At 53.4% G+C, this 68531-nt stretch overlaps 2 protein-coding genes across 2 annotated transcripts in view; both read left to right on the top strand.

The window, feature by feature from the left end:
• The first annotated feature begins 10000 nt into the window (after positions 1-10000).
• RIC1 (RIC1 partner of RAB6A GEF complex) lies at positions 10001-59261 on the top strand. The gene is made up of 27 exons (XM_032952946.2): positions 10001-10204; positions 27895-28002; positions 30660-30742; positions 31310-31417; positions 33371-33513; positions 34492-34619; positions 34877-34968; positions 35654-35742; positions 38635-38779; positions 39576-39624; positions 40228-40389; positions 40720-40851; positions 41193-41231; positions 42009-42119; positions 42710-42799; positions 43583-43746; positions 44345-44486; positions 44900-45055; positions 45469-46072; positions 46349-46668; positions 47498-47728; positions 47885-48108; positions 48319-48698; positions 49068-49238; positions 50405-50591; positions 51254-51487; positions 52136-59261. The coding sequence occupies exons 1-27, from the start codon at positions 10064-10066 to the stop codon at positions 52722-52724; spliced, it is 5022 nt and encodes a 1673-aa protein (XP_032808837.2). The 5' UTR covers positions 10001-10063; the 3' UTR covers positions 52725-59261.
• A 966-nt stretch (positions 59262-60227) lies between these two features.
• Positions 60228-68531, top strand: part of LOC116941642 (uncharacterized) — a 10846-nt gene continuing 2542 nt past the window's right edge. Inside the window, exons 1-2 of the mRNA XM_076064470.1 lie at positions 60228-62201; positions 65030-68531. The exon at positions 65030-68531 is cut by the window's right edge and continues 2542 nt beyond it. Of these exons, the coding sequence (XP_075920585.1) occupies positions 65041-66231 (1191 nt within the window). The 5' untranslated portion in view covers positions 60228-62201; positions 65030-65040 and the 3' untranslated portion in view covers positions 66232-68531. The remainder of the gene's footprint in view (positions 62202-65029) is intronic.

Raw genomic sequence — 68531 nt, 5'->3', positions numbered from 1 at the left:
CGGCTCTGCAGCTAGGCGATAGACGCGACTGAGGGAGCCAGCCGCGGTCCGCATCAACTAAAACTAAATTATATTTCTAAGTTTACGGGGTCTGTTTTCTCTTTCATTTGTACCTGATGACGATTGCTCGTGTTGCAATCGAAACGTCGCATGCTATTATTTAATTTATTACTTTCTCTTTCTACGTGACTCTTACCGAAAGAACCAGAGAGTAATTCCTGCAGTCACGAAAGCTCCAAATCACGTTTAAAACTACAACTTTTTTACTTGACCAGGTGACCCCCCCCACCACCACTGAGCCGCTACCTGTAAGGGAGTAGCTCTTGTTCAGAAGCGGCCCGGCTATCAGAAATGACAGCTCGGCGGAAATTGGCGGCTCAACGTCGTCGCCGTGTAGATGCTTCTATCGGCGGCCAAATAACTCCACACGCGCGACGTCGATTCGAAGCGTGGAGGGGAAAAACACGGGGAGGACCCCGGAGAGAAATCCACGCGGCGAGAGAGACACGCAGAGTCCACCACATGTACAGGAGGCGTCAGGGTAGTGATCGAACCCACGACCTCCTGTATACCAGGCGAGGTAGTTAACATCTCACCACAGGTAGAGAGAGACACACACAGCCGGTACAATAGTTACGCGTTGCTGACGCTGCTGCTGAGTGAAGTCCTCGTTTAACGCGGTAGACGCGTTCCTGAAAATTGGCGCGTTCAGCGAAAACGATTTCCACCACCACCACTACCAACATCACTACCACCACTACTACCACCATCACTACCACCACCACTACCACCACTACCACCACCACTCCCACCATCACTACCACCACTACCACCATCACTACCACCATCACTACCACCACTACCACCACTACCACCACCACTCCCACCATCACTACCACCACCACTACCACCATCACTACCACCATCACTACCACCACTACCATCACTACCACCATCACTACCACTATCACTACCACTATCACTACCACTATCACTACCACCACTACCACCACTACCACCACCACTACCACCACCACTACCATCACTACCACCATCACTACCACTACCACCATCACTACCACCACTACCACCACTACCACCATCACTACCACCACCACCACCACCACCACAACTACCACCACTACCACCATCACTACCACCATGACTACCACCATCACTACCATCACTACCACCATCACTACCACCACTACCACCATCACTACCACCACTACCACCACCACTACCACCATCACCACCACTATCACCATCACTACCACCATCACTACCACCACCACTACCACCACTACCACCACCACTACCACCATCACTACCACCACTACCACCACAACTACCACCACTACCACCATGACTACCACCATCACTACCACCACCACTACCATCACTACCACCACCACTCCCACCATCACTACCACCACTACCACCACCACTACCACCATCACTACCACCACTACCACCACAACTACCACCACTACCACCATGACTACCACCATCACTACCACCACCACTACCATCACTACCACCATCACTACCACCACTACCACCATCACTACCACCACTACCACCACCACTACCACCACCACCACCATCACTACCACCACTACCACCATCACTACCACCACCACTACCACCACCACTACCACCACTACCACCATCACTACCACCACCACTACCATCACTACCACCACCACTACCACCACTACCACCACTACCACCACCACTACCACCACCACTACCACTACCACCACTACCACCACCACTATCACCATCACTATCACCATCACTACCACCACCACTACCACCACCACTACCACCACCACCACCATCACTACGTCACGTGTCGCCGCACCGCTCAGCCGCGCAGCTCGAGAAAGTAGTTCGTCGTCGAGGCGCTCGTAAAACCGCGTTATAACGGGGGGGGGGGTGGGGGTGTGTTCCGTGTTATAACGGGGGGGTGGGTGTGGGGGTGTGTTCCGTGTTATAACGGGGGGGTGGGTGTGGGGGGTGTTCCGTGTTATAACGGGGGGGTGGGTGTGGGGGTGTGTTCCGTGTTATAACGGGGGGGTGGGTGTGGGGGGTGTTCTGTGTTATAACGGGGGGGGGGGGTGGGGGTGTGTTCCGTGTTATAACGGGGGGGGGGGTGGGGGTGCGTTCCGCGTTATAACGGGGGGGGGAGCATCGAGTTTCCGCGCGGTGCGAAAAGTGTCCCCTATAGGTGGCGGAACCACGTCGTGGCGAAGACGCGTTGGGAGCACGAACACAGGCGAGGAACTCTCTCCACGTGCTTGATGTGGTGTGCCGGGTGCGGGAGGCTCGGCGGGCGGGGGGGGGAGCAGAGGGTGGGGGGCTCTGGGTGGGGGGCAGACCCCCCCACCGCATGAATCATGGTCACCGTCTCATCCCTTCGTAGACGTCTCCTCCTCCTCCTCTGGTTTATTTCTACACGCAGCGAAACCTGGATCCTGCTGCACTTCACCTCGCCAGGGTCGGTCGGTTTCGCTTTGTTGCTCAACAAAAACAATGGATATGGTAATGAATAAATACATCAATCAATACAAAAAAACCCCGACGCAATCGTCCACCCTTAGCGTTCTTTAGAAATGCGTTCTCACTTTGGTGTGCACGTGTTAAGGAGGAATCAAGTTTAATTTGAAGCTTTCGTGACTGCAGGAATCCATACTCTTTGGTTCTTTCGGTAAAGTCACGTAGGTATAAGATAAAATAAATCACGATTTATTTTCTTTTATACCAAAGTATGGAGGAATCAAGTTTGGTTCCACGCGCGCGCATTTGTAGTGGTTAGCGCTACGCTGCGCTATGAACCCAGAGACCCGGGTTCGATTCCCGCTCCCGGCCAACACCCAGTGACGATTGTCTGAACCGGTCCCGGGCCTCCCCTAGGTCGACTGAGCCTCAAATTAGCAACCTGATGCAGTGTTTCAACATCGCCACTGGGGAGACAAAGACGGTCGGGCGTGGTGCTGGCCACCCACCTCCTCGTGTACCGTTCCGGCCTTCATAGGTGCTCGCTAACAGCACTTGCCCCTACAGTCTGTTAAGGCTATACGGGGGATCTTTGTGTTTTTTTGTGTTACCGCTGCGGGTCAGCACTGCGGCGACCCGAGTTCGATTCCCGCTCACGGCCAACACCACCGGTGACGATTATCTGAACCGGTCCTGGGCTTCCCCTAGGTCGTCTCAAACCTTAAATGAGTACTTGGTGCGGTGTGTAGTAAAACATCGCCATTGGGGAGACAAAGGCGGCCGGGCGTGTGCCACAGTGCCGGCATTCACATGTGCTCGCTAACAGCACTTGCCCCAACAGTCTGTTGAGGCTATACGGGGGGGGGGGGGGAGAGGATTTCGTCTTTGTGGTTGGTGGAGCAGAGTGGTGTATCTTTTCATTGATTTCATTTCATGTATTTGGTATAGCCCTGTGAGCCATGCGGCTCTTGACTCGGGTGCAACCGCAACAAACAAAAACATGAACAAGGAACATTTTAAAGTGACTAAGCGCAACAGAAAAATTCAGGAAAAAAACTGCAAAAACCTTTCAGTCATCTCAGTCAGTCAACCCCATGGCACCTGGGTCTGTCCCGTGACCTCCTGCCGACAGCGGGCGTTCAACACTTCACGTGGCCTTAAAGTGCACTTAGCCTGGCACGAGCGCCGTGGTGACGTCATCGTCTCTTAGTGGACAATGACGTGTATCGGTACCGGTGGTACAAAAACGAAAGATTCCCCCGTGTAGCCTCTAACAGACTGTTGGGGCAAGTGCTGTTAGCGAGTAGTAGCTGCACCTATGAAGGAGACAAAGACAAAGATCCCCCGTGTAGCCTCTAACAGACTGTCGGGGCAAGTGCCGTTAGCGAGTAGCAGCAGCGCCTATGAAGGAGACAAAGATCCCCCGTGTAGCCTCTAAAAGACTGTTGGGGCAAATGCTGTTAGCGAGTAGCAGCACCTATGAAGGCCGGCACGGCACACGAGTGCGGGGTTGGGTGGCCAAACACCACGTCCGGCCGCCTTTGTCTCCCCAGTGGCATTCTATACACACCGCACCAGGTACTCAATTGAGGATGAGTCGACCTAGGTGAGGCCAATGATATGTTCAGATAATTTGTCACTGGTGTTGGCCGCGAGCGGGAATCGAACTCGGGTCCGCCGGGTTCGTAGCGCGGCACGCTGTAGCCGCTATACCACAACCGGCGCGCCTGTACTACACCCGCACTTAACCATCGCGGCACACGTACTCTCATACCTGTCAACCCCTTATCAGTGGCCTACCTTATTGCAGACCAATTCAGACATTATTGGTCGCCACTATACACTACACTATACACTACACTACTATACACTACACTAATAAATCTCAACGTCCATCTTTTCCACTACACTACACTACTATACACTACACTAATAAATCTCAACGTCCATCCTTTCCACTATACTATACACTACACTACTATACACTACACTAATACATCTCAACGTCCATCCTTTCCACTACACTATACACTACACTACTATACACTACACTAATAAATCTCAACGTCCATCCTTTCCACTATACACTACACTACTATACACTACACTAATAAATCTCAACGTCCATCCTTTCCACTATACACTACACAACTATACACTACACTAATACATCTCAACGTCCATCCTTTCCACTATACTAGACACTACACTACTATACACTACACTAATACATCTCAACGTCCATCCTTTTCACTACACTATACACTACACTACTATACACTACACTAATAAATCTCAACGTCCATCCTTTCCACTATACACTACACTACTATACACTACACTAATAAATCTCAACGTCCATCCTTTCCACTATACTATACACTACACAACTATACACTACACTAATACATCTCAACGTCCATCCTTTCCACTATACTATACACTACACTACTATACACTACACTAATACATCTCAACGTCCATCCTTTCCACTACAGTATACACTACACTACTATACATACACTAATAAATATTAACTTCTATCTTTTCCACGACACTATACACTACACTACTATACACTACACGAATAAATCTCAACGTCCATCCTTTCCACTACACTATACACTACAGTACTATACACTAAACTACTATACACTACTAAATACCTGCCAATCCTACCTTACTACAGACCAATTCAGATCGTATTTGGTCACCCCGTGCACTTACAAATCTCAACGTTCATCCTACAAAGTCCCACCACAAGGGAGAAACACAGACAGACAGTTTTTTGCCCGTATTGAAACGTCTGCAACGCCGCCGTATGGACCTGAACAACTCAATTTCCCCGTACAAGACTACGGGGTATAAACCGTATGGGTTGACACGGTATGCAACTCTGCTTTTCCACTTGCTGTACAGCATAGCAGGGGTAGCGCTGTCCTCCAGACAGTCTCGTCCCTTCACCTGATGAAGGCCGCTTGTGTTGTGGCCGAAACGTCGTGATTTTTGTTATTTTATTTTTTACCTACGTGACTTTACCCAATAGAACCAAAGAGTATGGATCCTTGCAGTCACAAAAGCTTCAAATCTAGAACAAGGGTAGGGGTTTGGGAGGCTGGTGCAGTTCGCCGGGTCAGCCAGGAGGTGGCGCTGGGCGGTCGAATTCTCGCGCTCACACTGCCACCAAACTTTTAGCATTTGAATCGGTTGGCGGTAGCCCGGGTCACCGCAAAAATATTGGTGGGCCGGGCATAGTTTAAGGTTTGTTTTTTTCTGGGAGCATCGCTGGTACTACCACCCTGTCCTGCCGGAGGGCGACGCTGGGAGCGATGATGACGACGACGACGATGTCGATCCCGCCGGCACGACCGTGACCGCCGGCCGTACCGAGAGAGCGCCTGGTGCGACATTGCCTCCAAGTGGTCTCGCTCACAAAGACAAGGAGGGTGGGCCGCCCCCGTAAGAAGCAGAACGTGCTGGGGAACGACCAGACCGGCATCCTGATGTACTTTCAAAACAAGCGATAAACAGCCGTTGCCACGCACAAATCCCCAGCAGCCCCCCTTTTTTATGGGTGTTTTGCATGTGATTTTTTTATTTCCATATTTGGCGTGCGTATCGGGCTCAGTGACATCTTCCGTCTTCATAGGCCTTCTGGTTTCGGAGTTATGGAGGTTTTGGCACCCCCGGGTCACGATGGTGACCCGGGTCACCGCCAATCGATTCATTATTTTAATGTCGCCAGGCGTAAGACCCCAACTGAGCTGCTTGCTATCGCAGCTCCTTTTCAGAAGCGACCTGGCTATCACAAATGATAGCAGTGGCTTATCATCATCACTACCACCACCATGTGGAAATGTATAGCAGCCAACCACTCTAAAGGCGTGTTTTTAACGTGGAAGGGAAGCTCAACTACCGTATAGTGAACTGCGATAATAGGGTTTTCCCCGTTTATCTGGCGACAAAACAGCTGTGCTAAGAAGTTAAAACACCAAACTGAAACCTTTTTACAAGGAATCATGTCTGCATTAACCACAATGCTTGTGGTCAGAATGCACGCCTTTTGGCGTCTTCTGGTCCAACACCAATGGAGACTAGGCTCTAAGAAAAGCCGTCTCGGGTGTGGACCAATCAAATTCAAGGACAGTGCCAATATTATTATCAGTTGTCTTTTTTGTTTGCATTTTGACTGCTTGTGTTGTGGTTATTGCAAACATGATGCCTTGAATAAAGGTGTCAGTTTTTTGTGCCAGTTAAAAGGGTAAAACCTATTCCTACAAAAAACATACTCTGATAGTATATGCATTGTCCTTGAAACTGATTGGTCCACACCAGAGACATCTTTCTTTTGAGCCTCGTCTCAAACGGTGTTAGAACAGAGGACGCCCAAAGGCGAGGCTCAAAAGAAAGTATACAAGAAACATACTCTTATAATATAATGTAGACATGATTCCTTGTAAAAGGTTTCAGTTTGGTGTTTTAACATCTTAACACCTACATTTTTATTTAAAGCTTTCGTGACTGCAGGGATTCATATTCTTGGTTCTTTCGGTAAAGTCACGTAGAACGGAAACAATAAAATAATAAAAATATAAAACAATACAATTCTCACGACGTTTCGACTGCAACACAAGCAATCATCATCAGGTGTGAAAACCACAGCAAGAAAAATGTAAAAAAGTTTTTCTTTGCAGTCGAAACGTCCTGAGAATGTTATTGTTTTATATTTTTATTATTTTATTGTTTCCCTTCTACGTGACTTTACCGAAAGAACCAACAATATCTTAACACCTGTTTTGTTGCCAGATAAAAGGGGAAAAAACTATTATCATATTTTGGTACTGGCAAAGGAGGTCCCATGATGTATACTAAACATTTTTTTTTATTTTACCAGGTAAGCCCCACTGAGCTGCAATATATAGGAGCTCTCTTGTGATATCCAGGTTGCTTCTGAAAATTAAGTTAATAACCTAAGTGGGGCTTTGTCTCACTGGCGGAGCCAGGGGAGGGGGGGGTGGCACGCGCCCCCCCCCCCAATAATCCGATCGAAATCCATAATTTCGATCGGATCATTGGGGTTTATTTGTAATACATCGGCATTTTACGACCCCCACTGCCACTGTGTAGCATATTATTACGTGCCAGGGACTCTCTGGGATTATAGCACAATAGTCTGAGTCCATAATTGGCAATAAGTAACGGCAAAGCGGTTATAAGTGACTCACAGAATTGTGCGCAGTTGCGAATACAGAGTCCACGACTTCCCTGAAGGCATCAACACCTTCAGCGAGCGCGACGCCGATCACACAACGCGGTTCGAATCCGACCCTCGATCGATGGCTGTGCCATCGCCGCACACGCGTCTAATAAAACACAAGGGACAAGTCCTCACTTACTAACAACTCCTCTATCATTTATATAAAATAATAAAAAATTCTCACGACGTTTCGACCATAACTCAAACGGTCGTCTTCAGGTGTGTTGGTTCGCATAAACACACCTGAAGACGACCGTTTGAGTTATGGTCGAAACGTCGTGAGAATTTTTTTTATTGTTTTATATATATATTTTATTATTTTGTTGTTTCTCTTCAACGTGCCTTTACCGAAAAAACTAAGAATATGAATTACTGCAGTCGCGAAAGCTTTAAATCAAAATTTCCTCTATCATTGTTCATTGCTGGAGGGGTTGCCCCCCCTCCCGACCTGAAAATCCTGGCTCCGCCATTGCAGTTAGTCTGGTTGGACGGGGATGGTTAAGTTTTGTTTAACCCGTGGGCTTTCGCGACCAATATCATCCATAATACAGGGGGGTTTTTGGGGGGGGGGGGGTTATATCGCGAAAATATATTAATGTGTCGTTAAACCCGCCAAATCTGGGTGTCGCCTGATGAAGCCAGTTGCAATTACTGGCGAAACGTCGTACTCAGATTGTAAATGTTGTGGCTTGGCTCTCCAACACACAACCGGTGTACTGTACTAGTATACTACACTATACACTACACTACTATACACTACACTACTATACACAATACACTACACAATACACTACACTATACACTACACTATACACTACACTACTATATACAATACACTACTATACACTACACTGTACACTACATTACTATACACTACATTACTATACACTACACACAATACACTACACTATACACTACTATACACAATACACTACTATACACTACACTATACACTACACGACTATACACAATACACTACTATACACTACACTATACACTACACACTACTGCTGTACTAGTGACGAATTGGCACGTTCTGTTTACGTGACAAGCCTTACTAAATTGTCTGTGTCGGGTGGTGGCGGGTTTAACGACACATTTATATATTTACGCGACCTAAAAAAAAAACTCTATTATGGATAAGTTGCATTTGCACGTGTTCGGTTTATTTGTTTAAATCTTCTGCACTTTGCACTCCTGTCGTTTTTTCGTAACTCTTTGTTGTTGTTGTGACGTTCTGACCCCGTGCCCCTTTATAGCTCATCGGGTTTCCCCCTGCAGTATATAAAAAAACACGAATTTTTTTTATTCTGAAGTGTCGTTGATGGCACGAAGGCGCTCCCTCCTCCCCCACAGAGGCAGCTGGTGCCGGTCATCGGCAAGTTCCATACCGTGCCAACCCATGCGGTCTAACCCCGTATTCCTGCATAGGGAAATTGAGTGTTCAGGTCCATACGACGTACAGCCGTTTCAATAGGGGCATCAAACGAAATGTGTCCATTTGTTTTATGGGGGTTTCCCCCCCCACTCCGCCGTCTTGGAGTTTTGTAAGGATGAACGTTGACATTAGGGGCACGGGGTGAACGAAACGGTCTGAATTGGTCTGTAATAAGGTAGGGGGCACTGATAAGGGGTTGACAGGGATGGTCGGGTTATCGTATCCATTACGTCTTCACGCTTAACATGATGGAATGCATGCGTGGGGTGGGGCGCGGGACTAGAGTGAGAGGGGGCGGAGCTAATTGTGTACGGGGGCGGGGTTAACCAAGGGGGGTGGGCGGGGCTGTATGGGGAGAGGGGAGGGGGGACAGCCACGACTCTCCAAGATGGCCTCCACCTCTCCCCCGCCCCCACTCGCCCCCAGTTTCACACTAGCCCCGCCCCTCGCTGTACATTTCCTCACGCGGATACGCAACCCCCCCCCCACCACCTCCTCAGTCTCGCGCCGCCATTGGCTAACGCCGTTCGTCAACGTCGCTAACCCATTGGTCGCTGGGGGGGAGGGGGGGGGATACCCGTGTGGCGAACTGGGATGGGCCTCTCCGAGCTCGTGCCCGTGCGTGCGCATCCGGACTATGGAATGTGAAGGCTGCTGACGATCGATCCCGCCCCCCGCCACCCTGCATCACCCCTCACTATCCACCCCCCACCATCCCCCCACCATCCCCCCCACCACCCCCCACCCTCACTCACCCACCCCCCACCCACCCTCACCCACCACCACCACCCCCCACCACCACCACCCACTCACCCCCCCCGCTCGCGCCGGGCCTCCATCACGGCGCGAGAGCTCCCCCACCAGCCATGTACTTCGCCGTAGGCAAACCACGGCGGCTTCTCTTCCCCTTCGCCAGCGACGAGAGCCCTCACTTCGTGGCGGCCGACCGCGAGCGGCTGCTGCTGGCCGCGCTGTCACGGTCGCAGCTGTCCGTGTGGTTCGCCAGGGTGAGTTTGATTTTTTTATTTTTTTTTACCTCACTCACCCCGTGCCGGTCGGTCGCCACTCAGACGCCCCGGGTCGGAGTCGCCTTCGTCGGTAGGGGAAACTATCCGAGCGGCGGTAGACGTCGGGAGGGAGGGGATATTTTTTTTTCGCTAGGCCGCACTCGACCTAAAAGTCGATTGTTACCGACTCTTATCGTTGTTGTTATGTCGATGGGTGGGGGTGTTGTTGTTGTTTAAGCGGTTTATGTAACGTGTCGTCGCCGTTACCGACAGATATAAACGATTTATTATTATAACGCGTGTGGTGGAGTTTTGCGTGGAGGAATGACGATGGAACGTCATTTTACGTTAAGCTTACGTAAAACTTTGCGTGATTTCGATCGTCTTGTTTGTGTTGTTGTGTTGTTGTTGTAACAACAACTGCGCTACGCACACCCGGGCGTACCTGCGTTCGATTCCGGCCACACATCATCGGTGGCGCACGATTGTTCGGAGTGACGCTTGTGACCAGCGTGGTGAAGTATGGTCAAACACCCCCTCCTTTCCCCGGTCTCTCCCATTACCGACGAGGCGTGGGTAGCCATTCATCCAGCAGTGGGTCGACAGGGCTGCACATTGCTACATTAATCGAGTCGACCGCGGTATCAACAGTTCAAAGAGTCGCAGGATCGCGAGAGATCCTGCTCCCCGCCTCCATCCAGCAGTGGATTTGACGACGATGATGTCCAAGGCGGCTGTCAATGTGGACGTACTGGTACCCGCCACGATAATGTGGAATTTCCATCGCTGGCCGGCGGCTGCTGACGAAGGCTATAATTGACCCCCCCCCCGCTTCCACCGTCCGTGGTTTTACAAGCCAGAGACTTTAGACAGATACTTTTTTTTGACGATTTACCAACGATGTTGACAACCGGCGATAGTGATGTTGTTGTACTTTACTCCCGTGACGTGTAAAAAAAGCTACTTCACCACGCGCTTAACGTTGATTTAACATGCGAATTCTCTCAGTGGGGCCGGCAGGGTTAGCGTGAGCTCCGTTATAATAATTAGATGTGCATTTACAACGTCCACGTCGTCAATCCACTGCTAGATGAAGGCCTGCCTTCCCCCGCCACACGCTGTGTTCGGCCAAAGGGCGGTTGTGTTTGACCATACTTCACCGCACTGGGCAATGCGCGTTTGTAAACGGATTTGAAAGGGCAAAAGATATTGTCACCCGCCAACCCACTCAATCATCGTGTTGGCTGTGGCCGGGGATCGAACTCAGGCGGTGTGGATGCGACCCATTGCTCCCTCCTGATGATAGATGTACGTTGCAATCGATCGCTGTAATTAGAGGCTCTGATTCGTCGTTGTGCCTTTGTTTAGTTTGACAAGGTTATGTACACAGTTACAGATTGACCGACAGCCTTAACAGGCTGGTAGGGGCAAGTGCTGTTAGCGAGCGCCTATGAAGACTGCCACGGCAAACACGAGGGGGTGGGTGGGTGGCCAGCACCACGCCCGGCCGCCTTTGCCTCCCAAGTGGCGATGTTTGCACACCGCACCCGGTACTAATTTGAGGCCGAGTCGACCTAGGCGGAGGCCCAGGACCGGTTTGGATAATCGTCACCGGTGTTGGTGGCCGTGAGCGGGAATCGAACTCGGGTTGGCCGGGTTTGTGGCACAGCGTAGCGCGAACCACTACGCTACTACTCCCCATATCTGAAAGCATAACACACATATATTGGTCGTCAGTCCAGTGTGGGCAAACGCAGATGCGCAGTGTTGTCAGAAAGCACCTATAAAATATACTTTTCTTTAATTTAACCAGGTGTGTAAGGTCCACTGAGCTACAAAGCTATTAATTCAGAAGCGACCTGGACTTCACAATTGATAGCTCAACCAAGTGGCGTATCATCATCAGCACGTGGAAATGTATAGCAGCCATATACTCTAAGCGCATGAATGTTGATTGTCAATGTGGAGGGGAAAAACCGGAGGACCCGGAGAAGAATCCACGCGACCACGGCGAGAGAGAGAGAGATGCAAATTCCCAATATACAGCAGGCATCAGGGTCGGGATCGAACCCACGACCTCTTGCATGCCAGGCGAGGTAGTTAACATCTCATCACCGTGGCACCTATTTAAGTGAGGCACAGCCATAAATCTGTGTTAGGGAGGGGCGGGTGGGCCGGGGGGTGGACTTCAATGTGCAGTGCTCTTTCCAATAACATCTGATAATCCAGCAACATTTGTTGAACAAGTCTGATGCATCAGCTGACGTTTGTACGTATCCAACCGTGCTCACCGTAGGTGCGGTGAGAAGGATAACAACTAAACACAAAACAGCGGTTGTAGTTTTCAATCGAGTTTTGAGACCCAGAAGGTTGAAACCGGTCCAGCGTTTTCTCTCTTAAACAACACGTGCCATTGAATACTGTATATTGGTCTGGAAAGCCAATCGGCATGGAGTTAAAATATGCTTGTGCAGGCACAGCATGAAGTTCTGGTAATATTTGCATGCATCAATGATGATCCGTGGCAACACAACAAGACAGAGGTCTTCCTTCCTGTGATATTTCCGTGGGCTGTTCTTTAACACAACTTCGGTGATTGTGTGCGTGTGTTTGTATAAGGGGTTGGTGTGATGCAGCAAGAGGTGTCAGAGCGTGGGGGGTGGCGGTGGCGTAGCGGTTCGCACAGCTGCGCTTCCAACCCGGCGGCCCGAGTTCGATTCCTGCTCACACGGCCAACGCCAGTGACGATTGTCTGAACAGATCCTGGGCCCCTCCCCAAGGTCGACTTAACTTCAAATGAGTACCTGGTGCGGTGTGTAAACATCGCCACAGGGGAGACAAAGGTGGCCGGGCGTGGTGCTGGTGCTACCGACCCCCTCGTGTGCCGTGCCGAAATTCGGAGGTTCTCGCTAAACAGCACTTGCCCAACTGTCCTGTGACAGGCTACACGGGGGATCTTTGTCTTTGACGCAGCTAGCAACACAAAACACATACCCGCCTCTGTGCTGCACACGCCTGTGACCAACTCGCTCTGAACGCCGCCCCCCGATCTCGGCACATCTCCGAAGCTAAGCAGGGTCGTGCCCCGGATAGCCCTCGGATGGGCTGCCACACACAACAGGTGGTTATAGGACAACTACGGGGAGGGCTACGTTGTGGACAGCGGTGTGCAGAGGCGTAAAATCCATCGTGCTTCTATGCTCCCCGCTTTCGCTAACCCCCGTAACCATGCGGCATGGCGAAGTATGGTCACGGAAAAAAGCCTCTTGTTCACAAGGGTTGACAAAGGGCTGTGTACGGCTTACTACAACAAACCAATTCATAGTCTTGAGTCGACCCCGGGAAACCCCTGAAAGCAGATCGGCACCAGTTACTCAGAAGAACACAACATTTATTTAGGAAATGCCGTGGCAGCGTTGCATATTCTTCGTTGGCGTAGACTGTCGCGTGTTCAGGCTGGTGGTGTAACTTTCGACGGTTCCTGTGGGGCTGTAGGGACCCAGGCTTCGAGCTACTGAGAGAGAGCGGGCGAGGGGAGACATTGGACAGAGGAGGAGGTGGGGGGGGTCCCCAATTTGTTCTTTGAAACCAGGGTCTTCTTGTCAACCATGGGCACAAACGCTAGTATATACACAGCGAGTAGTCGTTTATCGCCGCTGGTAGTAGTAGTGGATGCGTTCCTGTAAAGTACCGCGTGAAGCGAAAGACGCCTCGAGCGAAACCATAAATGATGTAGTCACGATAAAGTTTGGCGAGATACGATGCACTACCACTACGCTGACCGTGCAGTGCGACGGCGGGACAAGATAACCCCGTATCACTCCGCGTTACCTTATCGCCGTACCGCTCGGCCGTGCAGCTCGAGAAAGCAGTTAGTCGTAGATCGATCGGGAACCGCTTTATAATGGCGGTGCATGTTCTGCGTTGCACGGAAAGTGTTCCCTTTACGGAAGAACGCCGTTATGGCAAAAGCGCGTTGTGTGAATGCGCGGTAAGCGAGGTCTTACCGTACATTAATAAGTAATATTTAAAAATAGTTTTTTTTTTAAAACACGCTTTTATGAAATGTACTAGTAATGGAAGAACTCCACGACTCCAGGAAGTGGTCAGTTGAGGTTGGACAATGAGACCCAAGCCGAAACATAACATGTAATAAAGAATGTTTAAAAAAATGTTTTATGATATAATATAGTATTGTCATCAGTATGACATAAGTATACCGAGTTTGCAGTCGATACCACATTGGGAATTGGGTTAGAATTGAGTTACAAGATTTGAGGATGCAACAACGACAACAACAGAGTGAGTTAAATTAAAGCGTGTGAAAAGAAAACTTACCATATCCGTCAGAAATATTTCTTTATCACGGAAAAAAAAAATGGAATAACCCACACGGCGGTTCTCAAAGCTGTGTGGTTTTTCAGAGGGTAGGTGGAGGGTGGGGGTCCATAAACTTCGGCGTGGGTACCGTGCAGGAGAAAATTTCCAATGGGTCGCAGGGGGAACGTCAGCGCCACGTTGCAGCGACAAAACGCACGAGCACACGGCCTGAAACAAATGCCTTACTAACGCAAAACACACCGATACAAAACGTTAAATTAATGCTTTGATAGCAAAAGACACTAATACACAGCATGAAGCATAATCCCCTTACTAACGCTAGACTAGCTAAAGCGCAACGTGAAAAACATTCCTTCCTAACACACCCAATACACAACGTGAAATGAATGCCTTGCTAACAAAAGACACGCTAATACACAGCATGAAGCAATCATCTTACTAACTAACGCAAGACGCGCTAAAGCACAACGTGAAACGCGTTGCTTTTGCTCGCTCGAATCGGAGTAGCGCACAGCGTGAAACACATGCTTCGACAATAACAGCAGTGGTGGACATGTGATCTCTTTTGTATACTGTGGCCTTCGTAACTCTAGTTGTGTTTTTCGGGCTGCTGGTGGTGCTGAATGTGGGCGACGAACCCCCGAGCAAACGTTTGAGGCAGTGGCTGATTTTCAGCCCCGACCATCGCAAGCAGGGCCTTCTTGTATGTATGTAGCGTATGGTCAACTTCTTTCACACCGTTCGTAGCCAGCTGTGCTTAATCGGAGGCGCGGGGGAAGGACAACAAACTAAACACAAAAAGCAGTTCTAAAGAAATGGGTCTCTATGTGATTCTGGGTTTCTGCGTAAGTCTATGGGTCGCTATGCGAGTCTATGGATCTCTGTGTGAGTCTGTACCGTATGTTGAACTTCTTTCGCACCGTACATAGCCAAGCATGCTTAATCAGAGGCGCAGAGGGACAACAAACTAAGCACAAACAGCATTTTTCGACAGACGCATTTTCAATTCTAGATTATTTGAAAGTGCATAGCTCCAGTGGCTTCCGAATAAAGGAGTTTACGAGGCCTTTTCCTGGATCATCGCTAGACGGATACGATTTTTTTGTTCAATTTATTTCGGCAGCAAGGGCCCAAATGAGCTTGCAGGTTCTATTGTTACTCGGGCAGTCCTGCCGCGGCGCTCAGATGTTTACTACGCGGCACGGATCTTGGATCCTATGAAGAAGAGTTCGATGGTTTTTCTTCCCCCCCCCACCCCCCCCCATATTCCCGCTCTGCTCAAATGTGAGCGTCGGTAACATCGCCCCCCCCCCTCTCGCCACCCCCCCCCCCCCCCCCGTTGCTGGCACTGGCACTGAGCCAGCGGGTGGAAGTTCCACATTCCTGTGGCAGGAGCAGCAGGACAACGTGACATTTATCGGCGTTTTCAACACATTTGCACAAAGGCTGTTATTAGATCGTTGTCGTCGTCGGCAGCAGCAGCCATGGTTCATTCCCTGCTGGATGAATGCCTCTCCAAGCTGTGCGCCATCCGTCAATCACGATTGGGCGTGTGCACACGTGTACAGTATGTTGAACCCAGCGGTGCCAAATCGGAGGTGCGTACAGTGCATGCGCGTTCGACTGTACCAGTTGAGGGAGGACCTTTTGAGCAAATATGTATTTTTTTATCAAGAAGGTCTTATGGGGGTGGGGGAGTGGGGGGGGGGGGACGTTAAGGTTACTGGTGTGATTGGTGGGGGGTGGCTTGTGACGGAGTAGCTGGATTTTTTTAAAGTTTTGGGCTCGAAGGGTGGACGACAAAAAAAAGCCTCTCGCGTGTAGCTGCACGCGCAGTTCGGCATTTTGGCAGAGCGGTGCGTACGCCGTTTCGTGAAAATAAAACCACGGTGGCTAAGAGATGTTGACTACCTCGCCCGGTATACAGGAGGTCGTGGGTTCGATCCCGATCCCTCACGATGCCTGCTGCTGTACATTTGCCGATTGCCTGCCTCATCATCATCACGGTGCCTTGGAGATGTTAACTACCTCGCCCGATATACAGGAGCTCGTGGATTGGATTCCGACCCCTGATGACGCCTGCTGCATATTTGAAGTTTGCATGCGTCTCTCTCCCTCTCATCATCATCACGGTGGCTTGGAGATGTTAACTACCTCGCCAGATATACAGGACGTAGTCGGTTGGATCCTGACCTTGACGACGTATGTGGCTGCTGCTGCTGCTGCTGCAATAAATTTCCACGTGATGATAAGCCCACTTTCTTTCGGGCTATCATTCGCGATGGCCAGGGCGCTTCTGAAAAGGAGCCCTGTAGCTTGGTAGGCCTTACCGGGTATACCTGTACCATGTGTTTATCTTCTGCGGTGAGTGTACGACGTATTTTAAAAAAAAAAAAACAACAGGCGCTGTAAATTAACGCGGAGCCGTACTCGGCGTTTGCCGAGATTCGGCGGTGAACGGACCCCCCCCCCCCCACCCCCTCTCCACACACGCAACCGGCAAACTTACGGACGTCTCCGAAACGTGCGAGGGTTAAGTGAGCTCATTTCAAACTGCTGCCACAACGCTCGTGGCACTCTTCTGAATAGACGCCACTCGACGTGTGGCGGAGGTGTTCAGAGTCTGCCGTAGTTTTTCAACGCGATTGGCACCACCACGGGCTCGCCAGAGCTGCTCTACTCTGCTCTGCTCTCTCTCTCTCTCGCTCTTCAACGCTCCAATCGGTTGGCTACCTTTTATTGGCGGCCTCCTGTTCCCCGCTTTTAAAAGGGAGCACCGGGGATGGAAGCACAAGTCCAGGGCACGGCACCGGAGTACGATAAAAAAATGTTTGTCAACCGTGCCGGCGTGAAAGAAGCACACTCGCAAAGACTAAGGTGCCACCACTCGTGTATCGCACGCGTAGGCTCTGGGGGGGGGGGGGGTCAAGGGCTGTTCACACATGCACGCACATTGTCGTGTACATGCACACGCATTATAACACGAATATATAGAGACCATAACATAACGACAAAGTGGAGGAGGCCCCAGGACAGGTTCGGATTATTGCCCAATAAGCGCGGTTGGTTACGTGCGATGCGAAAGAAGTTTAAGGTGCATACATACGCACCGCATAAACACAGTAGAACCCATCTTGGCGATCACCCCTCTTAACGACGAATCGCTTAACGACGGGCCTCCATAGAGCCCAATGTGTCGTGTATAGTAGTATAGTGTAGTGTATAGTTGTATAGTGTAGTGTATAGTAGTGTAGTGCCTCCATATAGCCCATGGTGTAGTGTATAGTGTAGTGTATAGTAGTGTAGTGCCTCCATAGAGCCCAATGTGTAGTGTATAGTGTAGTGCCTCCATATAGCTCATAGTGTAGTGTATAGTAGTGTAGTGTATAGTAGTGTCGTGTATAGTGCAGTGTATAGTGTAGTCTATAGTAGTATAGTGCCTCCATAGAGCCCATAGTGTAGTGTATAGTGTAGTGTATAGTAGTGTAGTGCCTCCATATAGCCCAGTGTATAGTGTAGTGTATAGTAGTGTAGTGCCTCCATATAGCCCAGTGTATAGAGTAGTGTCTAGTAGTGTAGTGCCTCCATATAGCCCGTAGTGTATAGTGTAGTGTATAGTAGTGTAGTGCCTCCATAGAGCCCAATGTGTCGTGTATAGTGTAGTGTATAGTAGTGTAGTGCCTCCATATAGCCCATAGTGTAGTGTATAGTAGTGTCGTGTATAGTGCAGTGTATAGTGTAGTCTATAGTAGTATAGTGCCTCCATAGAGCCCATAGTGTAGTGTATAGTGTAGTGTATAGTAGTGTAGTGCCTCCATATAGCCCATAGTGTAGTGTATAGTAGTGTAGTGCCTCCATAGAGCCCATAGTGTAGTGTATAGTGTAGTGTATAGTAGTGTAGTGCCTCCATAGAGCCCAATGTGTCGTGTATAGTTCAGTGTATAGTGTAGTGTATAGTGTAGTGTATAGTAGTGTAGTGCCTCCATATAGCCCAGTGTATAGTGTAGTGTATAGTAGTGTAGTGCCTCCATAGACCCCATAGTGTATAGTGTAGTGTATAGTAGTGTAGTGCCTCCATATAGCCCATAGTGTAGTGTATAGTAGTGTCGTGTATAGGGCAGTGTATAGTGTAGTCTATAGTAGTATAGTGCCTCCATAGAGCCCGTAGTGTATAGTGTAGTGTATAGTAGTGTAGTGCCTCCATATAGCCCAGTGTATAGTGTAGTGTATAGTAGTGTAGTGCCTCCATATAGCCCATAGTGTAGTGTATAGTGTAGTGTATAGTAGCGTAGTGCCTCCATATAGCCCATAGTGTAGTGTATAGTGTAGTGTATAGTAGTGTAGTGCCTCCATAGAGCCCATAGTGTATAGTACAGTAATTCTGTTAATGGCGGACTGTTGTAAGTACAATAAATATTGATTAATGTATTGATTAACCACGTTTCTTTTAATATTGTGTTTTATAATGTTGTTAGTTTCTTTATGTATTAATATAAATTGTTTAAATATGATAAATTACGTTTATTGGGTGAAAAAGGGTGATCTTCGATGCTTTTGAAACGAATTAAGCCTTTAACGCATATTTCCTATACTCGCTTAACGACCAAATCACTTTACGACCGGTTTTGTGGAACCAATTACCGTCGTTAAGAGAGGGGGGGGGGGGGGCGTTTACTCTACCGAAGACACAGAGCTGGCACTGCTACAGTGAGGGAAAAAAATTATTTGATCCCCTGCTGATTTTGTACGTTTGCCCACTGACAAAGAAATGATCAGTCTATAATTTTAATGGTAGGTTTATTTGAACAGTGAGAGACAGAATAACAACAAAAAAATCCAGAAAAAACGCATGTCAAAAATGTTATGAATTGATTTACATTTTAATGAGGGATATAAGTATTTGACCCCTCTGCAAAACATGACTTAGTACTTGGTGGCAAAACCCTTGCTGGCAACCACAGAGGTCAGACGTTTCTTGTAATTGGCCACCAGGTTTGCACATATCTCAGGAGGGATTTTGTCCCACTCCTCTTTGCAGATCTTTTCCAAGTCATTAAGGTTTCGAGGCTGACGTTTGGCAACTCGAACCTTCAGCTCCCTCCACAGATTTTCTATGGGATTAAGGTCTGGAGACTGGCTAGGCCACTCCAGGACCTTAATGTGCTTCTTCTTGAGCCACTCCTTTGTTGCCTTGGCCGTGTGTTTTGGGTCATTGTCATGCTGGAATACCCATCCACGACCCATTTTCAATGCCCTGGCTGAGGGAAGGAGGTTCTCACCCAAGATTTGACGGTACATGGCCCCGTCCATCGTCCCTTTGATGCGGTGAAGTTGTCCTGTCCCCTTAGAAAAACACCCCCAAAGCATAATGTTTCCACCTCCATGTTTGACGGTGGGTATGGTGTTCTTGGGGTCATAGGCAGCATTCCTCCTCCAAACACGGCGAGTTGAGTTGATGCCAAAGAGCTCCATTTTGGTCTCATCTGACCACAACACTTTCACCCAGTTGTCTTCTGAATCATTCAGATGTTCAATGGCAAACTTCAGACGGGCATGTATATGTGCTTTCTTGAGCTGGGGGGGACCTTGCGGGCGCTGCAGGATTTCAGTCCTTCACGGCGTAGTGTGTTACCAATTGTTTTCTTGGTGACTATGGTCCCAGCTGCCTTGAGATCATTGACAAGAGCCTCCCGTGTAGTTCTGGGCTGATTCCTCACCGTTCTCATGATAATTGCAACTCCACGAGGTGAGATCTTGCTTGGAGCCCCAGGCCGAGGGAGATTGACAGTTCTTTTGTGTTTCTTCCATTTGCGAATAATCGAACCAACTGTTGTCACCTTCTCATCAAGCTGCTTGGCAATGGTCTTGTAGCCCATTCCAGCCTTGTGTAGGTCTACAATCTTGTCCCTAACATCCTTGGAGAGCTCTTTGGTCTTGGCCATGGTGGAGAGTTTGGAATCTGATTGATCGCTTCTGTGGACAAGTGTCTTTTATACAGGTAACAAGCTGAGATTAGGAACACTCCCTTTAAGAGTGTGCTCCTAATCTCACCTCGTTACCTGTATAAAAGACACCTGGGATCCAGAAATATTTCTGATTGAGAGGGGGTCAAATACTTATTTCCCTCGTTTAAATGCAAATCAATTTATAACATTTTTGACATGCGTTTTTCTGGATTTTTTTGTTATTCTGTCTCTCACTGTTCAAATAAACCTACCATTAAAATTATAGACTGATCGTTTCTTTGTTAATGGGCAAACGTACAAAATCAGCACGGGATCAAATACTTTTTTCCCTCACTGGAAGTAGCTGCATTGAGTTCCCCCCTAGGATCGGTGTCTCTCTTGCCATCTCGGACAAAGTCAGAGTGCCCTCCAGCTGCGATGCACATCGAGGCCGTCGCTGTCGATCACCCATTTCCAACCCTGAGCCGGCGGTGTAAATTCCACGTGCCTATGGCGGAAATAATCCTTTAGGCTTGTGTGAGTTTTATTTGCAAGCGTGACAACCTCGCCAGATGACCTCGGTTTAAAATAGAAAAGAAAGTTACGGAAAATAAATCATAACATTGCCAAGACTCTTAACTCATTGTGTTGACCCTCTCACCCCCCAAATAGCTGGCTTAGCGGTCGAGCGAGCAAGTGGTTCGTGCTTTGGAAGGGTTTGAGTTCAAATCCTGGTTGGGGCTTGGCTCGGCTTATCGTCTATCGGCGGGTCAGAGTGACGAGTCCTCGTGATGACGTTTTGTTTTTTGGTTTAACATGTAGGCTTTTGCGACCAATATTGCCCAAAATATAGTTTTTTTTTGGGTTAGATTACGGCAGCCAGAGTTGTGGAGAAATCCTCCTAAGTTGTAATTACCGGCGACACGTCATGGTACTCGAATTGTAAATGTTGTGGGTTTACTCTCCAACATGCCGGTGGGCCTGTACTAGTCTCGGCGACTATCGCAAATTATAATCCAAGGAAGTGGACTTATCATTGATAGCAGCAGCCAAATACTCTAAACGCATGCCATTGATTCTAAAGGGGGAGGGAAAAACCAGAGGACACGGAGAAATATCCACACGACCACCGGCGGAGAGAGAGAGACACGCAGGCTCCAAATATACAGCAGGCGTTAGGGTTGTGATCGAACCCACGACCTCCTGCATACCTGGTGTGGTAGTTAACAAAGTTAGTGGTGGGAAGTTTGGGTCAGGGCAGCTTTGAGCCACCCAGCAACAACAGACCGGATGCAAATTTGTGATTTGAGGTTTGTGTAATCACAAAACGGAAGTGTGGCCGTTTCCAGTATGAGAATTTAAACCTACGCCGGGGCCGTTCGAGTCTGGTAGAGCGACTCGACGGTCTCTGCCCAGTCACCAGTGACTCGCATTGAGACCCACGAACTCGCATGGAGACCCACGAACTCGCATGGAGACCCACGGACTCGCATTGAGACCCACGGACTCGCATTGAGACCCACGGACTCGCATTGAGACCCACGGACTCGCATTGAGACCCACGGACTCGCATTGAGACCCACGGACTCGCATTTAGACCCACGGACTCGCATTTAGACCCACGGACTCGCATTGAGACCCACGGACTCGCATTTAGACCCACGGACTCGCATTTAGACTCACAGACTCGCATTGAGACCCACGGACTCGCATTGAGACCCACGGACTCGCATTGAGACCCACGGACTCGCATTGAGACCCACGGACTCGCATTGAGACCCAAAGACTCGCATTGAGACCCACGGACTCGCATTTAGTCCCACGGACTCGCATTTAGACCCACGGACTCGCATTGAGACCCACGGACTCGCATTGAGACCCACGGACTCGTATTGAGACCCACGGACTCGCATTGAGACTCACGGACTAGCATTGAGACCCACGGACTCGCATTAAGACCCACGGACTCGCATTTAGACCCACGGACTCGCATGGAGAAACGCGGATTCGCATAGAGATCCGCACGGACTCGCATTGAGACCCACGGACTCGCATGGAGAAACGCGGACTCGCATAGAGATCCGCACGGACTCGCATTGAGACCCACGGACTCGCATGGAGAAACGCGGACTCGCATAGAGATCCGCACGGACTCGCGTTGAGACGCACATACTCGCATAGACCCGTAGTCGTGATTCAATAATAAAAAAAAACCACGATTGGTTTGATTGACAGGCGGCAAACAGCCTCTACAGCACGACGCGTGGCCAAGGTGCAAGAGGCGCCCTCGCCGCGGTTCCGAGATTGGAATTCAGAAGCGGTTCCAACGACGTCTTCTTCCTTTCCCCGCCGGACGTTTGTTTTTCCCCGACACGTGGCAACAAGGTTGCCGCTCCGACGTCCCCCCACCACGCCCCCCTACCCCCCCCCGTCTCGTTGCGCGAGCCGGTTTTGCCGTCGCGCGGCCGCTCGTTGACGAGCCGCGGCCGGTCGCGCAGTTGCCAGAGCGCGCGCGATGAGGCAATTACGCGTGTGTGGCCGGGCGTGGTGCTGGCCACCCACCCCCTCGTGTGCCGTGCTGGCCTTCATAGGCGCCGCTACTCGCCAAAAGCACTTGCCCCAACAGTCTGTTACGATGGCTACACGGGGGATCTTTATCTTTGTCGCAAGTGCTGCCGCTCGCTAGCAGCACTTGCCCGAACAGTCTGTAACAGCTGTACGGGGCAGCTTTGTCGTTTTTTGTTTGGTATCGTGGGGAGCGGCGGCGCAGTGGTTAGTGTCGCCTCGCTACGAACCCAGCATGTACCCGAGTTTGATTCCTGCTCACGGCCAACAAAACAGGGGCCAGTGTCTGAACCGCTCCTGGGCCTCCCCTAGGTCGACTCGGCCTCAAATGAGTGCCTGCTGCACTTGCACCAACAGTCTGTTAAGGCTATACGTGGGTGGAGGGGGGGGGGGTGTCTCTGTCGTTGATTTGTTTGCGAGGTTAAGTGTGATTGTCCATGCGTGTCTGTGCACACGCCAGCCGTTCTTGCTGCTGTCGCTGAGCGTGCATCTGTGACGAGTTAAACGCGAACGAAACTCTCGGGGTTCCCCAGGAATTTCCTTCCCCCATTGTCTAAACCACCCCACACTGAACCCCTGACCCCTCCGTGTTGCATCACAGACACGCAGATGTTGTTCGCGAGTGGCGTTTCAAGGCCGGCACGGCACGCAGCAAGCGGGCGACGTGGCCAGCGTCACTCCCGACCGCCTTTGTCTTCCCCAGTGTGTGCGCATCGAACGAGGGGTACTCATTCAAGGCTGAGTCGACCTAGGGGAGGCCCAGGATCGGTTCAGATAACCGCCACTGTTTGGTGGCCGCATAGAGACCCACGGTTTATGTCGGGTTCGTAGCGTAGCGGCACCAGTCGCCACGATGCCGCCCCTCACAATTCACACACGCGTGCTAAGACAAAGTCCCCCCTTGTGACCTTAACAGACTGTTGGGCCAAGTGCGGTTAGCGAGCAGCAGCTTTGAAGGCCTGCGCGGCACACGAGGGGGTGGGTGGCCAATGCCACACCCATCCACCTTTTTCTCCCTAGAGGCGATGTTTACTACACACCGTACCAGGTAGTCATTTGAGGCTGAGTCGACCTAGGAGGGCCCCAGGACTGGTTCAGATAATCGTCGTTGGCGTTGGCCGCGAGTGGGAATCGAACTCGGGTCTAGTCCAGCGCGCGCTACCGCTCCCCCACACAATAACAACCTCCATCCGCCACTAGGTGGCCGTGACGTCACCACGGCGCCTGTGCCAGGCTAAGTGCACTTTAAGGCACGTGAAGTGTCGGAACGCCTACTGTCGGGAGGTCACGGGACAGACCCAGGTACCATGGGTTGACTGACTGAGATGACTGGAAAATGCACCACTCTACCCCACCAGAGACAAACATCCCCCATATAGCCTTAATAGACTGCTGGAGCAAGTGCTCTTAGTGAGCACCTATGAATGCCGGCGCTGTGGCACACGAGGGGGTTGGGTGTCCAACCCCACGCGTGGCCGCCTTTGTCTCCCTGCTGAGATGACTGGCCGATTGCGCCACCTGTGCCCCTCCACCGCTGTGCCAACGTTGTGTGTGTGCGTTGTGTTTTTTTAGCAGGGGGTCTCCACCCACGCCTGTTCTTTGTTTCCAAAGCGGCGAGTTCCCAAATCCCAGCGCCGGCAAAAAAGAAAAAAGAACGCTCGGCCCCGGCCAAGCGGGTTGAAGGCGCGCGGAAAGTATGCGCGGCAAGAGAAAAAAAAGACAATCCACCCCCCCCCCCCCCAAATTGGCAAGCACCGTGTGTGAACTTGTGTGTGTGTGTGCACGCGCGCATGCACACGACACTCCACGTGGCATCAATGTGCACATAGCCTGGCACAAGCGCCGTGGTGATGTCACCGCCACTTAGTGGCGAATGGCGGTTGTTGTTGCGCGCGCATGCGTGTGTGCGTGTGAACTTGTTTGTTCCCGCGTTGGAATTTGTGCCCGCGTGTGAACTTATTCGTGCGTGTGTGTGTGTGCGTGTGAACTTGTGTGTGTGTGTGTGCGTGTGAACTTGTGTGTGTGTGTGTGTGCGTGTGAACTTGTGTGTGCGTGCGAACTTGTTTGTGTGCGTGCGAACTTGTTTGTGTGCGTGTGCATGTGAACTTGTTTGTGCGCGTGTGTGAACTTGTATGTGTTTGTGAACATGTGTACCTGGAACGGTTGTGTTAACATCGCCACTGAAATGTGGCCGGGCATGGTGCTAGCCACGCACCCACCCACCCCGTTCGCGAGCCACAGTGCCCGGCCTTTGTAGACGCCGCTGCAGCGCTACCGGCACTTAGCCCGACAGTCCGTTAAGGCTACACGGGGGGGGCGGTGGGCGGGGGGGGGCCTTTGCTGTGTGCGTCGCTGTGGATGGGATCGCGTGTCGCGCTGCGTGAAAAATTCACGAGCGGAAAGAACGCACGGGTGAGCTGCGTGGCGCGCTCGCGTACGTACGTACGAGTGTGCGTGCGTGTGTGCACTGCCAGTCGTGGGTGAGCGTTAGCGCAGCGGTTCGCGTGCTACGAACCCGGTGACCCAGTGTTCGATTCTCGCTCACGGTCGTGCGTTGGTGCCAGCCACCCAACCCTTCGTGTGCCGTGCCAGACTTCGTAGGTGCTCGCGAACTGGACTTGCCCCTACGGTCTGTTAAAGGCTATACGGGGGATGTTTGTATCTGTGTGTGTGGCTGAGTCTGAGGAGCGGTGACACAATGGTCGGCAGACTTCTCTACCCGACCCGGCGTCGAGTTCGATTCCCGCTTACGGCCAACACCGGTGATGATTATCTGAACCAGTCTTGGGCTTCCCCTGGATCGACTCGACCTAAAATGGGTACCTGGTGCAATATGTAAAAACATCGCCACTAGGGAGACAAAGGTGGCCGGGCTTGGTTGCGGCCACCCCACCCCCTCGTGTGCCGTGCCGGCCTTAATTGGTGTTCGCTAGCAGCGCTTGCCCCCACAGTCTGGAGTGTCTACAAGGGATCTTTGTCTTCGTGTGAGTGGGTGTGTGCGCGTGAGAGTGCATGTGTTGTGTGTGTTGTGTGTTATTGTGTGGGAATGTGCGAGAGAGCGTTCGTACATCTATGTGAGTGCGTGGCACGTGGGTGTGCGAGTACGTGGAACGTGCGTGTCTCTGTGAGTGAGTGCGTGACACTAAGACCATGGGGAGTCGTGGCGCAGCTGTTAGCGCCCTGCACTATGAAGCCGGCAAACCGAGTTCGATTCCTGCTCACGGCCAACACCAGTGACGATTACCCGAACCGGTCCTGGGCCGACTACCCTAGGTCGACTCATCCTCAAATGAGTACCTAGTGCAATGTGTGAGCATCGCTACTGGGGAGACAAAGGCGGTCGGGCGTGATGCTGGCCAACCACCCCCCCCCCGTGTGCCGTGCCGGCCTTTATAGGTGTTACTCGCGAACAGCACTTGCCCCTACAGCCTATTAAAGGATATACAGGGGATCTTTGCCGTTGCGTGTTTGTGCACATGGAGAGCGGTAGTGCCGTGGTTAGCGCGCACTACACTACTAATCCCGGCAACCCGAGTTCGATTCCTGCTCACGACCAATAACAGCTCGACTTAACCATAAATGAGTATCTGGTGCAGTGTGTAAACATCGGCACCGGACATGGCGTGCTAACAGCACTTGCCCAAACAGTCTGTAAAGACTATGGGGGGGGGGGGGGAGATCCTTGCCTGCGTATTTTTTGGCAGTCTACTTACGTGTGCGTGCCCAACTACAAGCGACCTTGCATGCGTTTGTGCCCATCCGCGCACGCGACAACGTGTACCTGTGCGGATGTGTGCCCGTGAGCTACCCCTTGCGCGTTTTGTGTTTTTAGTTTGTTGTTGCCCTGTCCCCCCCGCACCTCCGATTAGCACGGTTGGCCACGTACGGTGCGGAAGAAGTTCCACAAACACACATGCGTACGTTGCGTTTGCGGATGTTTGTGTACGTGCGTGCGTGTCAGTGCATGTCTGTGCTTGTGCGTGCCTGTGTGTCTGTACGTGTCTGCGTGCGCATGCTTTCATGTGTCTCCCTGCCTCCACTCTTCACCCTCCCTCTCCCCGGCGTTGCGTACGGGAAACTGCTGTGTTTGGGACGAAAAAATTAACTTGAAAAAATGTTTTGCCGACGATCGCGACGATAGCCACGGTGGTTGACGTTGATTAAGTCGCTGATTGCAGAGGCCGGCCCAGGGAGACTTGGGAGGAGTGCTGGTGTTGTGGGGTTCATGATGGTCGTGTTCACAGGGGGGGTACCTCTTGTTTTGTGGGGTTCATGATGGTCGTGTTCACAGGGGGGTCTTTTGTCTTGTGGGGTTCATGATGGTCGTGTTCACAGGGGGGGTGCCTCTTGTCTTGTGGGGTTCATAATGGCCTTGTCACACATTTTAGCCTGGAACTTTGTTGAAAGTTTTAGACGACATCATGGATCACATCTGGTCGGTACAACATCGTTGCGCCACGTCGATATAAACTAAACTCTTTTTGTTGGGAATCGACTTGGCTGTCGCAAATGATAGCTCAATAAAGTGGCCTTTCAAGTGGAAAATTATAGCAGCCAAATACAGTAAATGCTTGACGTTGATTCTAAACGTGGAGGCATCATCGGAGGAGCCGGAGAAAAATCCACGTGACCACGGGGAGAGAGAGACACACATTCCGAATATACTGCAGGAGGCAGGGTTGGGGATCGTACTCACAACCTCCCGCATACCAGGCAAGGTAGTTAATATCTCGCCACCGTGGCGCCCTATTGTATGATGATATTGTCTGCTGATGTCCCTAACGACGTTGCTCTCCTTCCTGTCCCCCCCCCCCACGTCCCCCCCCCCTTGCCCCACAGCCCAGCGTGTTGGTCGTGAGCCGGCGCTCGTCCCTCAAGGCACTCGCTCAGCTGGGCGCATACGAGCGGGCGGCGTGGAAGGTGGACAGCAGCTGCATCGCTGTGACGGTGAGGTCTCGCCGTCATCTATCCACTGCTGCATGAATTCCGCGGCAACTTCCCTCACAGCCTCGGCGAATTCCCTGCGCCCGATTTCCTCCTTCACTGGGACACGCCTGCGGTTATTGTCCTACCCCCTCCCCTACCCCCCCCCGGTACCCCCCTCGCCCCCCCCCCCCCCGTACCCCTATCGTGGCAACGCCAACACGGCCGTGTGGCACGCAGATGTTGATCGCGTGAGAGAAGCATTCCCCCGGTCTCCCTCCACCCGCTTGATTGCCTGCCCAGCCGGCTGGGTAATGGAGCCTGGTGGATGTAGCGTGGTTGGCACTGCGGGGACACAAACTATCATCTATTAAAAGTAAAAACTTTAATCAGGTAAAGGCTGGCTGAGCTATACAGTAGTACCCCCTCTTAACGACGGCAATTGGTTCCACGATACCGGTCGTTAAGCGACTTTGTCGTTAAGCGATTTGGTCGTTATGCGAGCATAGGAAATACGCGTTGAGGGCTAAATTCGTTCCGATAGCATCGAAAGTGACCCGTTTTTCACTCAGAAAAACGTGCTTTATAATATTTAAACAATGGATATTAATGCATAAATATACGAGCAACATTATAAACACGTAATATTAAAAGAAACTTGGTTACAGGTCGTCCTCTGCTTATGATGGAGATGCGTTACGACGACCCCATCGTAAGTCAAAAATATCGTAAGTCGAAGATGGCCCTAGCCTACCCAGGAGCCTTAAAGAATGGTGATAATTTAGCAAAACAGAGCAATTTACAGTACCGTACTGTATAAACTATATACTGTATGTATTTATTAATTACAATACTGTATTGTACAGTAAAATGTAAAGTAAAAAGAAGGGAAATTCTTAGCCTACCGATATGAACTGCAATTTAATAGAAAGTTTTTTTCAGGAAACAATCCTATTTGCTATAAAAACTTTTAACATGCTTTGAAACACAAAAAACACAGGAAAAAATACACGCGCTAACACCGAGACAACTTAACTCTGTCGACCGCTGGTGAGAGTGAGGCATCACCACACAAGGCGGGAGATGCTTACATCACGGCAGCGTCCCAACATACAGTATCGTACCTCGTACGCTGCTGCGTTTGCCTGCCGCGCAAAATTTAAAATATTTTACAATTGTGTCGTATCGCTATCGCCATCGTAAGATCGAAATATCGTAAGTCGGACCATCGTAACTCGGGCACTATCTGTAATCGATGCATTAATTCATGTTTACTGTACCTACCTTCAACAGCCCGTCGTTAACAGGGAATAGTCTGTAAGCGAACACATTGGGCTCTATGGAGGCACTACACCACTATCCACTACACTACACTACTATACACTACACTCCTATAAACTACATTACACACTACACATTGGGCTCTATGGAGGCCCGTCGTTAAGCGATTCGTTGTTAACAGGGTGGTCGTTAAGAGGGGTTCGACCTGACCATAACAAATGATAGCTCAACGAAGTGGCTTATCACGTGGAATTTGTTACTTTTTGACCCCATGCCCCTATTGGAGATCTGTGAAATAGAGCTTTATAGGCTTATCGGATTCCTCCACTATAAGTACATCTTCTGATTCTGAAATTTGTAGCAGCAGCCAAATACTCTAAACGCATCACGTCGAGTCTCATCGTGGAGGGGAAACACTGGAGGACCCGGAGGAAAAAAAATATCCGTGCGACCACGGGAAGCGAGAGAGACACGCAAACTCCTAATATACAGCAGCAGGCATTGTCAGGGTCGGGAGCGAACCCACGACCTTCTGCATACCAAGCGAGGTCGTCAACATCTCCTAGCCACCGTGATGATGATGATGATTAGAGAGAGAGAGAGAGAGACATGCAAACTCAAAATATACAGCAGCAGGCATCGTCAGGGTCGGGATCGAACCCACGACCTCCTGCTTACCAAGCGAGGTAGTCAACATCTCCTAGCCACCGTGATGATGATGATGATGATTAGAGAGAGAGAGAGAGAGACACGCAAACTTCAAAAATACAGCAGCAGGCATCGTCAGGGTCGGGATCGAACCCACGACCTTCTGCATACCAAGCGAGGTCGTCAACATCTCCTAGCCACCGTGATGATGATGATAAGAGAGAGAGAGAGACACGCAAACTCCTAATATACAGCAGCAGGCATCGTCAGGGTCGGGATCGAACCCACGACCTCCTGCATACCAAGCGAGGTAGTCAACATCTAGCCACCGTGATGATGATGATGATTAGAGAGAGAGAGACACGCAAACTCCAAATATACAGCAGCAGGCATCGTCAGGGTCGGGATCGAATCCACGACCTCCTGTACACCAGGCGAGGTAGTAACATCTCCTAGCCACCGCTGCTCCCTGCATCTCGCCACCCACCTCCCCACTCCCACCCCCCGCCGACACCCCCCGCCCACACCCCCTACCCCCCACTGAGTTGCGAAGACATGTGCCAGTGCCCCAGGCGAAATTCCTCTGAAGTAAATATGCTCGCTGTTCTGTTGTACCCGAGCATCGCGTTTAGGTTGCCCTGCGATCCACTTTGTAATCGTATTGCCGTCTCTTGTGTGCTGTGCCGGTATTCCGTCTGTGTGTGTGGTCTGTGTGCTGTGTGTGTGCGCGCTTTGTGTGTGCTCTGCTGCAGACGGGACGGGGCTATGTGCTGCTGTTCGACGTGCTGCTGGTGGGAGGGGAGGAGAACAGCCTCTACCTGGCTGTCGACCACAGGTCTGTGTGTGTGAGCTGAGCGTGTGTGTGTGGTGCAGTGTTTAAAAGCATTGCCATGAGAGAGACAATGGCGGCCAATGTGTGGTGCTGGTCACCCACCCCCTCGTGCCGTGCCGTTCTTCAAAGGTGCTACTTGCTAACGGCACTTGCCCCAACAGTCTGCTAAGCGGGGGTTCTTTGTCTTGTTGTTGCGTGCCCTGAGTGTGTTCCCTGAATGTGTGTTTGTGTATCTGTCTGTGAGTGTGAGGAGCGGTGACACAGTGGTTAGCAGACTTCACTACCAATCCGGTGACCCGAGTCTGATTCCCGCTCACGGCCAACATCGGTGACGATACATTTTCTGAGCCTGGGGCCTCCCCTAGGTCGACTCAGCCTCAATGAGTACCTGGTGTGATGTGTAAACATCGCCATGGCGGGGGGAGACATCGGGTGGCCGGGCGTGATGTTGGCCACCCACCCCGTCGTGTGCCGTGCCGTTCTTCATAGGTGCTACTCGCTAACAGCACTTGCCCCAACAGTCTGTTAAAGGCTATACGGTGGGAACCTTTGTCTTTGTGATTCTGGCAGGGGCAGCCCGGTGCGGAGGGGCGTCCCGGGCTACAAGGACGAGCAGCGCGTGCCGGCGCTGTCCCTGGAGCTCGGCCGTGTGCTCGACATCCAGGCCTCCATCTCCTGGTGCGTCCACCGCCACCGTCAACACCGTCGTCAACACCGTCGTCATCATCATCACGGCCACCGTCGTCATCGACAACACTTAACACCAACTGCCAATACCAATTACAACAAGGCCACCATTGGCATAAACACCATCCACGCAAGATGTGCATCACCTTCAACATCAAAGCCCCTTTCATCATTTGCTTTGCCACAAATGAGTCACAGTACCTTGCTGGTCTCATCAAGGAGCATCAGCCCATCATCACGCGAACGCCGTTCATCCTCGTGGCAGCATTGGCTTTTGGCTGACCATCGAACAAAGATGGTCACTGCATAGCGCGTTATCAGATGCGCTTCAGCGGCCGTCTGGACCGCTCTTCCATCTGATTAGGAAGCCACTGGAGCCGTGTACTTTTAAACCATCTAGATTGACAAACTCATTTCTTTATCCATAATACAGCTTTGTGGGTTAGATCGCGTAAATATATAAAAGTGTCGTTAAACCCGCCACCACCCGACGCAGCCAATTAGTAAGGTTTGTTACATAAACAGAACATGCCAGTAATTACATCTAGCTTCATCAGGCGACAAATCTGGCTGTGGCCTGATGAAACCAGTTGTAATTTATGTCGAAATGTCATACTCAAATTGTAAATATTGTGTGCTGTACTAGTAATGAATTAGCAAATCTAGATTGGCACATTCTGTTTACGTGACAAACCTTACTAGTTGGCTGTGTCGGATGGTGGCGGGTTTAATGACACATCTATATATTTATGCGATCCAACCCCAAAAAAAACCCTGTATTATGAATGATATTGGTCGCGAAAGCTACGTGTTAAACTCATTTCTTTATAACTACTTTTTGCCTTTAGTTTGTCGTCCTTTCCCCGCACCTCCGATCAGCACGGTTGGCTATGTATGGTGCGAAAAAAGTTCAACATACATACTGCCCATAGACTCAACACTGCCTATAGACTCAATACTGCCCGTAGACTCAACACTGCCCGTAGACTCAGCACTGCCCGTAGACTCAACACTGCCCGTAGACTCAACACCGCCCACAGACTCAGCACTGCACCATAGACTCAACACTGCCCATAGACTCAACACTGCCCCATAGACTCAACACTGCCCATAGACTCAACACTGCCCATAGACTTAACACTGCCCGTAGACTCAGCACTGCCCGTAGACTCAGCACTGCCCGTAGACTCAACACTGCACCATAGACTCAACACTGCCCATAGACTCAACACTGCCCATAGACTCAACACTGCCCGTAGACTCAACACTGCCCACAGACTCAACACTGCCCGTAGACTCAACACTGCACCATAGACTCAACACTGCACCATAGACTCAACACTGCACCATAGACTCAACACTGCACCATAGACTCAACACTGCACCATAGACTCAACACTGCACCATAGACTCAACACTGCACCACAGACTCAACACTGCTCCTCTGATTAGCACAGTTGGCTACGTCCGGTGTGAACTTCGTTCGCACCACACGAAGTTCAACATGCACGCGCACGCGAGAGTGGCGGGGGGGAATCGAGCAGTGGGTGAGTGATTGAGAGGCTCTCTCTCTCTCGACTGAAGTGGCTTCACCCTCCGGCCACAGCTGCCGCTTCACGCGGCGCGGGCGTCCGGGTCCGGCGGGTGCCCTCCGCCCGGCCTTTCCGATCACGACGACAACGACAACAACAACAAGAACAATTCAACAGCTTTAGTTTAGTAACGCACCCCTGTGTGTTGCAAGTGTCTCTGCGCGCAGGTGAAGGTACGGACACAGCGCTGCAGTTGCTCGCGTGCGCCCCTGCTGGCAGAAAAGCCTGTGCGAGAGAGGGTATTTGGCCTACTCTTCCACACTGGCCAGATGTCTCCTATCTCTTCTATAACCCTTCTTCTCCCTCCCTCCCTCCCTCCCTCATCTACCTCCCTCTCCTCCCCTCCTCATAGCCTCATCTCACTGCCCGATGACATCATTGCCACGACAACGGATGGCAAGCTGCACCATCTGCGCTGGGACGGGTTGACCAATGGGAGGAAGGCGCTCGACCTTTGCACTGTGCCCTTTGCGGTCGACCTTCAGTCGGCTGCCGGTGAGCTCAGCGATGATGCAGGGTTGCGGTGGTCCGCGGAGTCACGGGGTCGCCTGCTTACTGGCGTCGTCGCTGAAACCAGCCGAGTTGAGAGACCGAATTCGAGCCCTGGGTCTGGGTGTCCCCCTCTCCATCAGCGGGCTCATGATGGCCATGTCACCAGATGGCCTTTAAAGAGACTCATGAATGTGTGACGTGTGTAGTAAACGTCGCCACTGGGGTGACAAAGGCGGCCGGGCGTGGATCTGGCAACCCAGCACCTCGTGTGCCACAGTACCGGCCTTCATAGGTGCTGCTACTCGCTAACAGCACTTACCCCAACAGTCTGTTAAAGTTACACGGGGGATCTTTGTATATGGTATGCGCGTGGAGTATGTGCTGTGTATGCGGTGCGTGTGGGGCTTACGCGGTGCGTGTGGTGTGTGTAGTGCGTGGTGTGTGCTTGTAGGAGCGAGTTGTCCAGGTAAGACTTGTGGATCTGAGAGGCGACACGCACGCACAGACAGAAGGGTCGCCCGTTACAGCCTTCAACCAGATGGTTGGGGTGTGTGTGGAACTTCGTTCACGAGAGGCGGAGCGTCGTGAAAGGTGGCGTGCATCGTGGTGGAGCGTAGTGGTCCAAGGTCGTGTAGGGTGGAGCGTGGTGGTTCATGGTGGGGTATGGTGGATCATGGTGGTTCATGGTGGAGTGTGGTGGTTCATGGTGGATCATGGTGGGGTATGGTGGATCATGGTGGAGCGTGGTGGTTCATGGTGGAGTATGGTGGATCATAGTGGAGCGTGGTGGAGTGTGGTGGAGTATGGTGGATCATAGTGGATCGTGGTGGATTGTGGTGGAGCGTGGTGGAGCATGGTGGATCATGGTGGAGTCTGGTGTTTCATGGTGGAGTATGGTAGATCACAGCAACGTGAAAGGTCTGTTAAGGCTACAGGGTGGTGGGACACACCCCCCAACGTCTTTGTCTGTTCCGCAACCAGGTGCGCCGCTGCCGCCGCGCCCGGTAAGCGTGCGGGACATGGCCTTCTGCCAGACGCTTGGTGGCTTCGCCGTGGTCCTCACCGACGGCCGCGCCGGCTTCATCACCGCCGCCGACTCCTGCACGGACGTGAGGCATCGCTCGCCCATCCGCTTGCCGGCTCGGTTGTCCGTCCGCGTTCGCTTGACCCGATTGATTATCGCCCGCTCGCCCCGGTCGTTGTCGCCCGCTTGCCCACCTGCCCCCGTCCCTGCCCGCCGGCTCACTTTGCCCCAAATCGCTTGCCCGTGCGTTAAACTGCTCGCTTTGCCCGCCGCCGCGATCATTTGCTCGTCCGCTCGCTCACTCTCCCGTCAACTCTCCCCTCAACTCTCCCGTGCGAGCAGCAGGTGCTGGGCGTGTGGGCGCCCGACGTGGCGGACGGGAGCTGTGTCGCCGCCAACAACAAGTACCGCTTGCTCGCCTTCGGCTGCCGCAGGTGACGTCACTGGCCCTAGGCCGGGTCTCGTGCCGCCCCCTGGTGGCGTAGTCGTCGTCATAGCAGCAGCAGCAGCAATCGTCTTAGCTAGCCAACCTTCGATTCTGTGTCAGGTCTTTCACCTTGAGGCTCGATCTTCCACGAAGCTCGTGGTCCCAAGGGCCGTTCACCTTGTTGGAAAGTGGAAAGACCCAACGCGGAAGACCCCTGAGGTCGGTCGGGCGGTGGCGGTTTGAACGACGCATTTATAGTTTACGTGGTCGAACCCAAAAAACCTCGATGCAACCTCACTTATCCATAATACAGGTTTTTTTTGGGTTAGATCGCGTAAATATATAAAAGTGTCGTTAAACCCGCCACCACCCGACGCAGCCAATTAGTAAGGTTTGTCACGTGATCTTAACGTGCCTATTCGTTACTAGTACAGCAGTGTGTTGGGGAGCAATTCCACAACATTTACAGTCTTGAGTACGATCTAACCCAAAAAAAAACCTATATCATGAATATTGGTCGCAAAAACCGACGCGTTAAACCAACCTTACTTGAGCGTTGAGTGGTGGTGGTGGCGGCGGTGGGTTTTGGTACGACGCATTAATATATTTACGCAGTCTGAGCCCAAAACAAAAGCCTTGATTATATGGAAGGTTGGGGGGGACACCTTTTTTTTTGTTTGTGTGTGCTGCAGTGGCTGCGTGCTGGTCTACGCCATGGACACTGTCGCTGGAGCGCTGCAGCTGTCCCATCGGCTGGAGCTCACGGCCAAAGACTACCCCGGTAAGGAGGAAAGGGGGGGTGCGCCGTGCCTGGCCGGCCGGTGGCCGTGGGTGCGCTTGGGGCCGTGGAATCAAGATTCCCGAGGTGGAATCCGATGAGCTAAAAAAAACGCTCTTGCGTCATCTTAGACCCGAGTTCGAGTCCCCCCCCCCGTCGCTCGTGGCCAACACCGTTGAAGATTGCCTGAACCAGTCCTGGGGCCCCCCCCCCTCGGAACGAATCGGCCTCGAATGAGTAACCTGGTGCAGTGCGTAGTAAAACATTGCCACTGGGGGAGACAAAGGCGGGAGATCGGCCGTTTCAGTTTTTCAGTTTTCAGTTTCATTTATTTGGTATAGCCCTGTGAGCCATTCGGCTCTTGAATCGGGTGTAACTGCAACAAGCAAAAAACAGAAACATGAACAGGAAAACATCTTAAAGTGACTATGTGACTGTGTAAACAGAAAATCCAGGAAAAAAACAGCAAAATATTCCTGAAAAAGCACCATACACCAATGCTGTGTGCAAAAATCCCAGTGGGATGCAAGTCAAACAACAACCACAAGACAACTTAGATTAAGGCCATCAGTCTAACTCCGTACTACAATAAACAAAAACATGGCCAAACCAAAAAACGTTTTCGAAATAACCAAAATAAAGCCCTAAATGCAATGTAACAGTGATCATAGGGACTGTGACCGAATTTTTAACAATAAACTACATAAATGACATGTAACACCAAACCCTAGAGCCATAGCTGGCTGCATAAGTCACTCCACAAACAACAGGAGCATCAGTCGGGAGTATCATTTTTCAATGCACCTTTAAGATCAGCACACTAAATCAAAATACAGATAATACCTTGCAGCGGTCATCTGGAGCGAAACATTTTATTTTAGGTCATTGAATAGCAGTGGCAGCTAGGGGTGTACAACTCCTCTAGGGCAGTTTTGAGTGAAGATCTCATAGGTAGTGATTCAAGTTGCAGTTTATTGGCAATAGCATTCCAGACCCTGGGAGCATCAATAGCAAAGGCCCTCCAGTTTTTGTACGGCAATAGGAAATGTGAAGCTGGTAAATGAGTGAAGACCTGAGGTCAAATTTGTTCTTTGAAACAGAGAGGAGATTCAGCTGGTAGTCTGCGGATTTTTTTGTAAGTACATTGTGAATAAATAAGATCTGGTGCACAAGCCGTCGAACATTAAGAAATGTTAAGTTTGACCCAATGTAGAGATCACAGTGGTGAGTCCTATATGGGCAGTTCAATGCAAATCTTAAGGCCGAGTGATAGATGGAATCAAGCTTCTTCAGTACAGTACTTGGGGCTGATTTATACACGATGTCACAGTAATCAAGTAGAGGCAGTATCGTAGCTTTTATCAATTCCAAACGGAACATAGGGGGGAAGCAGTGCTTGTGTCGATACAGAAAACCAATTTTTATTTTTGTCTTTTTACCTTTTATAATCAATGTGATCCTCAAAATTCAGTTTTGAATCCAGGATGACCCCAAGATACTTTAGATCTTGACTTGCTCTATTGATAATTATTTAAGGAATGTAATTGGGGAAAAATAACTTCCTGCTTTAGTCCTAGTGAGAAGCATAGCACCTTGGTTTTGGAGGTATTCAGGACTAGTTTAAGAGCAACTAGCTGATGTTGTAGTTTGTTGAAATCACCCTGGAGCTTAGCAATCACGTCATCTGGAGAGTGGCCAGCAGTAATCAGTATCGTGTCATCTGCAAAAAGATTTACCCTGGAATGATCCAGGTCAGTGCCCAAGTCATTGACATATAGAGAGAACAAGATGGGGCCAAGGATGGAACCCTGTGGAACCCCTTTTGTTATCTTAACACTGTTTGACCTCCAACCATCTGTGAATACAGTTTGGGTGCGAGAAAAGAGGTCATTTTTTAACCATTTTACTGCGTTTTCGGAAAAACCGAGGCAACTTAGTTTACTAAGCAGGGTGTTGGACAGGTCAAGAAAAAGACAGGCACAGTACTGCTTATTATCATGGCTACTGTAAATCTGATTCAGAGAGTCTAATGCAGCAGATGTGGTGCTGTATGTTTTCCGGAACCCAGATTGTTTTAGATGTTGTAGATTGTTGGTGGACAGGAAACTGCTAATTTGGTAGTTCAATCATTTTTCAAAAATTTTCATCAACGGGGACAAAATTGAGATAGGTCGGTAGTTATCTGGATCATCTTTAGGGCTCCCTTTGTGAAGTGGACGGACATAGGAATGTTTCCATTCTAGAGGAACTGATGCTTCTTTGATGAACAGGTTGAAAATATGGGCTGTAGGTTTGTATATTAGGTGAACAACAGTTAGTAGAGCAAAGACGGGAATACTATCTGCTCCGGTAGAGGAGGACCCTTTGAGGTAGGACAGTTGTTTCAGAACATTACTTTTGTGGATTGGCTGGAAGCTAAATTCGTTTTGTGTTTGGACAGGGGTGTAGGAATTTGCATGAGCAGGGTTGACTCCCAATACATTATCAAAAAGATTACCAGCTTCAGAAAATTGAAGGTTAAAATTGTCAACAATTTTTTTTGGGATCTGAAAAATATTCCCACCCACCTAGGCCCTCGTGCCGTGCCGGCCTTCATAGCTGCTGCCGCTCGCTAACAGCACTTGCTCGAACGATCTGTTAAGACTATGCAGGGGATCTTTGTCTTTGTGCGGTTGTGGTGATGGCTGCCTCAGATGAGGCCAATGCGGTCGGGCGTGGTGCTGGCCACCCACAGCCTCTCGTGTGCCGCAGTGCTTGGCCTTCATAGCTGCTGCTCGCTTTAACAGCACCTGCCCCAACAGCGTGTTGAAGCTATACGGGGGGGTGAATCTTTGCCTTTGTGCGGCTGTGGTGGCGGCGGCGGTGGTGGCGGTGCCGTCGTGGCGGACGGGACAGACATGTGCAAGCGGACGGGCGCCGTGCAGAACGTGCGCTGGAGTCCCGATTGGACGGTGCTCGTGCTGAGCTGGGAGCGTGGAGGCCTATCGGCGTGGAGCGCCTTCGGAGCGCCGCTGCTGTGCACCCTCGCTGCCGACTTCGGGTGGGCTGCCCGGCACCACTTCCGGCACCGCCAGCACTACCAGCACTGTTACCATTACCAACACTACCAGCACTGTTACCATTACCAACACTACCAGCACTGTTACCATTACCAACACTACCAGCACTGTTACCATTACCAGAACAACCAGCAGCACAACCAGCACAACTAGCACTACCAACAGCACTACCAGCACTGTTACCATTTCCAGCAGCAATACCAGCACTACCAGCACAACTAGCACTACCAGCACTGTTACCATTACCAACACTACCAGCACTGTTACCATTACCAACACTACCAGCACTGTTACCATTACCAACACTACCAGCACTGTTACCATTACCAGAACAACCAGCAGCACAACCAGCACAACCAGCACAACTAGCACTACCAACAGCACTACCAGCACTGTTACCATTTCCAGCAGCAATACCAGCACTACCAGCACAACTAGCACTACCAGCACTACCACCAGCACTACCAGCACTACCAGCACAACTAGCACTACCAGCAGCACTACCAGCAGCACTACCAGCACTGTTACCAGCGACCCGAAATTGGTTCTCGCTTATGGCCAACACCGGTGACGATTATCTGAACCGTTCCTGGGCCTCCCCTCGGTCAGCTCAGCCTAAAATGAGTACCTGTTGTGGTGCTGGCCACCTACCCCCTCTGGCGCCGTACCAGCCTTCATCAGTGCTACTCGCTAACAACACTTGCCCCAACAGTCTGTTAATGCTACACGGGGGATCTTTGAGGTGGTGGTGATGATGCTCGTATTTGTGTCTGGTAGATTCCATCCCGATGGAAGCCGGAAAGAACCATTAAAAATCAGCTCTATGGTGAGTCAGACATGGCCAACGCAAGCCACAACAACTTTAGGGCTCCCTGGTGGCAAGATGTTAACTACCTCGCGTGGTATACGGGAAGTCATGGGTTCGATCCCGACCCTGACAATGCCTTCTGTGTATTTGGAGTTTGCGTGTCTCTCTCTAGCTTATCATCATCACAATGGCTAGGAAATGTTAACTACCTTGCCTGGTATACAGGAGATCGTGGGTTCGATCCTGACCCTGACAATGCCTGCTGTATATTTGGAGTTTGCGTGTCTCTTTTTCTGTGGTCTCGTGGATTTTTCCCTCCACATTTAGAATTGACGCACGCTCAAGAGTATTTGGCTGCTATAAATTTCCATGTGATGATAAGCCACTTCGTGGAGATATCATTTGTGATAGCCAGGTCGCTTCTGAAAAAGAGCTATAATAGCTCAGTAGGCCTTATCTGTTAAAAATGATAATGATGTTGCTGATGATGACGAGATGTTGCTGATGATGATGTTGCTGCTATTATCATTGCTGCTACGATCGTTGCTGATGACGATGTTGCGGATGATGATGATGTTGCTGATTATGATGACGGTGTTGCCGATGACGGCGATGTTGCAGAGCTGGGGCCCTGAGGGTTACACCCTGTGGGTGCTCACGCCGCCCCCTGACGCAGGAAGTGACGTCAGCGATGGGGCAGGAAGTAAAGAGGATTGTGGGTACCAGGCGGAGCTGCTGATCCTGCACTTTGTGAAGAGTGCGCTGGCCCTGCACCCGTGTGTGGTGAGTCACAGTCATCACCTTGTCGCTATCGTCATTGTCGTCATGAGCCAAAACTTTTTTTAAACTATATCATTATCATCATCATCATCTCGTGAGAATTTATAGCAGCGGCCACGTAACTCTAAAATGCGTGACCTTGATTCTGTAAATGTGGAGGGGAAACGCCGGAGGATCCCGGAGGAAAAAAAAATCCACGAGGAGAGAGAGAGACATTACCTGGTAAAAAAAATATTTTTTTTAAATAGTTAAAATTCTGCCCCCTACGTCTCCACCCCCGACCTCTCCCCACCCCCCCAACTTTCTTCCCCCATTCCCCTCCCCCCACCAAAGAGCAATCAGGAGCAGGTGTTGCTGCAGGGCGACGATCGGCTCTACCTGAGCTGTGGGGAGCCCCCCACGTCCAGGCCTCACACTCCGAGCCCCCCCTTCCTGCTCGGACACAGACACTGGCACATAGTGCAGGTGAGGGGGGGTGGACGCCGGGGGGTGCAGCCACGCATCCACTACACCGCCACTACGCTCCACCTTTCACGTCGCTCCACCGTGATCCACCGTGAATCACTACGCCCCACCATGATCCAACACCTTTCACCACACTCCACCATGATCCACCATACTCCACCGTGAACCACCACGCTCCACCCTACACGACCGTGGACCACTACGCTCCACCACGATGCACGCCACCTTTCACGACGCTCCGCCTCTCGTGAACGAACTTCCACACACACACACCCCAACCGTCTGTTTGAAGGCTGTAATGGGCGACCCTCTTCTGTCTTTGCGTGCGTGTCGCCTCTCAGATCCACAACTCTTACCTGGACAACAACTGGCCCATTCGGGTGAGTGTTTACTACAAGCACGCACCACGCACTACACACACGCCACACACAAGCGCCGCATACACACCACGCACCACACACACCGCATACACACCACCCACCACACACACCACACACATGCACCGCATCTGCACCATGTACCACACGCACCACACGCACGCACCGCATGCACACCACGCACCGTACACACCGCATACACGCCACCCACCACACGCACCACACACACGCACTGCATACACACCACGCACCACAGAAACGCTCCGAATACACCACACGCACCACACACCACACACTACACACACCACACATGTGCACCGCATACACACCACGCACCACACTACACACAGCACACGCACCGCATGCACACCACGCACGACACGCACCGCATACACCACACGCACCATAGAAAACGCACCGCATACACCGCATGCACCGCATACGCACCGCAGAGTCCCCCGTATAGCCTTCCTTAACAGACTGTTGTTTGCGAGTAGCACTTGTGAACTCCGGCTCGGCACACTCACCACACCACACTGTCCACGTGCAACACACACACTCACCACACCACACAATCCACGCGCACCACACACACACACGCACCACACCACACAATCCACGCGCACCACACACGCACCACATCGCACAATCCACGCGCACCACACACACACGCACCACAGCTCTGTTGTGGCTTCAGTTGCTGTGCCGCAAGACTGCTATGCCGTGAGACTGCGCCGGTGCCGTGTGGTAACGCCGTGCGCTCCCTTGCCGTGGTGACAGCACGCCGCTATGGACGCCCAGGGCCAGTGCGTGGCCGTGTCGGGCCGTGCCGGCCTCGCCCACTACTCGCTCTACACCCGCAAGTGGAAGCTCTTTGGCAACATCACCCAGGTTAGCCTCGCTGCCCCGGTAGCCGCGCCCGCCGGGGTAACGCATCGCCGGGAGTCCACGCGTCGTCTGCGCAAGTGCTGGCGGTGCTGGTAATGATGATGGCGTTCGTGGCAGTGGTAGTGGTTGTGTGCCAGTATTGCTAGTGGCAATATTGCTAGTGGTGGTATAGTGCTAGCGAGTGCTACTGGTGGTGTTAGTTGGTCTCCTATTGGCTCAGTAAGGGGGCACAGGTGGTGGTCCATCTGCCGGTCATCTCGGTCGGTCGGGCACCTGCTGGGTCTGTCCCGTGACGTCCTACCAGCCAGTGAGCCTTCGACACTTCACGCGATAGCCTCGGAGTGCACCTAGCTTGGCACGTGCGCCGCCGTGACGTCACCACGACTCGGTGCCGAATGGCGGCTGTTGCTGCTGTCGTTGGTAGTTCGTGGTAGTTCTTGTGGTGCAGATGATGATGATAGTGGTGGTGGTTGTGGTGCCGGTGGTAGTGTTGATGCGGATGGTGGTGGTGGTGGTAGCTGTGCGGGTGGTGGCGGTGGCTGTGGTGATGGTGGCGGTGCGGGCGGTGATGGGTCACGCGGTTCCTCCTGTAGGAGCAAAGCATGGCGGTGACGGGCGGCCTGGTGTGGTGGCAGGACTTCATCGTTGCCGCCTGCCACAACCTTGCCGAGGGGCAGGACGAGGTGAGCGCCTCTACAAAGACAAAATATCCCCCCGTGTAGCCTTAACAGACCGTTGGGGGCAAGTGCTTTTCGCGAGTAGCAGGCACCTATGAAGGACAATGCGGCCATGCGAAGGGGTGGGTGGCATCACGCACCGACACCTCTATACACACACACACACACACGAACCTCTATACATGCGTACACACACGAACCTCTATACACACACACACACACACGAACCTCTATACATGCGTACACACACGAACCTCTATACACACACACACACACACGAACCTCTATACATGCGTACACACACGAACCTCTATACACACACACACACACGAACCTCTATACATGCGTACACACCACTATACTTGCGCACACCCACCTCTACACACACAAAGCTCTCCCGTATAGCCTTAACGTACTGTAGTGGGCAAGTGCTGTTAGCGAGTAATAGCAGCACCTATGAAGGACAATACAGCCACGCGTGGTGGCGGGGGGGGGGGGGTGGGTGGCTGGCGGCTGGCACCACGCCCTAGTGCGGATCTTTGCGCACACCGTGCCGGGAACTTATTTGAGGCCGAGTCCACCTAGGGGGGAGGCCCATCGCCGGTTCAGATAATCGTCGCCGGTGTTGGTGGCCGCGAGCGGGAATGGAATCTCGGTTCGCCGGGTTCCTAGCGCGGCACGCCAACCCCTACACTGTCTGACCCCTGCATTTGACCCGCCCGCCCCTCGCCCCACCCTCACCACTACCCCTCCCCCCCCCATACGTGACCCCCCCCCCCCCCCCCCCAGCTGCGTGTGTATCCGCGCGCCTCCAACCTGGACAACGCCCATGCCCACGTGCAGCGGCTGCCGGCGCCGCCGCTGCTGCTGGGCGGCTCCCGCGGGCGCCTCCTCCTCTTCTGCTCCGACCGCCAGCTGCACGTCTACAGCGTGGAGCGCAGCCCCCTCGACGTGTGAGCGGCGGGGGGGGGGGCGGGGAGGCGGGGAGGAGGTGGGGGGTGGGTGGGGAGGAGGGGGGTGGGTGGGGAGGAGGGGGGTGGGTGGGGAGGAGGAGGAGGGGGGTGGGTTGTTTGCTCTGGTCCGTGCGTGGGTTGAGCGTGGGTTGTGGCTGCAGGCAGCATGCCAAAACGTGACGGTGGTTATTTACTGCATCTCGTGGTTGCTCGTGTCCGCGCGTGGTTGCTCGTGTCCGCGCGTGGTTGCTCGTGGGTTGCGCGTGGTTGCTCGTGTCTGCGCGTGGTTGCTCGTGTCTGCGCGTGGTTGGTCGTGTCCGCGCGTGGTTGCTCGTGGCTGCTCGTGTCTGCTCGTGTCTGCTCGTGTCTGCGCGTGGTTGCCCGTGTCCGCGCGTGGTTGCTCGTGTCTGCGCGTGGCTGCTCGTGGGTTGCGCGTGGTTGCTCGTGTCTGCGCGTGGTTGCCCGTGTCTGCGCGTGGTTGCTCGTGGGTTGCGCGTGGTTGCTCGTGGGTTGCGCGTGGTTGCTCGTGTCTGCGCGTGTCTGCTCGTGGGTTGCTCGTGTCTGCGCGTGGTTGCTCGTGGGTTGCGCGTGGCTGCAGGCCGCACCCCGGCGTGACGCTGCGGGCCCTGCAGAGGGTCTCCCTGCAGGCCCACGTGCCCCACCCGGGCCTCGTGGTGTCGGTGGCCCTCACCAGCATGCGCTCTGAGAAGACGCTTTCCTCCCTGAGGCCCGCACAGCAGGTGGGTGTGGTGCAGTCCCCGTGTCCTGCGCACGCGTTGCCCCTGTGTGTGTGTCTGTGCGTCTGTGTACGTCCGTGTGTGTGTGTGTGTGTGTGGGAAGCGGTAGTGGATCGGTTAGCCCGCTACGCTGCGCTACGAAGCCGGCCACCCCGATTCCCGCTCGCGGCCAACACCGGTGTGACGATTGTCTTAACCGTTCCTGGGCCTTTCTCCAAGGTCGACTTAACTTCAAATGAGTACCCGGTGCAGTGTGTAAACATCGCCACTGGGGACACAAAGGTGGCCCAAACGTGGTGCTGGTCACCCCCCCCCCCCTCATGCGTAGCGTTGGGCCTTCGTAGGTTCTGCTACTCGCTAACAGCAGACTCAGCAGCTACGGGGGGGGGGCGGGCGGGGAATCTTTGTCTCCCTAGGCGTGTGCGGGAGACAGTGTGCTGCTGAACGTCGCCGGGCAGCTGCTCATGCTGCAGAGAGATCGCTCGGGGCCGCAGCCCCTGGACGTGAGCGACGATCCGACCTCCTCCACCTCCTCATCCACCTCCTCGGCAGCGTCCCTCGCACGCAAGAACGTACGTACCCGCTGGCCAATCATCCACCGTGGCATCGCACGCACGCATCCGCTGGCGAATCACCCCCAGCCGCCATCCCCCCCTCCCCGTCCCTCCCACCAACCCCCCCCCCCCCCCCCGCTAACTTCCGCCCCCTTTCCCATCCTGACACTCCTGGTAACGCTCGCTACTAATGTCGAACCCACCGTTACTAATGCACGTTCTCCCTCTACACATTTCTTACCCTAACCCATAACCAGTCACTAACCATACCCTTAATCCATCCTTAACCTGCCCCTAACCGGTCACTGATCCTTACCCCTCCTGACTCCTTACGCTTTACCTCCCCATCGATAGGCGTCACCCCAATCCCACCGTTGACTCTGATCCCCGTGTGTCGCCGGTGTCTCGCCTCCCGTTTGCCGTCCGCGTAGCCGTCGTTCTGCGCGCCGGTGGTTCTTGCCGAGTGCGTGGAAATCACGTGGACGACCGGGCACTCCGCTCCCAGGCCACAACCGCAGCCGCAATCCACGCCGCATCAGCCGCAGCAGCAGCAGCAGCAGCAGCAGGGCCCGGCCACAGAGGTGCTGTGGTTAGGCTGCGGCCGTTCCGGCATGAAGGTGTGGCTCCCCCTCTCGCCGGCCGCCTCGGACGGCGGCTGGCCCGCCGGCCCCCTTCACGGCTACAACCACAACCTCAACCACGGCCACCGCCACCACCACCACCACCAGGAACAGCACCACCAGCAGCAGCAGCAGCAGCATCACGCGGGCAGCGTGTTCCAGCACGCGTTCATGTCGCGCCGCATCATGCTGCCGTTCCCCGTGCCGGCGCTCTACCCGCTGACGGTGCTCGCCGAGCACGGCCTGGTACTGGGGGTCACCACCGAGACGCTGCCGGGATCCTCGTCCGGCAGCGGCGGTGGCGGCGGCGGCGGCGGCGGCAGCGTGGCCGACCTGCTGCCGTTCTGCGTGGCGGAGCGTGCGTCGCAGCTCTACCTCCCGGCCGTGCTGCGGGGACTACTGGCGCGGAATCTCGGTGAGAGAGCCGGGGGGGGGGGGGGTGGGGGAGGGGTTACGCCGAAAGGGGCGGTGGGGCCTGAGCGGGTGCGTGAGTGTGGATGGAGGGGGCTCGGGGGCCAGGGAGGGGGGCACGGAAGGGGTGCAGCCGGGAGTGGCGGTGCGGCCGGCTCCCCGTACGTGTCGGCGCCGCCGCCGCCTCGCACCGCGACGTTCACCGCGCGACGCTTGCCGCGCCGTCGCCCTCCCCCCCCCCCGCCCCCCCCCCGATCCCTCCCCCGCTACGTGCGTGCAGGCGACGCGGCGGTGTGGCTGGCCCGCGGCTGCTCCTCTTTGCCGTACTTCCGGCACGCGCTGGAGTCGGCGCTGCACGCCGTGCTCGAGGAAGAGGCGATGGCGCGCTCCCCCGTGCCGGACCCCCTGCTGCCGGCGCTCGCCAAGTTCGCGGCGGCCTTCCCGGGCTTCCTGCGCACCGTCGCTCATTGCGCCCGCAAGTCCGAGGTGGCGCTGTGGCCCTGCCTGTTCGCCGCCGTGGGCAGCCCCAAGCAGCTGTTCGAGGAGTGCCTGGTGGCGCGAGACCTCGAGACCGCCGCTTCCTATCTCATCATCCTGCAGGTGCGGTGGCGGGGGGCCGGGGGGCATCGAGAACCTCATGGGGGTGGGGGGGGGGTTATGGGGGAGGTTCGTAATGGTGGCGAGATGTTAACTACATCTGCAATCAGCGCAGTTGTCTACGTGCGGTGCGAAATAAGTTTTAAGTTCCCGACCCTGACGATGCCTGCTGCTGTATATTTGGAGTCTGCGTGTCTCTCTCATCATCATCATCACGGTAGCTAGGAGATGTTGACTACCTCGCCTGGTGTACAGGAGGTCGTGGGTTCTATCCCGACCCCTGACAATGCCTGCTGCTGCTGTATATTTGGAGTCTGCGTGTCTCTCTCATCATCATCATCACCACGGTGGCTAAGAGATGTTGACTACCTCGTCTGATATACAGGAGGTCGCGGGTTCGATCCCAACCCCCGACGCCTGCTGCATATTTGGAGTTTGCGCGTCTCTTTCTCTCTCTCTCCCCGTGGACTTTTTTTGCCGGGTCCTCCACATTTTAGAATTAACGTCACGCGTTTGGTAGTATTTGATAAGCCACTTTGTTGAGCTAACATTTGTGGCAGGTTCGCTTCCTGGTTTAAATTGTAGGTGCTCGCTTAACAGCACTTGCCTCAACAGTCTGAATATCTTTACCTGGCCACGCCCACCCTCCTGCCTGACTCCGCCCACCCCTCGACCTGGCCACTCCCACCCTCCTGCCTCACTCCGCCCACCCCTCTACCTGGCCTCGCCCACCCCCTACCTGGCCAATCCCACCCTCTGCCTGGCCACGCCCACCCTCTACCTGACCACGCCCACCCTCTTGCCTGACTCCGCCCCCCCCCCCCTCCGGCAGAACATGGAGGCGCCGGCGCTGAGCCGCCAGCACGCGACGCTGCTCTTCAACTCGGCGCTGGACGAGGGCCGATGGGACCTGTGCCGCAACATGATCCGCTTCCTGCGTGCCATCGGCACCGGGGGTGACGACGATGGCGGCGCCGGCGGCGGCGCCGGAGGAGGAGGAGGGGGGGCCGGCGGCGGTGGCGGCGGCGGCGGCGGCGCGGCGCCAGCCACGCCGCCCGGCTCCGTGAGTCGACCGGCACGCACGCGCGCCTCCGCGTCATCCCGCCCGTTGGCGAGCTCGTCGGCGCGCGTGCACTGGAACACATGACGCGCATCCTGCGCTCTCTCACGCTCCCTCTCGTCGCCCCGCTCTTTTTTCCGCTCGCTCTCGCGCACACAGGAGTCCAGCGCCACCTCCTCGTCCGGCTTCGAGTTCTTCCGCCATCGCAGCATCAGCCTCTCGCAGCCGCCCGACGGAGCGCCGTTTGCCGCGCCGGCGGGATCGGCCGCGGGTGGGGCGGCGGCCAGGGAGGGCAGCGCCAGCGGGGGCAGCGCAGCCTCGGGCACGCGGGGCGGGCCGCTGCACAAGGCCCTGAGCGTGCCGGATGGCCACGTCCCCAAACGGTACGGCGGTGGGCGCGGCCCCTCTATACACACTCACACACACAACCGCGACTGCACACAATTGCTCGCGTGCAACCACAACCATACCCAGTCTCTCGTACACACGTCACCAACCACGCACACAACCGCACGAGGGTCTCTCCGTCTCGCACGCGCCGCTCGTTCACCTTGCCCGCACCTCCCCCACCCCCCCCCCCTCCGCCCGGGCAGCGCCGGCGCGGCGCGGGCGGAGGCTTCGGCGGTGTTGCCGGGCGCCGGCTGCTCCCCGGAGGACGTCTTCCTGGACGCCATGCTGGCGCGCCACGCCCGCCGCCTGCTGGAGGGCGCCCGCGTGCGTCAGCTGGGCCGCTTCGCCGCCCGCCTCTCCTTCCCGCTCGTGGCGTGGCTCCGCAAGGAGCGCCACCGCGCCGCCCGGCCCGCCGACCCCGTGTCGGCGCTTCGCGGCCTCCACCGGGACTTCCGGCGCCCTCTGCCGCCGGCGCCGACGGCAACGCCGGTCGTGCCGGGCGCCGGCATGCCGACGGTGGCGGACTTGAGGCCGTCATGCCACGGGACCGCCGTGAAGCCTGGGCACCACGCAGCGCCATCCGGTATTGGCCCAAGGCAGCTGATGTCAACGTTTGTGTGGTGGCAGCCGCGGTGGTGGCTGTGGTGGTGAGGGTGGTGTCGGTTGCGGTGGTTGTTGTGGTGATGGCGGTTGGTGGTTGTGGTGATGGCGAGGGTGGTTGCGGTGATGGCGAGGGTGGTGTTGGTTGTGGCGGCGGGGGTGGTGTTGGTTGTGGCGGCGGTGGTGGTGCTGGTTGTGGCGGTGAGGGTGTGGTGTCTGTTGCGGTGGTTGTGGTGGTGAGGGGGGTGTTGGTGTCGGTTGCGGTTTCTAAATGTAGCGAATGGCGGCTGTTGCTGTTGTTATTGTTGTTGGCCGTGGTTAGCGCGGTGACGGTGTCTGTGCCTCCGCGCAGGGCGAACGTCATCCGATGCTGCCGCCTGGCTCGCCAATCCCCCGTCACCGCTCTTTCTGCCTACCGATGACCCCGCCGTCACCCACGATGCACTGCTCCGGGCCACCCCCTCTCGGCCGCACGGTCCCACGTTTACCCACGAGGCCGTGCTGCATCCTCTCCCCAAGAAAGGTTTTTGGCTTCGTTCCTCCCATCACCGTTTGTGTGGCAGCGTCGCTTTAACGGTTGCCTACAATCCTTCCGCTCATGGTTTACCCACAATGCATCCGTGCGCTCAGTCGCTCGCTTGCTCGCGCGATCGTCTGCTCGTATGCTCGCTCACCGGATTAACCCTGACGCTTGCTGCAGATTTGTAGTTTGCGTGCCTCTCTCTTTGCCCCGTGGTGGTCGCGTGACTTTTTCTCCGGATCCTCCGGTTTTTCCCTCCACATTTCGAATCGACGTCGCGCATTATTCGACTGCTATGAATTTCCACGCGATGATGATGGTGGTGATGATGATGAGCCGCTTTGTTGAGCTCTCATTTGGGATGGCTCGGTCGCTTCTGAAAAAGAGATATACAGCTCAGTGTGGTGGGCCTTACTCGCCCGTCCGCCCAGTCTCCAGCCCGCTCTCAATCGTCAGCTCCATTCCTCGCCCAATTTACCCGGCCGACTCACTCGCTCATTCACTCGTACAACACCGTAATGTTAACCAGTGCGGCCGCTGGACTCCAACCGCGATACAGTCCACCGCCCTTCGTCAAACACGGTCACTGCACCGCACGCCTTCAGATGCACTTCTGCGGCCATCTGCAACGCTTTTCCGATGTTAGGAAGCCACAGGGAGCTACGCACTTTTAAATCGTCTACATTGAAAAGTCACTTGTCTAGAACTGATTTTTGTTTTCAGTTTGTCGTCCTTCCTCCGTAACCCGCTGATTTACCACGGTTGGCTACGTAAAGTGCGAAAGAAGTTGTACATGCACATATATTCCAAGTGGTCTTAGGTCGACTCAGCATTAAAAATGAGCATCTGGCGGGGCGTGTAATCGTCGCCACTGCAGAGACAAAGGCGGCCGGGCGTTGTGGCTGGTCGCCCACCCTCTCGCTTAACAGCACTTGTCCCGATAATTTGTTAAGGCTATGGAGGGGCGGGGGAAATCTTTGTCTCTGTAGTAGGGAGCGGTGGGGCAGTGGTTAGCACACCGCGTTTACGAGTAACAAATATCCATTATCGGCACACGCACGCAACCGGTTGTGCGGCGGCTCGCAACTGGCAATCCAGGTTGCACGCAACCCCCCCCCCCGCGATGGGGTGGTGATTGTTTTTGTGTTTTTTTTGCTTTTTGTGCGCAGGGGACGAGTGCAGCCTGGGCTCGGCCACAGACGCCACGGAGAGCAGCTCCCTGGGAGACGCCGAGTGGGGCCTCCTGGACGAGTCGGGAGCCGAGAGCACCTCCGACCCCCGCTTGAACGGTGGTGGCGGAGGGGCGCCTCCCGAACCAACGGGCAGAGCGGCGGAGAGGGCGGTCACGCAGCTGCGGTGAGTGCGTGGTCGACGCCGGACGCGTCGGTGAAACCGTCGAGTTGATTTATTGCAGAATCAGAATCTGAGATGTTGGCTCCCCTCGCCTGGTATTCAGGAGGTCGTGGGTTCGATCCTGACCCTGACAGTGCCTGCTGCTGCTGTATATTGGCTCCTCGCCTGGTATTCAGGAGGGCGTGGGTTCGATCCTGACCCTGACAGTGCCTGCTGCTGCTGTATATTGGCTCCTCGCCTGGTATTCAGGAGGTCGTGGGTTCGATCCTGACCCTGACGGTGCCTGCTGCTGCTATATATTTGGAGTTTGCGTGTTCGCTCTTTACGTGGTCGTGTAGATTTTTTTTCCGGATCCTCCGGTTTTCCCCTCCACATCTAGAATCAGCGTCACGCGTTGAGAGTATTAGGCTGATATAAATTTCCATGTGATGATACGCCACTTCGATCTACCATTTGCGATAGCCAGGTCGTTTCTAAAAAAACAGTTCTATGGTTCATTGGGCCTTACCTGGTAAAAAAAAAAACTGTTTAGTTTGTGTATTAAAAGAAATCTCGTGTTGAACTCCTTTCTCTCCCTCCCTCTTCTCCCTCTCTTCTCTTCCCTCCCTCTTCTTCCTCTCCTCCCTTTCCTCCCTACTCCCACCCACCCACCCACCACATACCAGGTACCTGCTGCACGTGTTTGCCGAGGCCGGCTGCCCCGAGTGGTGCCTCCTGCTGGCTCTGGTGCTGCGCGACGCCGGCGCCGTGCGGGCGGCGGTGGCGGCGGTGGCGCGGGGGGGGGCGCCTGGAGTGGGGGAGCCGGGAGGGGGGGGGCCGGGCGGTGGGGGGCCTTGCGACGCGGCAGCCAGGCTGGCGGAGGTGGTGGCAAGCGTGGAGCGATGGGCAGCGCAGTGCTGGTGAGAGCGGTCACGCGGTGACGTTGGGTAAAGAGCGGTGGTGGTGGTGGTGGTGAGCGGGGTGTGGAGCGGTAGTGCACCGGTTAGCGCGTCACGCTACAAACCCGGCATAGATCCGATGCTCAATTCCCACTCACAGCCAACGCCAGTGACGATTCATTTTAACCGGTCTTGGGCCTACCCTAGGTTGACTTGGCCCCAGAAGAGTACCTGGTGCGATGTGTAAACATTGGCACTAGGGAAACAAAGCCGGTCGGGCCTGGTGCTGGCCACCTACTCCCTCGTGTACTGTGCCAGCCTTCATAGGTGGTCACTAACACCACTTGTCCCAAGAGTCTGTTAAGGCTACACAAGGGATTTTTGTCTTTGCTGAGCCAAGTGAGTGGTGGGGGGAGTTTTTATTACTTGAACAACAGCAAATTATTCGTGAAAATATTTCACGCTGACGAATCGCTTGCGATGTTGAACACCGCTTTGGGAAGTGCCCCCTGCGTCGGTCGGCACCGTGACCCACCGACCCAGCGACCCACTGACCCAGCGACCCACTGACCAAGTGACCCACTGACCCAGCGACCCACTGACCCAGCGACCCACCGATCCACTGACCCACCGACCCACTGACCCAACCCCCTCTCTCTGTTGTCACAGCCCCGGCTACAGGGCCTTCCTCTCGCAGCTCCAGCCAGAGCTGCAGGCTCTGTCGGCGCTCGCCGACTCCTGGGGGGGCGGCACTGCCGCGGCGTCCGGCGGCGGCGCGGCCGGATTCGGCTTGCCGGCGTCGTCGATGGCGGCGTCGGACGCGTGCAACGCCGCACGGAGCCCGTACCACGAGGGACCGCGAGCGTCGGGCGGCCGCGCCGGCAACGCCGCCGCCGCCGCCGCCGCCGCGACCGCCGCGCCCGCGCCGGCACCCTCGCGCCCACGCGATGCCGGTGCCGCCTCGAGCGCCCCGGCGACGATCGCGCCGGCGTGGAGCGGTGGCGGCGACGGCGGGGAGAGGGACGCCACGGCCGCGGCGTCTCCCGTCTCGCCGTGCTCTCCCTCGTCGCCGATGTTGTCGCTGTCGTCCTCGTCCTCCTTCGCCGCCTCCTCCTCCCCGTCCTCGTTCCCCCCGGAGGGTGCCGAGGACCCGGCGGGCGTCGTCGCCGGGGCGAGCGCGGAGACGGCGGAAGCCGGGACGGAGGACGGGCCGGCGAAGGGCGCCGAAGCGGAGGAGTACGCCTGCCGCATCGCGTGAAGCGGTAGAGATGGGGGCGGGGGGGGCGGTGGGGGGCGGAGGTCTCCTTGGTTTTATTTCGGGGCCCCAACCACCGGGACGACGCCTGTGAGAGAGACGCGACCGGGGAAAGACGGCGGTCGCGACAACGACGGCCGGCGTCCGACGCCTCCTCGCCGCCCACCGTGGCCACGGATGCGTTAGAGGCTCCGTTGAGCCACCCGTGTGCGGAGACGTTGGGGGGAAGGGGTGGGAGGCCTCGATTTTTTTCTCACCTCTGAAGTGTGTTTCATCCGACTGCGGCGGTCCAAGCGACGGCGGTCCTCGCGAGAGACTGTGTGTGTGTGTGTGTGCGTCGCGGAACGATGCAATTAAAATAAGCTGAGCGGAGCCGAGGTCTTTTTTGTCCGGCGAACGCCGGGGTCGGAACGGTTCGACCGACACACAGACGAGGGGAACTGGCCCAGCCGCACGCTAGCGTCGTCATCGATCGCACGATCTTCCTGAAGCAGTGTGGGAATGGAGCGTGTGGTGGCGGAGAACTGCTGCAGATTTGTGGGTCCCCTCCCCCCCCCCGCCCCCCATCGCTCCCTCGTTGTCGTGATTCCACGCCATTGGTCTAGAAGCGAGCATGTGACTACTAGAAATGCTCTGACCAATCGCGATGCTCGCACTCGGGTTTCGCGTGGCAAAGCGTTCCGGTCGCGTTCGCTTGAGAACGGTTTTGGTTTTTGCGGCCGTCTGTGTGATTTAAAAACTAAACGATTTTTTTTATTTTACCGGGTAAGGTTTACCGAGCGACCTGGCCACAAATTGATTGCTCAACGAGAAGTGACTTATCCGTCATCGCGTGGAAATTCAAAGCGGCAGCCAAATACTCTAAAACGCGTGACATCGATGCTCAATGAGGGAGAATAAAAGCGGGAGGACCCTGGAGAAAAATCCACGTGACCACCACGGGGAGAGAGAGACACGCAAGCTCCAAATATTACAGCAGTGATCGAACCCACGACCTCCTGTCTACCAGGCGAGGTATTTAACATCTCTTAGTCACCGTGATGATGATGAGAGAGATACGCAAACTCCACATATTACAGCAAGCCTCTTCGGGGTCGGGATCGAATCCACGAACCTCCTCCATACCAGGCGAGGGAGCTAACATCCACGCCACCGCGGCGAATGAAACTCCGGTGCACCCACGGCGATTCCGGACTACCGTGCCAGCCCCCGCCAAAGGTCGGACAACGGCCCCCGATCTTCGCAGCCCGGGAACGAAACCCGATTTGTTGTTCCGCATCACTCCGTGCAACATCGCTTCCCGTGATGCCCCCCGTATAAGCGAATCAGAGCGGGGGTGGGAGGGGGGGGGGCGGTTTCAAGCCGCCTCCGTACCCGAGCGATCGGTTGCGCGCATGCGCAACCGGGTTTGTGCTTATATGCCGGACGTCTTCGCAACCGGTTGCCGAGCGGTTTGAGACGGCCTCAACGACCAGAGCGCCGATCCGTCTGCACGGCGATTTGCAGCCAGCGGAGGCTTTTTTTTTTGTCCTTCGATGTAAGTCCGTAATCGAGGGGCGGGAGCGCGCCGTTTTAGGATTTTCCTTGCTGCTGCTGCTGCGCGACAGCTCGCTCGGATGCGGGGGGTGGTGGTGGTTGTGAGTTGCGCGATTATTTGTCGAGGGTTTGATCGGTTGCGCAACCCCATAGATCGATCGGGCGGGTGTAGGACCCGGCTCGGGATTTACCGAGCGTGGCTTATTGCTTTCCTGCCGGTGCGAGTTTCTGTATTGCCGGTCACTGGTTGACACCCCCCAATATCGTCATCGTCATCAATAACATCGTCCTCGATTAATGGTACCGAGCGAGCAGCGGCCCACTGACGTCTACAGAACTCCTTGGGTTTGGTTGGCGTAGCCGAGACGTCGTGACGTGTTTAAACGCAATAATGGGAAAAATGGATTTTGAAGAAAGAAAAAAAAACTAAAGGAATCGCTGCGTCGGAAGTTGCAATATCGTCGGAGTGGTGCCCATTGTTGAACGGGTAAACGTACATATATATTTTAAATAACAGATGGAGAAAATAAAAAAACTAAGTTGTTATTACAATTCCCGATCGAGAAACGCCAGCGCGCGTCACGACTAAAGCGGCAAGAGAGAGTTGAGCAAGACATAAAATTAAATATATATTTCTACAAAGTAAAACGAAAGTTTGCGACGAAAGCATTAAACGGTGCCCCAATGCACATTAAGAACATGTTACATTAACGGGAAACGTGAATAACCTTTAGCGGGCAAAAGCACGCGTATATATTTTTTTCGAAATAAATTCAGCCAAAAGATACCGCTCGGAACGGTAAATGACTTAGCAATTATTAACCAGCGCAAGTATTAAATACTAAAAAAATAACTAACAATACTGATCACCCTCATCGTCGTCATCAACATCACCGTCATCAATTTCATCACTCTCATCAGTATCAACGTCATCAATATCATTGTCAATAACATCGTCATCAATATCATTGTCAGTATCATCGTCGTCATCAATATCATTGTCAATATCATTGGCATCGTCAATATTATTGTCAGTATCATCGTCAATATCATCATCAATATCGTCATCAATATCATCGTCCTTGACTAACAGTACCGAGGGGAAGCAGCCCACTGTGAGGTCTAGAGAACTCCTCGGGTGGAATTTCACTTCGCTCTCCGTTCACAGTGAGGCAAGTCGGGCGGCGACGAGTTGCTTCAGTTGTTTAAAGAAATATTTGCTGCTGCATCCTGGAGGGAATTCATCTTGGAGGAATCCGATGAGCTACGAAGCTCTTTTTCGTAACAGGTGTCCAGTTAGGGGGTTTGAGGGGGGGGGGGGGATTAGCAAGTTTACCATATCCCGGGGAACGCGTTCCAGGCGTTGCTGCTTGTCAACGAGATGATCTGTCCTTCTTTAAAGGCCCGGCTCGTGCCGTGTTTTTCCACGGCCAGCACATAAATCGGACCGTCCTGCCGCCCGCTCATTTGTCCCCCGCCCGCCCGCCCGCCCTTGTGTGGTCCCCTGCGACCCCCTTGTTGTTGTTGTACCCTCCTCCCCTCTCTCTACGCGGCGTCCAGCAGGAAGCGAAAATTTGCTTCCACTTATCTCGCCCGCCTGCCCGACCAGCCGGCCACCCTCCAAAGCTCGACGCCACAGACCGCGACGCGCCTCCAAACGGCGTCTTGCCTACGCATCGTAATATCTGTCGGGGGTTATTGCCCCCCCCCCACCCCAGAGAGGTCTTTAACACATTTCAAGCCCAGCTGGGCTCTCGTGCGCTTTAGGCCTCAATCAATGGCCGGTTGCCCCGCACCTCCGATTCGCGCGGTTGGCTACGTACGGTGGTGCGAAAGAAGTTCAACATACACAGATAAACTTGCACAGAGACCCCCATAAACTCGCACAGACCCATAGACTCGCACACAGACCCCATAGACTCACTTTGTTGTAACCCCCCCCCCCCCCCCCCGGCACCTCTGATGAACACGGCTGGCTATGTATGGTGGTGCGAAATCAGTTCAACATACGGTAAAATTGCTGAAAACCTTAATCAATCGTAACCAATCATACCAGCCTCTCCGCTGCTATTAACAAATCCCAAACTCCTTCCTTGCCGGTGACACTCATCCCGGAATCGCGAGCCTCCCCGCTCACCTTTGGCTCGCTAATTGGTCATTGGTGTAAACAAATTCAAATCTTTCCTACGCCGCCGGTCTCGTTGGAAGATTGGTGTGGTGGGGAATGGGGAGGGGGTGGGTGCATCATCTAGCAGTGGATTGACGAAGCGATGTGACTTGGTCGCAGTTGAGGCTGAGCAATAGGGTTCTGAAGTTTCACCCTAACCGCTGTCTCACAGGGCCAGACGATGGCCCTCTCGAATTCTGAAGGTTTTCTGAACAAAGTTGAGACTCGGGAACGGGGTATTTAGCGCAAAGAGAACTCCCCGAATCGGAGGAAGTTGAGACGTCTGAAGATGTATCGGCATGGGGCAATAGTAACAGGACCGGTACGGCAAGTCCTCGTTTAACGTTGCGGTGGTAGACGCGTTCGTGAAGAGTGCCGTGTCCAGCGGAAACAGTTTCTCCCCATAAATAATGCGGTCACGGTGAAGTTTGGCGAGACACGGTGTACCACCACCACCACTACTACGCACACCGCGCAGTGCGACGGCGGGATAAATCACCGAGGGTACGCCACCGCCACCACACTACTGCGTATTACTCCGCGTTACCGTGTCGCCTCACCGCTCGGCCGCGCAAGGTCAAGAAGGTAGTTTGTCGTCGACCGCTCGGAAACCGCTTTATAAACCGGCGGTGCTCGCTCGTTCCGCGTTATAACGGAGGTGCTCGCGTTATAACGGAGGTGCTCGCGTTATAACGGCGGTGCTCGCGTTATAACGGAGGTGCTCGCGTTATAACGGCGGTGCTCGCGTTATAACGGCGGTGCTCGCGTTATAACGGCGGTGCTCGCGTTCAAACGCTGCACGTGCCGTGGCGTGACGGTGCGTGTTCCCGCATTACGATGGTCGCGTGCGCGTTCTGCGTTTGCGTGAAAAGTGTTCCCCAGTGGAAGAAGTCACCGCTCCGTCGCAAAACATTCCACCGGACTGCCCCCTATCCCGTCAACCAAAAACTGTCCGCGTGTGTGGATGTGTGTTCCGTACCCCCTCCTCCTCCTCCTCCTATGCCTGTCCGGTTTAACAATTTACATTCCCTGTATATTTAACTGGTACCGCTTGCCGGCTCGGTGCGAACGGGGAAAGGGTTGAAATGCACCCCGGCACCCACGCACCGACCCGTGCATCCGTCCACCCAATTGAATATCTGTCCGTGCGTTGATCACCGCAGTGCGATGACAGGTCGCGTCCCGGTGGTGGGTCTCAAGTTTTCGGCACTCGGAGGCCAATGTACACGACACAGCAGTGGTTCTTAACGCATTTTCACAGAGGGTGCGCTTTCGTCGATAACACTCGTAAATGTGTCGTTAAACCCGCGACCACCCGACACAGCCGATCGGTGAGGGGTTCTTGTCACCCGAAGAAAACGTGGCCAATTCGTTACTAGCTCAGCAACACAGTGCGCTCGTGTGTTGGAGAGCAGAACCCACTACACACACTCATAATGGTAATGTAATTTTAGATAGCGTCATTCATCAATTCGCCCGGTCCCCTTAGGCAGACGATACAAAAACAAAACGGCTCCCCACTACGTCGAAAATCGGAAACTAAAAAAAGATGAAGGCATAAGTAACGAGAGAGAGAGAGAAAAAAAAATGCACGTGAGAAAAATAAACATCGCAGAGAAAATGTTTTTTTGTAAATCAATAAATCCGTTCGGTCTCCATACCCCCGAGGCCACAATCCCCAACATTTCGCCGAATTTTGGAGAAACCTGCACAGGAGACGTGGTGGCGGTGGAGTTGCTGTGTGACGTTTCGCCGGTGATTAACAACAAGAACCCCAGCCAGCCTCGTCAGCCGGACGGCACAGAGTTGTGGAGAATTCCTCCCCCCCTGTTTCGCTCTTAAATAGTCGGGGGGGGGGGGGTTAATGTGACTCGATGTCACTTGTGAGCCAATCAAGGTGGTGGGAGGACTAGCGATAGAGGTTGGGGGTGGGTGGGGTTAATGTATTAATCGGTGTGTGTGTTAGGGGGGGAGGGTAGGAGGAAGAATCCACCACACGTGTTTGTGAAATCATTGTCGGGGGTTGTGTGATAGCAGCACGACGATGACGATGTTTATGGGGGGCTGGTTTTTTTACATTTGTGTTATTGTCTGAGAGGGTGGGGGGGGGCACCGGGGGGAGGGGGGCCGCTAGTGACAACGTAGTGGCCAAGGCAGTGAAGAACGGTGGCTCTACGGTATAGATAGCTGTTTCTCTGCTCTCTCGTTGTTGTTGTTGGTGGAGGATGATGATGATAATGACGCCAATCTCTTCCGGGCAGTTGGTGGAAACGAGCAAACGTTTTCAGTCGCGCGCACCCCTTTATCATTATTATCAAGGAGTTTCCGAAAACATTTTTGGCGATTGAACATGTTTCCTTGGCAGGGGGGCAGATGGAGCAAAAGAGCGCTGCGTGTTGTCACAACATATTTGTCCGTTATTATATTTTGTTAAAAAAAACGTAATCTTCATCGACGTCTATTTGAGCTTTTATTTTTGAATTTTTTTCATCGGTTTCATTAACCCGAACCGCGCCAGTGTTAAGTGCGAGCGTGTGCGTGTGTGAGTTTTCGTTATGTTTAGTTGTACCATTTATTATAGAGTTATTATTATCACCACCACGACGACTACCACGATAACCATGTCGTCATCATCATTCGGTCGTTTTTATTTGTGCGATTAAGTAGTCTCCGTAATGTCCACAATATCTGTGCAATTATTCGCGAGCGTCTTAATAACAAGGACCCGTTTCGGTCTGTTTCAAAAGAAAAAGTGTCTTGTCGTCGTTTTTGTTTTTTTGGATAAGGGCAAAGTAATCTTAACGACCCTCGGCAAAAAAATAAACTTTGACATTTGAGCGAGAATAACCACGTGTGTTGTATACTGCAGCCAGCGGTCCGAACCTTCAAATTAAAAGTGCCACCCTCCCCCCCTCCCCAACGGCGTGTTCATTTTTAACACGCCGGAGGCGTTCACGACCAATGCTGTTCACAAGAGAGGTTTCTGGGTTGTGTGTAAGTGTGTGTCGTTAAACGTCCCGCACCACCCGACCACGGCCAATTCGTAAGGGAGTTTGTCACGTGATCAAAGCGTGACCCAATTCGTTACTAGGTCGGCACAACACCGCTTGTGTGTTCGAGAGTAGAGCCACTACAACATTTACAATTTTAGTTGGCGTGACGTTTCACCGGTAATTACAGCTGGAGTTGGCTGTTGCCTGATGATGCTGGTTGTAATTACCGGCGTTGGCTGTCGCTTGATGTTGGTTGTAATTACCGGCGTTGGCAGTCGCCTGATGCTGTTGGTTGTAATTACCCGGGTTGGCAGTCACCTGATGATGCTGGTTGTAATTACCGGCGAAACGTCACGGTACTCGAATTGTAGATGTTGCAGTGGATTTTACTCTCCAACACACAGCCGATGAGTGCCGAAATAGTCACGAATTGGGCCACGTTTTGTTTACGTGACAAAACTCCCTTCAATTGCCTGTGTCGGGTTTGGTAGCGGGTTTAACAGACGCATTTATGTCTACGCCATGTAACCCGACAAACCTCTTTTACGCACACGGCGTTCGCTCCGAGGCGAGCTTCGTGTCGACCTCGTATTAATTCCACTTATTGGAAATAAAAGTTCACGCGCGATATACATTTTCCAGACAAAACCGTGACGAAATACATTATTTGCTGTAAGCCTTTTTGTGTCACCGTGTGTCTGTGTGTGCGTGGTGTGTGGAGTGGTGGTGTAGCGGTTAGCGCTGCGCCACGAACTCTGCGTCCCGAGTTCGATTCCCGCTCACGGGCAACACCGGTGGCGACTATCTGAACCTCCCCTAGGTCGGCTCAGCCTCAAATGAGTAGCTGGTGTGCGTAGTAAACATCGCCACTGGGGAGACAAAGGCGGTCGGGCGTGGTGCTGCCCCCCCCCTCGTCGACCGTTCCGGCCTTCATAGGCGCTCACTAACAGCACTTGCCCCAACAGTCCATTAACGCTTTACGGGGGATCTTTGTCTTTGTGTGGTAGGAGCCTTCGGCACTCCACGTGTCCTCAAAGTGCACCTGGCCTGGCACAAGCGCCATGGTAACGTCACCGTAATTTAGTAGCGAATGGCGTTTGTTGTTTTTTTGTATTATGGTATGTAGCATGTGGGGAGCGGTCGTGTAGCGGGTTAGCGCTACGCTGCGCTACGAACCCGGCGGACCCAAGTTCGATTCCCGCTCACGGCCAACGCCAGTGACGATTATTCTGAACAGTTTCTGGGCCTCTCCTAGGTCGATTCGGCCCCAAATGAGTACTTGGTGCGGTGTAGAAACATCGCCACTGGGGAGACAAAGGCGGCCAGGCGTGCGTGGTGCTGGCCACCCATCCCTTCGTGTGCTATGCCGGCCTTCATCGGTACTGCTACTCGCTAAAAGCACTTCAGCAGTCTGTGAAGGCTGCACCGGGGGGACCTTTGTCTCCTTCATCACGTGCTGCTTCCTCGCGAACAGCACTTTCCCCAGCAGTCTGTCAAGGCTACCCGGGGGACCTTCTCATGATGTATGTCACTGGGAGTGGCATGTGCGTAACGGGTGAACGCGCGCTGCGCTACAAACCCCGCGTCCCGAGTTCGATTCCCGTTCACGACCTCATAACAGGGGCGAACAGTGTGAGGTATGCGCCAAGACCTGTATACCGCAGAATCGGAATGCTTTTGTTTGGAGGAATCCGATGAGCTATAAAGCTCTTTTTTCACATGTCCACGGTCCCACGACATTAAAGCAATTGGGGGGGGGGGGGGCATCTGAAACGTGACAATTTCAGGGAAGTCTCGTTCGCTAAGCCTTAGGAGAATGGGAAAAAAATATATACGTAAAATGTAAACAATACCGTTCACAATAGCAATGGAAACGAGACCTATGTGTTGGCATTTCTCATAAATCCAAAAGATCAACGTCCTTGCCTGTAAAAAAATAATAATAAAGACCACTGACGTTTTGGGTGTTGAACACAAAAAAAAAACTCAACACTTTAAAACGTTTCAGAGAAATCACGAATTGGGGCCCCTCTTATCTGTTGCCATTCCAATGTGGGATCCACGTGTGGGATCCATTCCCACACCGTAGGGCTGTTTATTAGCTAAGGGGCTCGGCCAATCAGAGAGCCGCGGCGTCGTGACGCACGGTTACTTCCCTGCCACCGGAAACCGAACCCCCACTACCCGCCGCTTCCCCCTCCCTCCCCCCAACGGAGTGTTCCGACGCGGTGACGTCACGACCCGATCATGAATATTAATCGTTCCGTTTGCCGGCCGCCGTGCGTCATGAATATTTAATGCGTAGAGGATGGACGGCGGGGGGTGGGGTGCGCCCTGGTTTCCTGTGAATCATCTCATGAATATTAATGACCGATGGGGGGGGCGGGGTTTTCTGTAAATCGCATGAATATTAATTAGATTGGTGGATGTTTTTAGTGGAAGCTCATGCATATTAAGCGATTTCACCGTCTCCCCACCCGGGGGAAGCTCATGAATATTAATAGATTTCACAGTCCCCGCCCCCCTCGGGGAAGCTCATGAATATTAAGCGATTTCACCGTCTCCCCACCCCGGGGAAGCTCATGAATATTAATCGATTTTACAGCCACCGCCCCGCCCCCTCGGGGAAGCTCATGAATATTAATGAGATTTTACAGCCACCGCCCCCCTCGGGGAAGCTCATGAATATTAATCGATTTAACAGTCCCCTCCCCCCTCGTCATAAAAACGCGGTCGATCACCCCGCGTGGTCGCTTTAGACCGGTCCGGCACCTGCTACGCGGGGTGAGTTATTGATATGAACTACAACTTTCACGTGTTTTTATATATATACCGTATATATAAAACATTTACTAAATAATAATACTCATGTATAAGTTAGTAACTTTGTTTACGTGTTAAAATTAACATAAATGTTATTGTATATTATACACCGAACTGTTTAGGGTACCGCATTCTGCGGGCTATAAAGGTTCACGATTCGTACTTTGCGAGTTCCAAACCTGGTTAGTTGGACTCAGCCCATCATCATCATCCCCCCGTCCTCGAGGGGTCGATAAAATAGGTACCGCTTTGTGGGTGAACGGAACGGCGGCAGTCATCTGGCCCGAAAGGACTCGGACTTGTTAATAGGAATGTGGAATTTCCGCCACTTTGCTCAGGGCTGCAAAGGGATAGGTCTCGTTGCGTTCGTAGTCGGGACCAGTCTGTGACCGGCCGAGTGCCTTATAATCCGTGCAGTACGACAGAGTCTTCGTGGGCTATACGGGGGATCTTTGTCTTTGTATCGTCACAATGTGTGAGTGTGTCAGAGTCAGCCACTGTGTGATAACGTTACTCTTGAAGGGCGCACGCACGCACGGGCGTGCGTGCGTGTGATATAATTTGCGTGTTAATATAATTACCGTATTCTCCGGATTAAAAGGCGCATGTGGTAATATAATTACCGTATTCTGCTGATTAAAGGGAATAACACGTGTGTGTGTGATAATTTGCGTGTTAATATAACTACCGTATTCTCCGGATTAAAAGGCGCATGTGGTAATATAATTACCCTATTCTGCTGATTAAAGGGAGCACGTGTGTGTGATAATTTGCGTGTTAATATAACTACCGTATTCTCCGGGCTAAAAGATTCTCACCTTTGCTATATATAAAAAAACAAATGTTTAGGTAAGGCGCGCCTTATAATCCAGCACGTAACGTTTAGTGATCAGCGTGCGAGACTCCACATCTCCCAGACACACACACACACACGGGGGTGGGTACGGCATTCGTCTGGGTGCCTCTGACTTTCCAGAGCGTCTTATCATCCGGAGGATACGGAGTGCACCCACAATGCGTGTCCGCTGCACGTGCGCGTGACGCGTTGTTTTACGTACGCGTGTGTTAATGCACACTGCATGTGTGTATGCATGTACACAAGTGTGTGTGTGCGTAAGTGCATTCGCTTTGTTTCACCAGCGGTTGAATGACGCAGGAGCGTGGCAGTACAGTCCAACGACTGACCTTGCCCCCCCGCTGTCCACCCAGCCGGAACACCAGTGGCGAGAGATACCTGAACCCGTCCTGGGACTCCTCTAGATCAACTCGACCTCAAATGCGTACCTGGTGTGGTGTGTAAACATTGCCACGGGAGAGACAAAGGCGGCCGAGCGTGGTGCTGGACAACCACCCCCTCGTGTGCCATTCCGGCCTTCGTAGGTGCTCGCTAACAGCACTTGCCCTAACCGTCTGTAAAAGGCTATACAGGGGGTCTTTATATGTGGTGGTGAAATGTTAACTACCTCGCCTGGTGTACAGGAGGTCGTGGGTTCGATCCTGACCTCTGACGACGTCTGCTGCTGTATATTTGGAGTTTGCGTGTCTCTCTTTCTCTCACTCATCATCATCACGGTGGATATGAGATGTTAACTACCTCGTCTGGTATATAGCAGGACCGTGGGTCCGCATCCGACCCCTGACGCCTGCCGTAAGACGCATCCAACGTGCCGCTGGAAAGCCAGAGAGAGAGCCAGAGAGAGAGAGAGCCAGAGAGAGAGAGCCAGAGAGAGAGCCAGAGAGACTTTTTACTTTTAAACAACTTTTATTGCCGCCAGCAGCAACAGCACTGGAGGCGATTCCGATATGAAACACACAAAGTCACCAGCAACACAAATAAACACGCTATAAATCCACGCGCTGTGGCGCTAAATGCAGCGCGCACAACACGAAATAAAAGTCACGTGGTGGTGGTGGTGGTCATCGCGCACGCCACGGTGACGAGCGAGCGCTTCAGAAGGTGAACACGTGGGGTGGTGCCGTCCACGCCGGTACAGAGAGGGGCTTGTCCGGCTCCCCAGCGTTCTAAGAAGACGCGCTGCACATCACCGACACGTGTGTGTGGTACGTGGCGTGCTCCAGCCGGAGCCGCGCCTTGAGCAGGCCCCTGAACACTGGAAGCAGCACAGAGCAGCCGTCAGTGTCACCTTGCAGCATCTTCTTCCTCGTTCTGTACACCGCCAACTTCGCCTGTGCACAGGCGAAGTTGGCGAGGTCATGGTGCTTGTTAGCCAGGTAAGGCACCACCCCATATACGAAGCTGCTGTTGGAGAAGGGAACCTCCAGTTTCCTGAAGATGTCCCCCAAAGGGCGGAACATTGGGTTGAGCCGCTGACAGCGTAAGTACTGGTGGAGCAGATCCTCCCTGGCACCGCAGGAAATGAGCCACAGAGAGAGAGACAGAGAGAGAGCCAGAGAGTGAAAGAGAGAGATCCAGAGAGCCAGAGAGAGCCAGAGACAGCAAGAGAGACGAGTGGTCAGCTCGTGTGCAGCAGATTGCGGGACGGATTGTGGCATCGCGAGACACCGCTGGAGAAGACGCCAATGGCTTCGGGGTGGCGGGGAGGGTTTAATAGAGCAGTGATTAGGTGATCACGGGCTGACGATAACGGAGACGGGAGAATAACAGGCACCAGCAGTTGGTGTCTGTTAGCACACCGATAATGACACAAGGCAGGAGCCGTGCCGGTCTTCATAGGCGCTGCTGCTACTCGCTCACGGCATTTGCCCCCAACAGTCCCGTTAAAGGCTACACGGGGGATCTTTGTCTTTTGTTGTCTCTCTGTGTGCAGTGTTCACTTCTATGGAGGCCTCCGTATTCTACCCCGACCCCTGGGGACCGCTCGCGACGGTTACCGCACAACCGGGGCGGTCCCCTTGCAGTCCCTCACAGCGGGACGGGGACCATCACCGGGACCATCACCGGGACCCTCACCGGGACCATCACGGGGACCCTCACGGGGACCATCACGGGGACCATCACCGGGACCCTCACGAGGACCATCACCGAGACCCTTACCGGGACCCTCACCAGGACCCTCACCGGGACCCTCACCGGGACCCTCACGAGGACCATCACGGGGACCATCACCGGGACCATCACCGAGACCCTCACCGGGACCCTCACCGGGACCCTTACCGGGACCCTCACGGATTCCTCCATCTCCCTCTGACGTCACGCCTCACCGCAGCTCAGCTCTCCCAGCACCACCACCACCTCGGACTACCACCACACCGCCAACCACTGCACCACCACTACCAACAACAACAGCAGCAGCAGCAACTATACCACCAGCAACAGCAGCAGTACCAACAAGAGCACCTGGTCACACAGCAGCAGCAGCAGCAGCAGCCGGCCATTATGGACCACCACCACCTCCTGCTGCAGCAGAGCCTCCACCGCTACCACGTGGTGCACAATCCCGGTCACGCGACTCCGTTCCGGCAGCACCGGCGCTCGGAGACATGGGATGACGCGAGGGCGGAAGGGGTCAACGCCGGCGGTACCGGCGGTGGTGGCGGCGGTACCGGCGGTGGCGGCGGTACCGGCAGCGGCACCGGCGGAGGGGAATTCTACGGCCGCGACGACGACGGCGACGATGCCGCGATGGCGGCTGCGGCGGTGACGAGTTGGAGGAGGAGGGCGGCGGCGCCGCCGTCGGCACCGGCGGACGCGCTGGCGGAGGAGGAGGAGGTGGAGGACGAGGACGAGGAGGAGGAGGAGGGTGGGGAGAGGGAAGGAGACTCGGATGCGGACCGCGCCGAGAGGAAGCGCCTGCGGAACCGGCAGGCGGCGTCGCGGTGCCGCCGGCGCAAGCTGGAGCGCATCGGGCGCCTGCAGGAGCGAGCGGCGTCGCTGCGGGCCGCCAACTCGGGGCTGGCGAGCCAGGCCCAGGAGCTGCGCGCCCACGTGGGCGGCCTGCGCCAGCGCCTGCTGGGCCACCTCCGCGGGGGGTGCCCGCTGCAGGCTTTCGGCCTACACGGCGGGGAGTAAAAAAAGAAAAACTGTTTTTTAAAAAAATATATATTTTTTTTATTTTTACAGCTGAGCGGCTATGCGGCTCTTTTTTTTAAATCAGAAGTCACCCGGCGATCACAAATGATAGCTCGAGCGAGGTGGCGGCTTATCGTCGTCGTCGTCATCATCGCGTGGAAATCAAAGCAGCACACGAATGCTCTGAACGCGTGACGTCGATTCTGAATGTGGAGGGGAAAACCGGAGGACCCGGAGGAAAAATCCATGGGGGGAGAGAGAGAGAGAGAGAGACGCAAACTCCTAATATGCATCAAACGTCAGGGTCTCAATCGAACCCACGACCTCCTGCATACCAGGCGAGGTAGTTAACCCCTTCCACCCTCTCGTCATCCCACGGCTTCGAGCGCCGGTGCTGCCGGAACGGAGTCGCGTTCACCGTGGTCGCGTGGATTTTTCTCCGAGTTCCCCCGGCTTCCCCCCCCCCCCCGTCAACATTTCGTTATCGACGTCACGCAATTGTAGGGTATTTCGCTGCCACTATAAATGTCCACGTGATGACGATGATAATCCGACTTCGTTGACCAATGACTTGTGATAGCCAGGTCGCTTCTGAAAAAACAGCTGCTGTGTAGCTCAGTATGTGGCCTTGCCTGATAAAATAAAAACAATCGTTTTTATTGCACGTTTCCTTTGGTGTCCGTCAATCACCAACTGAACCTGACCTCGTAGTAATAGGTTTTACCCTTTTAACTGGCACAAAAAACTGACACCTTCATTCAAGGCATCATGTCTGCAATAACCACAACACAAGCAGTCAAAATGCAAACAAAAAGACAACTTTGATAATAATATTGGCACTGTCCTTGAATTTGATTGGTCCACACCCGAGACGACTTTCTTTAGAGCCTAGTCTCCACTGGTGTTGGACCAGAAGACGCCAAAAGGCATCATACATGATGCCTTGAATAAAGGTGTCAGTTTTTTGTGCCAGTTGAAAAGGTAAAACCTATTACTATATCTTGTTACTGGCAAAGGAGGTCTCATAATGTAAATTAACCTGACCTCATCGATCAGAGACAAAGGCGTCCGTGGGGGGGGGGGAGGGAGCATTTAAGGTTATGAGGGCGCCTAAGGCTGATGTAGGAGAGAAGATGGCTACAATAAGTGCTTGATGTATTACCTTTTTCAACACGCAAAATATTGTGGAGTCATCAAAAGATTAGTGGGGGTGGTGGTAGTGGTGGTGGCATGGCGGGTGAGGCGGCTGCGTGGGGTGACCGTGCTGACGCAACGGGGCGCTGTGATGTTGCCGCTGTGATGCTGCTGCTGGAGTTTCACAATCGTCGTCGTCGTCATCATCATCGTCGTCGTCATCATCAGATAGCACCCTCGTCGTAGGTGGGTGTGCGCCATCCTGCACAGTTCGTCACGTGGCGTTTCCACTTCCCTCGCTGTCCCTGTCTTGTGGTGCCAGTACGTGTCACGCAGTGGCCACAGCTTGTCAGGCACCGATCTCGTTTACGACGTCGTCAAGCCCTTCTCTGTTAGAGTCTTCCTCTTTGTGTCTGTTTATACGTCTGTATGTCTGTCTGTATGTATGTTTATACGTCTTTATGTCTGTATGTTTGTCTGTTTATACGTCTGTATGTGTGTTTGTATGTATGTCTGTTTATACGTCTGTATGTCTGTTTGTATGTCTGTTTATGCGTCTGTATGTCTGTTTATACGTCTGTATGTCTGTATGTATGTCTTTTTATACGTCTGTATGTCTATTTATACGTCTGTATGTCTGTTTATACGTATGTATGTCTGTATGTCTGTTTATACGTCTGTATGTCTGTCTGTATGTCTGTTTATACGTCTGTATGTCTGTTTATACGTCTGTATGTCTGTATGTTTGTTTATACGTCTGTATGTCTGTCTGTATGTATGTCTGTTTATACGTCTGTATGTCTGTCTGTTTGTATGTATGTCTGTTTATACGTCTGTATGTCTGTTTATACGTCTGTTTGTCTGTATGTATGTCTTTTCCTACGTCTGTATGTCTGTTTATATGTCTGTATGTCTGTCTAATTATACGTCTGTATGTATGTCTGTCTGTATGTCTGTTTATACGTCTGTATGTCTGTCTGTATGTCTGTTTATACGTCTGTATGTCTGTTTATACGTCTGTATGTCTGTTTATACGTCTGTATATCTGTCTGTATGTATATCTGTTTATACGTCTGTATGTCTGTCTGTATGTTTATACGTCTGTATGTCTGTTTATACGTCTGTCTGTGTGTCTGTTTATACGTCTGTATGTATGTTGAACTTCT

The sequence above is a fragment of the Petromyzon marinus genome, chromosome 1, assembly GCF_048934315.1.
Source record: "Petromyzon marinus isolate PM22_M1 ecotype Great Lakes invasive population chromosome 1, UKy_Petmar_22M1.pri1.0, whole genome shotgun sequence".
NCBI classification, from domain to species: Eukaryota; Metazoa; Chordata; class Hyperoartia; order Petromyzontiformes; family Petromyzontidae; genus Petromyzon; species Petromyzon marinus.
The sequence above is the reverse complement of the archived record's forward strand: the minus strand, read 5'-3'. Positions and strand labels throughout refer to the sequence as shown.

What these genes read in the sequence shown, in the direction of transcription:
- RIC1 (XM_032952946.2), top strand. Translation starts at nt 10,064, where the DNA reads ATGTACTTCGCCGTAGGCAAACCACGGCGGCTTCTCTTCCCCTTCGCC. An exon ending in CCCTGAGGCCCGCACAGCAG is followed by an intron (nt 44,487 to 44,899) that starts GTGGGTGTGGTG and finishes TTGTCTCCCTAG; the next exon opens with GCGTGTGCGGGAGACAGTGT. An exon ending in CAGCCACGCCGCCCGGCTCC is followed by an intron (nt 47,729 to 47,884) that starts GTGAGTCGACCG and finishes TCGCGCACACAG; the next exon opens with GAGTCCAGCGCCACCTCCTC.